At 37.0% G+C, this 72089-nt stretch overlaps 3 protein-coding genes and 1 pseudogene across 3 annotated transcripts; 1 reads left to right on the top strand and 3 right to left on the bottom strand.

Moving 5' to 3' along the window:
• Positions 1–15944: 15944 nt before the first annotated feature.
• LOC145770606 (receptor-type tyrosine-protein phosphatase alpha-like) lies at positions 15945–33468 on the bottom strand. Its single transcript, XM_082582294.1, has 9 exons — positions 33339–33468; positions 32378–32484; positions 31997–32109; positions 21412–21488; positions 20870–21004; positions 20255–20398; positions 19529–19668; positions 18817–18952; positions 15945–18357 (listed from the first exon to the last, which is right to left on the bottom strand). The coding sequence occupies exons 1-9, from the start codon at positions 33438–33440 to the stop codon at positions 18283–18285; spliced, it is 1029 nt and encodes a 342-aa protein (XP_082438420.1). The 5' UTR covers positions 33441–33468; the 3' UTR covers positions 15945–18282.
• Positions 33469–33720: 252 nt separating this feature from the next.
• Positions 33721–44236, bottom strand: LOC145770094 (tyrosine-protein phosphatase non-receptor type 22-like). Its single transcript, XM_082581684.1, has 10 exons — positions 44185–44236; positions 43164–43233; positions 42578–42633; positions 42278–42435; positions 41257–41353; positions 40769–40848; positions 37501–37635; positions 34515–34652; positions 33960–34084; positions 33721–33742 (listed from the first exon to the last, which is right to left on the bottom strand). The coding sequence occupies exons 1-10, from the start codon at positions 44234–44236 to the stop codon at positions 33721–33723; spliced, it is 933 nt and encodes a 310-aa protein (XP_082437810.1).
• Positions 34996–36282, top strand: LOC145770095 (uncharacterized; annotated as a pseudogene).
• A 10805-nt stretch (positions 44237–55041) lies between the features above and the next one.
• LOC145769976 (uncharacterized) lies at positions 55042–56925 on the bottom strand. The gene is made up of 3 exons (XM_082581545.1): positions 56752–56925; positions 55377–55473; positions 55042–55211 (listed from the first exon to the last, which is right to left on the bottom strand). The coding sequence occupies exons 1-3, from the start codon at positions 56885–56887 to the stop codon at positions 55058–55060; spliced, it is 387 nt and encodes a 128-aa protein (XP_082437671.1). The 5' UTR covers positions 56888–56925; the 3' UTR covers positions 55042–55057.
• Positions 56926–72089: the final 15164 nt, after the last annotated feature.

Here is a 72089-nt window from a genome sequence, read left to right as displayed (position 1 = left end):
AGAAAGGACATTGGGCAATAGTCTGTCGAAAGAACGGGAACAGCTCTGGCCATCAAGCAAATAACACGGCGGCAGCATCGATTGATATTCAATGTCCAGCGACCAGTACCGGTACGCCTTCTCAAGGTAATGTCTGTTCAGCAAAAACTGTGAACAATGACTTGAAACAGTCAACAATTTTTATAAACATTGCTGGTCATGAACTGTCCGCTCTAATTGACACCGGAAGTTCTAAGAGTTTTATCAACGAACGATCAGTTAAAGACTTAAACCTCAAAGTTTTTCCGGCAAGGCTCGAAGTGACGATGGCTCAAATGTCAGCCAAAAGTCGAGTTCTCGGTAAATGTGTAGTAAACCTAAACATTCTTGATCGCACGTATAACAACGTCGAACTTTATATTCTAAAGAACTTATGCTCTGATATAATTCTTGGTTTAGATTTTCAAAGCAAGCATAAGCGTTTAGTTTTCGAATTGGTTGGTCCTGAAAATGACCTCATCATTTCACATAATATGTCTGGGACATGTGCCGTAGCCGCCGCCCAAGTAGAGTGTCCATCATTATTTTCAAGTGTGAAAGATAATTGCAAACCCGTAGCGACTAAATCTCGGAGGTACAGTCACAATGACTTAAAATTTATCGATTCAGAAGTTAACAATTGGCTTGCTGAAGGAATCGTTCAGCCGAGTAATTCGCCATGGCGTGCTCAAGTAGTCGTAGTAACAAATCCTGAGTCTGGACGTAAAAGACTTTGCGTCGATTACTCGCAAACAATTAATCTATTTACTGAACTCGATGCTTACCCCATCCCCCGCATCGAGGACATCGTGAACAGTCTTGCACAGTACAATAGTTTTGCGACTTATGATCTTAAATCAGCCTACCACCAGATTCCTTTGCTTGACCAAGATAAACCTTATACTGCCTTTCAAGCTGGTGGAAGATTATTTGAATTTAATCGCATGCCATTTGGTGTTAAAAATGGTGGCCCAGTATTCCAACGCATAATGGACAACGTTGTTGCTTCGGACAAACTTGAAAACACGTACGTGTACTTTGACAACGTCATCATTGGCGGTCGTAATTCTGAAGAACTAGAGAAGACCGCTGCAAAATTTCTACAATCCATGAAACGACGTAATATGACGCTCAATAATAACAAAACCGTCTATGGTGTGGAGAACATTAACATCCTGGGTTACTGCGTAGGAAATAGACAAATTAAGCCCGATCCTGAGCGTTTAAAAGCTCTTTGGGATTTACCACCACCCACTTCTAAAAAATCGCTACAAAGAACAATTGGGTTGTTCGCCTATTACGCTAAGTGGGTTCCGGGCTTCTCTGACAAAATACAAAGGCTAAAGGGAGTTGATGCCTTTCCTTTAAGCAGGTTACAAATAAGCGACTTTCAATTCCTCAAAGAAGCTATTGCTAATGCATCCCTTCAAGCAATTGATGAGAACTCACCGTTTACCGTAGAATGTGACGCATCAGATGTAGCAATATCGGCTACTCTAAATCAAAGTGGGCGACCGGTAGCATTTATGTCTCGGTCATTACAAGGGAGCGAGCTACACTACCCTGCCATGGAAAAGGAGGCTACGAGTATTATTGAAGCCATAAGAAAATGGTCCCATTTTCTGATTCGAAGGCATTTTACATTAATTACAGACCAAAAATCAGTAGCTTTCATGTTTGACAGCAAGAAGCGGACCAAAGTCAAAAACAATAAAGTGCTATGTTGGCGCCTCGAACTGGCATCCTTTTCTTATACTATTCGTTACCGTCCCGGCAAAGACAATACAGCACCCGACGCTTTATCGAGAGCATTTTGCGCAACGGTACCTGCTCGAAACATTAAAAGTTTGATGGATATTCATAAAGAATTGTGTTGCCCGGGTTTAACTCGTTTGTTGCATTATGTGCGTTCGAAAAATTTGCCTTATTCGACAACTGATGTTAAAAGAATATGTGAATCATGCAATGTATGCGCTGAAGTTAAGCCACGTTTCTTTAAACCCGTCCAGAGTAATTTAATCAAAGCGACTCAGCCCATGGAGAGGCTAAACTTAGATTTTAAGGGCCCCTTACCATCATGTTCTCGTAATATATATATATTGTGTGTCATTGATGAGTATTCACGATTTCCGTTTTGTTTTCCCTGTGTTGATACGTCGTCTGGCACAGTAATCAAGTGCCTTTCTCAACTGTTTGCAATGTTCGGTACCTGTAGTTTTATTCATACTGATCGAGCCCAAAGTTTCATGTCTAGGGATGTTAAACAATTCTTGTTGGAAAGGGGTGTAGCTGTGAGCCACTCAACACCCTATCACCCGCAAGGCAATTCGCAAGTTGAACGTTACAACGGAGTAATATGGAAGGCGATACAATGTAACCTCAAGTCATTCGGCCTGCCTGTAAGCAAATGGGAAAATGTCCTTCCGAACGCCTTACACGCATTGAGATCGCTACTGTGTACATCAACAAACTCTACCCCGCATGAGCGATTCTTCAACTTCTCTAGACGGTCGTCACACGGGAAGTCCCTTCCTGATTGGTTAAGCACTCCTGGCCCAATCTTACTGAGAAAGTTTAACAGGTCTAGCAAACACGACGATCAAGTCACGAAAGTGTTCTTAACCGAAGCCAACCCATTATACGCTCGGATCAAATACAGCGACGGCCGAGAGTCTAACGTGTCTCTAAGAGACTTAGCCCCACATCCTGCTAATAATACCTCTTACGGGGATATTGTGGATTCTCCTCAATCATCGGAATATATTGTGGATTCTCCTCAATCATCGGACACAGAGGAAAAGTCATTCACACCGAGTGATAGGTTGCCTTGCAGTGGCGCTTCACCGGGAAATAATTTCGATCAAGTCGAAGAAGTTGTTCGCGACCAAGCGATTGACTGCGATCCAGCAATCAATCCGCAATCAACAACGACTGGTGACCTAACCCGATCAAGCCTTTCCAATGAAAATCCAAGAAGATCGTCTAGGTCCACCAAAGGGGTTCCTCCCGTTAGATATGGGGATCCCATTACCTTTTAGAGTGGGTAAATGTTATAATATATTGTTTTACGTTATTTCTACGTACTTTGTTTCTGTACTGGTCCTTGTTCTACTGATTACTTCGTTGGCGTGTTTTGTCCTTCTGGCTGTTCTCTATTTTGTGTTGCTTGTTGTTGTGAGCTACGTGCCTTCATTTTTAGTATGTTTTAAGTCGGGATGGCCGCATTTTAAGTTGGTTAAAACTTAATCAATAAAGTCATCTTTAGTTTCATGACACACGTGAAATTAAGTGTTTTGCATTGATTTGGCAATACAGTTTGGCTTCTTAAAACTTTCATTTCAAAGGGACATACTGCAAAACACATTTAACTTCGAGTTCAAAACTAAAATTACATGGACCTACAGACATGACATCATCATCATCATCGGCCATGCCTGAATAAGGCGTCGGCTACCGTGAGTCTCCACAACGATCGATTGTCCATACTTCTAATTATGTTTTCAAAATTTTGGTTTGTCCATGTTGAAAGATTTTTGAAGATTTCCAAACGTGGACGTCCCCTGGTGCCTCTGACCAGGAAATCGCCCCATCATTGCCGAGTGTTCAATTCCGCGTTTGCGGTAGACATGCCCGATAAATGTCATTTGCCTTGTTTTGATAGTTGTGATGAGGACGCCAGGGGTACACCCAGAGCGTCTCCACACTTCTTCGTTAGTGATTTTATCCATCCAGTTAATTCCCATCATTCTACGAATGAACCAAATTTCAGCACTGTTGATCTTCTTCTCTATCTTCGGGCATACAGTCCCGGATTCACAGCCATATAGCAGAACTGACCAAATGTAAACATGTAAAATTCTTATTCTAGTGTTTAGAAAGATTAAATTAGATTTCAGTATTTTGTCCATTTTGATGAAAGCTTGTTTGGATTGTGCAATTCTTGATTTTACGTCGCTCCAGCATCGACCATTCGAAGTGACCATAGAACCCAGATAGTTGAAACTATTTACTTGTGAGACTGTTGAAATTTGTATTTTGATAGTGCATACTGGAGTTATTTCTTTTGATGAGATAGTCATGCAGAAGGTTTTTGTTGCATTCAAATTAAGTCCAAGACATAAGGTTCAAATTATTGCTACATTTCAGTTCGTATAACATTGATCAGTTACTATTTGTTTGCTGAATACTTAAATTTGATATTAACTTGGTGTAAATGCTTGAACATTGATCAAGTAAAAGAAAAGAAATCACAGCAGTGTGTTTTTAAGAAGCAGGTTGACTTGACTATCTTATTGGTTGTGTTACACAAAACGTTGATGACTGTTCCTAATAAAAATATGATAGAGTAAAGAGAATAAAAATACGTTGATCAAAAAATTTATGTAAAAAATTGAATGTCGAAGGGTCTTCAAGCAGTCAATAAAGTTCTCTTTTTTGGTAAAACAATTTTTAAATTTCAAATTTTCAATCAGTTGAAGACCCTTTAAAAATTGAGATATTGAGCTCCAGCAGTTTTTTCACCAATAAGCATTAAGCACCACAAGAAATGTGGAAGCAAAAATTGAACATAGACCCAAAATGGGTCACTCTAATATACAGTGACATCCCTTTCTGCAGATATCACGATTAGGAATGCAATATTTCTCAAATGTAGGCCTATTCAAATTTCTTTTTTGAAGCGAGATTAATAAAATCTTTAAATTAAAACTCCAATCCCTGTCGAAATTGTTCTGTCATTTGAAGCATATACAGTATTATGCAATTTATTACACTGTAAAGGTAAAGGTGAGTTCCATACTTGAAGCATGCCCCATAGCATCTGGGGATGAGAAAATAAGGTTCTCATTATGCAAAGTCATCGGTACTAACGAGAGTAGGGTAGCTAGTTCTTTTCCCTTGGTCGCCTTTACTTTAGCAACTACGCCCACCCAATTTATTACATACTGGGTAGAGGTGAGCGGTGTTTTTCAACCAGCAGCATAACCTGGGAGTTGAACCAAGATTGCATGATTGGAAAGCGAGCGCGTTATCTGCTGCCTCATCCCACCGGCCTATTATATTGTACTTAACTATTTTGTTGCATAAGCCTTCACTAGTAAAAACGAAATCAGATTGTTTCATACTTTTCTACAGCAAGCAAGTAAGTAAAAAAGCAAGTTTTGTGTCTTGAAAACTCTACGACGAACTGACATAAATTCAAGTAATAATGTTACAATGTAACAATCTTTCTCTTCATCGATGAACTGAGGAATCGACAATTTAATTATTATTTTGTTATAGTGGATATTAGGATAAACGAAATAAAGAGTATTCTAAAAAGATCATTGATTCTTAGTTTTTTTGGTTAAGTTCAATCATGGATAGCCTACATAGTTATGATCTGATTTGTTACATTCTGCAATCTTTTCCAAATTTAGCCAACTTTTCGTAACTGTCTGAATATTTTTTTTTAATATTTCACCATATCCAGAATGAGAATTTTATGAACGTATCAGATCTGTGGAAAGATCTAGGCAACAATCAGGTATTAATTTTCATCTCTGTATTGAAAGACTTTTATCATGTAGCCTACTTTGATTTCGTGTCAGCAATATGGCGTTTACATGTTGTACGTCGCAGAGACATGCATTTTTTGGACGAAAATTGAAACACAAACATTCTGACTTCAGCTGTTAGTGTTGCCTACAGATTTAAATGAAGCTGTCATGGACTCTATACAATGGCAAGAGTATCAGATTAGTCAATGGAAATGTGTTTGATAAAGATCAATTCTCAATACTCTCATCATCATCAGAACATTTCATCATCAGAAATTTCAAAGTAATTGCACTAACATTTATATTGCACTAACATTAACATATATATAACTAACATTGTACTAAAATGTCTAGCCACCTGAGACGAAATGCTTAATGTGAAGGCAGGAAGGTAGAAAAATTACCAGTGTAGGTTTAGAAAATTCGCAAAACTAAAAGTCAAGAAATTTCACATTTCTAGCATATTTCCTTCTGTGAAGTATTTCACTCTTAGAGTGGGGCGTCCTCATTTGACCCCGTATCGCTACAGATAGGGTTAAGCCAGTTTTGGGTGCCCCTTCTTCTGAAATGCCGTACCTGTGGCATCCAAATTATCTTGTTCCAAAGTTTACAAGTGAAAGCATAAAATATGGCTAAGTTTTATTTTTTGGTTATAAAGATGCTTTTTGACTCCCAAAAATAAGTTTTTCACCGGGCCGTAGCCCCCAAACTCCCCACCAGTGAAACCTCGGGTGTATAGTTTGAAAATCTTACATTTGGGCAAGTGTGATAAAATACTGAAACATTTTCTACTTTAGGATATTACAAATACGTCACCGGCACCCAGTCTATTAAGAGACATCAACGTATTTTTCGTTACTTATGCTGGTGAGCGGTTTTAGGGTGGTTTGCTACCAGCTTTTTAAGCGAATGCGCTGGATATGTCGGCAAAACTGATTATTGAAGCAATAATTGATTTTAATAAGAGAAGCTAAATAACTGCGAATGATATAATAACCCAGTCGATGTGGGGATTAAAACCACTCAAAAGAAGAAAAAAAAAAGTTCATTGATAAATTAATTTGCAATAATTATATTTTTGTAGATTTGGATTTGCTTTTTCCATTTATTGACCCTTCTAGACCCATGTTTGGGTCGCGACCCATAATTTGAGAACCACTGCGCTAAAGGCTAAAGGCGTAATTTGAATCTATATTTTTCATGCAAAATAATAACATTTCCCACGCTCAAACATAAGCTCGCTTCTTGACTAAAAGAACAATGCTTCATCAATTACATGCAGTAATGAGATTTCTGAACGCGTGTCACACCAATTTGGATTATCATCTTGTGACCTCGGTTCCAAGAACAGCAACTCCTACGCTTTATTAACAAATGTAGACCAGCTGAAGAAACAGGGTGGCGTTTATCAAATACTATTATGTAATCCACGAAACGAATGGAAGATCAAGCAACAAAAAAAGCGGTTTAAATGTATTGTAGTTCCAACAGCATCTCTCAATGCAAGTTCAATGTGAACTCGGCTACATACAAGGCTAGTACTAGGAGTAAGATTACCGGATAAAGTCGATGATGCTCTACGACGTAGAGTCTACGTAAACAGAAGTCAGAATGAAATTCAAAATAAAACAGTTACGGTTCATTAATTAACAGAACGTCACAACGCTTTTCGTCAAAAGGAAAATCTGTAATGCCTCGGGTCATTTTCTTGTGGATTCAATAAGCTCTCCAAGATTCATACGTCACACACTAAAATCCAAACAATATTTAGATTTATTCAAAGTAGTATTTATTATGCGTCAAATCATTGTGAACCTGGAGAAATACTTTACAAAGAATTAGCTGCCTAATGGGCGTTTGTGCGATAAAAATTATCAGTTTGGTAGCAAAATATTGATAAGTATTTTGATTTGGTTACAGTAATACCGGACTGCAGCAATTGGCACAAGGCTCTTGCAGCAACGTGTTTCAACTTGATCCAATGATAAAACAACCTGTGTTCTGTCAGGTTATGTACACACAAATTCAGAAATATTTAGGGATATGCAATGAGGCACATTGAAATTACAAGTGGCTGCACAGTGCACATTTACAGTTCGATATTGCGAGGAATTGAATACAACGCTAATACAATCATTTCGACGTGGATTCAACATTGCAAGACGTTGTAAACATGCGCGGGTTTGCAATTAGATTACTTCTCTTCTGTCCTTGTTTGTATAAAAGTCATAAAATCAGTCGTTGTATCCGTGCTAAAATTCAGCTATGTTCAAACCGCCTTACATTGATATTTTCTAAATAGAAAATGGATTTATAAAATATGAATACAATACTGTTTCAGCATATAAAAATGCTGAATTTTACATCGAGTATTAAGATTAGTTTTATGACCCACTTTTTATACAAAAGAGGATAGATGATTTTGATAAGCAATCTAATTGCAAAACTGCGCATGTTTACAAGTATTCAACGTTTTGATATGTTGAATCAACGTAAAAATAGCTATCTGTCTAATGAAAGGAAAAAAGGAAAATCTTTCATTGAGCTCCGCATTTTATTTAGGCTGTGGATGAGGCCAATGTTTATAAAACCGCAATCATTCAAATAGTTTATTCTGCGCAAAAGCAAGCTTGACATACTCGTATGGAATGTGCAGGACATAAAGGCTTTTTACAGCACTGACATTGGCCACGGATTTTTGGTAGTTTATTTTTTCTGGCTTTGGCACCTTCTCCCATAATAGCGTGTTTGCATACGTCGCATCTATGTCGTGTTGACGATAGTTGGGGCAGAGTGGCCCTTCTGCCGCTTGGAGTTGTTGTTGAAGGTTGTTTCCCTATTACTGCTTCAATCTTATGTATGGTGTGATAGTTCAGGCCCTGAAGAGATCGCGACTTTATGAATGGCTTCACGAGTTCCATGGCAAGTTCCCAACCGAAGTCGTAGGTTTTCCGCTTACGTGGATCAGTCCCTTCATTTAGTGCTAAAACTGTAGATCCGTTGACGCGGCAAGTATCCAAAAAATAAGCAAACGCAGTAGTTGTCCACCGTGGGGACTTCACTTTGCACGTGAATGAACCCATCCTTTGGTCGATGATATCGGTGCCACCCTTTGTGAAGTCGTAAAGCTTATACAAGCCTGGCTTCTTTTTGCCGTCATCCTTGATAATCCCCAATAGAGGTTGCATGGTCGTCAAGATCAACATATTCCGCATGCCAGAACTCTTCGTTTTTACTATATAAGAATGTAGGCTGAGATCAGCCTCACTCGTCTGCCAATAAATTTCGTACGAAAATTCCTCCCTACCACTCACTTGCTTCACTTCCAGGGGTATTCCTCTACGTATAGCGTTGAGGGTTCCCACTGACGTTATACCCCTGTCAAGCAACCACTGCGCGAGTGGTATGGAGGTGTACAAGCGGTCATACGAAATATTCCGACCTTGAAGGTCACCGTGTTGTTCCAGGCTCATCACCATTCCTTTTACCACTTCTTCTGTTCCACGAACGTAAAAATTAAATGGCTCTTCCTTCGGTTTACCTGAATAGACCGATGCCGCAAATTTGTATGGGAATCTGCTGGCGTTTACCGATTTGAACAGAAGGCCATATTTCGCAGGCTTGTTTCGATTATATTGCTTGAAGGCAATTTGTGTTATCATGGCGTATAGCGTTTCGTCCAACGACAAGTAGTCACCTGGAATGACATGTTTGCCGGCCGCAGTTTTCGTTAAACATTTCGAAAACGATTCGAAATGCGGCAAACCGGTCATTCGTCCAACGTTGCGGCCTAGTATTTTGGTCGTCGAACGAAATGTTCGAAATTAAAATTTAAAGCGGTTCTTGCTCATTGTTGCTCTAAGCGCGGGATGCCCTTGCATTTGATTGAACAATACATCTGTGGAATGACCAGCCTGTCCTAAAAGCCCCCGAAAATACCCATATCCAACAAAGGCCAGCATCTCCTCGTTGTTGGTTTGGCCAAAATAGCAGTACCTGCTGTCATCTAAAATTTTCTCTAGCAATTGAGAAATGAGTGTGGCAGTTTTTCTATTTGTTTCTTGAACAATAATGTTCAAAATGTTTAAAGAAAAAAATAGTTCCCATGCTTGCCGAGGAGTCTTGGCTTCTTTAGCTTTTCCTCTAACACCTGTCGGGCCAGATATAATGTTAGCCGGCCCCTTCTCCCATTGTGCACCGGTCTCGCATTAGACCAAGTAATGCTGACGCCGCTCTCTTGTCTGTTCTTTGGCTTTTCCACAAAAGTTGTATACGACTTCAGTGTGTCGGGAAACTCAGCATCATCGTAGTTGTTCATGTCGAGAAAGGAATCTATGCTGTTCACCAGTCTTTTCGATGTTATAATCCGTCGTGGTGGCGCAAACTCCGGTTGAACATCGCCTATGGAATTGCTGTTGCGGAAGTTGACGGAGAAGAACCCGCTTCTTCACCTGAATCGGAGTGTCATAAATCCTCCAAATCATCCGCCTGGCTTTCGTCGTCAGAATCCAGTAAAACATGTTGCAGTATTTCTTCAGCACTGAATCCTTGCCTTGCCATGTTTTATTTAAAAGTGAAAAGGACGTAATTTTTTTAATAATGGCGTTGAAATACTAAAGAAAATGTAGGCTATAATGAAACAAATTGTGAGTCACATAGAAACTAGTTAGAAAAAAACTGTTATACAGAATTATAGAAGTCAAGAATAAACCAAAACTTTGCAATATAATAAATTGTGAGACCGTTGTCAAAAATTGTGAAGTGCACTTTACATATTTAGGCCTACTGATGATGAAACTATATGAATATTATAGTTATCTACGGAGATTCAGATTAGCATCTTGAGCAATGCTTTCACGTTTATGATAAACTACACGCAGAAGGGAAATCCAACAGGCGTTTGCACAATTCCGTCGTTTAGCGACGTAGATTCGACGAAAGCGGCATAATAATTAGTAGGCCTACCTGGTATCAATATTGGCTGTTTCTGCAATGTTGCGTTATGACCATGAACGCCACGTGGCTTGAAAAACAACATTGTAACGCTGAATGAAACCATGTGCATGAAACTGATAATCATCTAATAAAATTATCTCTGATGTACTGTAAATTCAACGATTGGGCAATGGTATGTCTCAACAAAATTACCAAATTTTCCATCATTTTGACGGCTAGAATGCATTGTTGAACCTAAACCGAAAAATATAGATGCGCTGTTCATCCATAATTTTTGATATTTGTTTGTATGTTTAGTCAAAAGAAGCTGTCATTCTTGTTATTATATTGAAAATCAAAAGAGCAGTTTGCAAAACGTCTTTATTACCAGGAATGCGGTTTCATCTATTTTGATTGTCCCTTGCTGTACCTGTGATGTTCTGGTTTATCCTACACAAATGAGAAGCGTATTGCATTTCAAATCTTTACATGTCGACTTGGAAATAAATGTTTCCAAGTATACTGTATATGAGAAGCTTTGGGAACATCGACGCCTTTTCTGCTTTTGACAGTGTGTCGGACAAAGCGAAAGATTTGAAACCAAAATCATAATATGTTACAGCACAGCTTCTACAGTAGGTAAATTTCTAATTATTCAAAAAAGCGTTGTGGCCCAAACAGAACAATCTAAAAACAGTCCACAACGTTGAATATGTCACGAGAAATGAGAGTGAAACAAAACAAGTCGATCACTTTCAATACTTGTCTCACATTTTACATCAAATCTACTCCAAATGACGCTGAGTCATTGCAATAACGTTGTACTCTTTGCTTTGCTTGATTGAAAGGACATCATTGTCTGCGAAAAACAATTCTCGCTCTAGATGCATTGGCACCAAGTCTTATGTTTAATTTTACGCAATTTCAACCGCAAGCGACGGTAACTCATCGTATCAAAGTTGAAGCTTTTCTTGTATCGACGTCGCTTATAAGCCGTGGTGAGAACAAAAGGTCCACGCATACTGCCAATTTCCTTCACGCTGTGAAGCAGTTAGGGTTAACGAGACATGGGCCAAATTAATTACTTTCATCCAGCTGGTGGCAAAATTTTGAACAATAGAATATGAAATATTTCAGAGGATGTGCTGAGAAATGCCTTATATCTCTCAATTTATAACCTTTATTCGCTCAAAATTTCAGCTCAATAGAGGTAAAGGAAAGTTAGGAAAAGTCAAGAAATCTGGTATTCGCAGCCTCAGTGGCTTTAGAGATACAACTGTTGATGCAAAAAAGTTGAATTGACAGCCCTCCCCCAACCTTCGAAGAGTTAAAGCAGAATTGGAGTCAACTATTTGCGTCACGTCGAACAGTATCGAGCCTTGGACAGGTAATAGCTTGGTAAATAGAATTGAAATTATTTTTAGAAATTGGCAAACTAAATAAAAAAATCAACATTGCTACCTTTTCAATACTCTATGTTAATTGTATCTCTCTTTAATAAAAATAAAAACCTTATTAGGCTGCTAGTGTTAAACATTGAGAAAAAAGACGAGCATTAGAACGAAGTGATCTTGGAAGCTGCAAATACATTGTCGGACTCAGCCAAGTATATCCTGATTCTTGACTGAAGGAAATCACTTAGACAAGCTGATCTGTCCACAGCTTGTAAAACATTACTAACAGTAGATATCCAAACTACAATTTAGATTTTTCAAATCATTCTCTTCGATTTTAAATTTTATTCAAATAAAATCCTCTTTACAAGGTCTTATCAACCACCCAGCAATCTACAGTAAATAATATTTTAAATCTTTTTCATCCACTTTAAAGTAAATTACATACCGTCGCCTTGAACAATTTGAAGGACATGCACAAGGAAAACCAGCAACTTAAATTCCAACCGACTCGATGCTTTCATCATTGTAGTATAATTTGTCTTTTCACTGACATAATATAAATCAATTCATAAGTTTTTCAAGCAAATGAATCACATTCGAAGCTGAAAACAAAAAGTACGTGTAAATCTAATTTGATTCTGATACCGTGTAGTGTGAATCATTGTCTGGTAACACATCTCCTTGAGTCAAATGATCGAATGTCCATTTGAGTGTCAGATCATGGCCTCTTCAAATTTTTCTCATTAGGCTACCGAGCAACGAATTGCTCACTGGTGCTAGTCGCTTTTGTGCTGACATGTTGCCTTGGAGTGTAGCAGAATGTACTCCAGCCAGTTTAGAGACGTGCAGACGAAAATTCATCATATCATTTCCTATACAAATCAGCAAATGTAATAAATGTTCATTATTCATTGATAAACACCAGGCAGTGGCTAACTAAAAGATGCCCTATAGTTTTAATGAAGCAATATGACGTCTGAAGATTATACACTACATTGGTTTTGTTTTGTGGTGCAATCGACTCCAATGCAAATATTACATATTATTTTTTATTTTTTATTATTATTTATAACATATATTATTAATATTATTTATACATTATTTTTTTATTGTTGTTTGCAATTATTTGTAAATATTTATTATTTCTATTGCCAGCTTGACAACAAAAATGACAAGAAAAGAACCAAACCATGTTAATAAAGAAGAATTATAAAAGCCAGTTACTGTGTGTGGTGAATAGGCATATGCGATGAGATAGGTTAGCCTACTCCAGACGAGAACAGCGCAGACAACTTTTTTGCATGTGTCTGCTGCACAGAAATTATTGCAGATATTACTCATGCTTCACGATCTACTTTGAGTTCACATAAATGTTTTTTTCGCAGTCTAATCTTCCTCCGACCTACTCGGAATGAAGCTAAAAGGAGGAAGATAAGTAATCCATGTGATTAATTCCTTTAATGCTTATCTATGCAGTTCTGCTAAATTTTTTGTTCAACTGACAGCAATTTGAAAAATGCAACTACAGTCAACCCCGCTTAATCGGCCCACGTTTAATAGGACCACCCGCTTATTCGGACCGTTTTGCACTGGTCCCGAATCCAAATCTATTTTTCTGTACAATTTTCCCCGCTTAAACGGACCACCACCCCGCTTAAACGGACCACCCTCCGCCCTAAAATAGGCTTTTATGGTTAACGTTTTTTACTTTTTGTACATTTTTCTGCGAGGTGACGCGTCAAGAGTTGTTGATGGGCAACGTGCTACGTTTTCGCTAAGCCATTTTAAAGTGAAGTAGGCTACAGATAAACAAACGCTTGTTGTCACGTCATAAGGTCAATTGTCATCTTGGCAAGAATATTGTGGCAAGGCATCGCGAAATTGATGATGAAGAAGAAGGCAACGACCAAGAAGACGAAGATGATGAGGCCGAACCTTTGCCTAAGGTTACCCATCGTGAAGCCAAGCATTGCGTTGCAATACTCCAAAAATATTTTGTTGAACAAGGAGCCGAGCAAGACCTCCACAAGCATTTGGATGTTTGTGTACAGACAGTCCGAAAAATTGCTGATAAAGCCAAAAGACAGACAACCCTTGATGCATTTTTTCAGTGACTACTGTACAGTACTGTATTTTGTTTTGATTGTTGATGGTGTTTAGGTTGTGTTTATAGCCGCAATTGTAAAATGCTTAAACTATTTTCAAAAACGATGAAAAAAATAACGAAATTCGTTCTCCCCGTTTAATGGGACCACCCGCTTAATCGGACCAATTTGGCTTGGTCCCGATGTGGTCCGATTAAGCGGGGTTGACTGTATTTTATTTTGAAACGGCAGTGCGCTTTTTCGCCTGACACTAATCTAAGCTAAATTCTGACCAGGGTTTCCATGGTTAGGTGAACTTATCCACATGAAATATCATAAATTGTCATTGTTACAATCAGTTTAGGGTAAGCTCTGATTCGATAAATACATTGCTGAACACTTTGGAACAATTGCATATATTTCATGACATAATATATGTCAGTTGATATATCTATGTAAGGTTTCGACTGTTTGGCATTCAAAACCAATTGTCCTAGTTTGCTATCATGCACGCTATAGCATCAGCGCTTTGTTCCTTCTACCTTTTTCTAGACCTCGGCTATGTTTGGCATAGATACAGTGTTGTTTTTCTTGTGATGGTCAGAAATAAAAACAAAATGAACTGAACTGATCAAGTCTAACAGGTCTTAAAACGTATGAATCATTATAATAATATAATAGGCTTACTTATCTTTTAGAAAGAATCACAATTATCCAAGATCGAACGCAAAGATAATATCCTAACCTTAGTTTTTAGGTTATTTAGGTTTTAAGGGATTAGACCAGGATTCACCAAACTACGTCCCGCGGCCGGAACCGGCCCGTGAACTGATTTCATCCGGCCCGCCACGTGCTGTGGAAATAACAGCTGCACTACAACTGTTAGGGAAAAAAGTTACTAAACTTTTTGTAAAGGACCGACGTTGCTGTTGAGCTACACGCAACCTGTTAATGATTTTAGGCATTAGCAACCGTTTTTGGCTTTGCCTTTTTGTGTAATAGAGACTTCTTTGTTAAAATTGTTCGTTCTTATAGTTCGTTGTTGCATGTTGAATTTGTACATTTTTCCACCAGGCAGCCTACATGTTGGTGTACTGTTTTTATCATTAGGCCACCACAAACGGGGACAGCCTAGGCCAAATTTGGAAAGATGTAATGTTTTTTCAAGAGCACGATGCCCTGTAGTGTATCACAGCAGGGGATAACTTTTCCAGCAACCTTTCGATTTTCATCACAACTTTGCTATTCCACAGCTGACTGTGTTATTTATTGTGCTCAATTCAAGTCCATAGAGATTCTAAATACAGTAGTTGTATATCTTTTCTCAATTTGCATCCGACCCGCAGCAATCAGGCCCTCAGAGAAAAACGTTTGGTGATTGCTGGGTTAGACTGAAAATTCGCTATACAATAGTTAAAAGAAAAATTTACAAAAGTTTAATTTAGTTTGTTCAATTTCTTTTAACAGATAAATTTTGAATTAGACAGTTGTCTCAGGTTGAAATAGGCTACTGTAGACTCTGGAATACATTGGACCCCAGTATGCGAGAAAGGGTTGAACGAAAATGCTAAACGAAAGTGTTATCTATAGGTTTGTTCTTATTGATATTTCGTCAGCACATTTATAATTCAATGTATTCTTTGTTGATTTGATTGTAGGAAACCATGCTGTATTTTTTTCGAAATGATCAATTGGAATTGACGTTATCAAATAATTCTCAAATGATCCTCGTAACCTACGTTCATTCTTGCAAGTTTAAATCACAAAAAAGCACAAAGCCTATCTGTAGATATCCAACTATCCATAGCCTACTGTACTCGGTGAGTTGATATACGAAAACTCTCTAAATTTGACATAAAGTTTTATTTACTGTTTACCAAAAGCATAAAATACTAAATCTTTTAAAATCTTGATATTCTTCAGTATAACATTTCTTCTTTATGTTCTGGTTTATACACTTTCCTTTCCTTATAACCAGGTGATTAAACCAAACAAATCTTCAGTGTACGATTAGAAACAGAAACTGAATATACTAAACGTTCTTCTGCAAAAGACTACTTCCTTGATAAGAACGCCAACTTTGAGTAAGTATTTCGTGACGTCCCTAACTTAGTTTCCTGATAAAATTTGTGTGGGCTGCTTCCTTGTACAAAGCCAAACAAACCTCACAGCAATTGCACAAAAGAAAAAATTAAAACAATAGCTTCGCATTGTTGAGCTCAAAATTGAGTAGGTTTATAATGCATGAGCTGTATCATCAACAGATTTTTTGAAATCGATTCTATACAGTACAATCGTTCAAAAAACAACTTTTCACCATAAAATGAAAAAATAAAGCAGAAAATGTAAGTGCTCTAGTCGATCAATAATATTTTTCACTTACTTATTGACTTCAATAGAAAATCTATTTTCAATCAAACTACACCAACAATATTGCATGAGCTAATTTCCAGGTAAAACTGTTATTGCACTTATATGTTTCATTTATTTATTTTTTTTTTTTTTTTAGATTAGGCTACACACAACATAATCCAGGTAGCCTACTCTCATTACTGATGTTAATTTATATGTTTGTTTTTTTTGTAAAAATGTACAATGTTTTTTCTGTATAATTACGTTTTCTATGTGACGATTGTCGTAAATTTTCTGACCGGTAAAATTTTTCTCTTTGCAATAACGTAAATGAAAAGCAAACATTTAATAGGCTACACCTGAAAACGCACTTGCGATAAAGTGTATACACCAAGGTTACTGAACTGGCCGACCGCGGTCCGAATCCGGATCTTCTGAGTGTTGATTTTGGACCTCGGGCTTTCGGAAGAATAAGCTCATTGCCACGTTTCTGGGCACAGATTTCTACTAGGAGAAAGCATTGTGTTCTGTGATTATCATAGTAGCTTGGGGCGGGGCCCTCCAACAGTGTGTCAAAAATCCTACTGTAGAAGAGTTACATTTTGCTTCGTTACTATCATTAACGTTAACATATCGTTAACACGCTACGAGCTGCATAGCCGAGTGGTGAGAACACTGGAACGGCAATCGAAAGGGCGCCGGTTCGACACCGCTCAAGAGCATGCGGCTGTGTCTGTGGCAGGACACTTAAAGGCATGCCTGAAGGTGAACATGAAGATTGGCTTCCTTGCCTTCCCGTCCACTTAATCTTAATCTTCAACCACCGGGTGTAAACCTGGATACGACAAACAAACAAACTATCATTGATACTTTACCTTTCGTGGTTGCGTATGAAATAATTTATTCACCGGACGGCTAAAAGCATTCAATTTGTCACACTGGACCTTTATCAACATTAGTTGAGTAACCCTGGTATACACTATACATATGCAATGGTGGATCAGTAAGTTTACCCAAATACTTTCTACTTGCAAATATCATTAATAATAAAATGTGTTGATTGTGTTAAATTAGTTTCCATGCCTATTTCACACAATGTATATTTCAAACTTCCTACAGATTATGCTGTAAAATCACAATTTCTGTCTTATGAGTGGAGCATTTATCTATAAGTATAAAACGATTACGTTTAAGTTATCAAGAATCGGGCTTTTAAACGTCACAGAGTAACAAATTAAACTCCAAACAGATAATAAAATGCAGTTCCAGTATCTTCTAGCTATTAGATTGTAAGCTCTTTGTTAAAACAAGATATGTAACAATTATATCTAGAACACACAACATTGCAATCTACATTTTAAGACGACTGCTTAAAGTTTTCACGTCTGCTCGTTTTGTTTTTTCTCTAAATGTTTTTGAAAAATTAAAATAATGTTTGTATTTATGCCGAGGCATTATTATCGTGCAATACTAAAAATGCATAAACGATGATAAGATACGACACAAACACAAAACAACACAATTTTAGGACACAAAAAACATAATTTTAAAATATTGCGTAATAATAAAAATTACATCTTATTCATAAGAAGATGGTAATAATACCGTGGACCTACAGGCGTGCGTCATAATAACAATTACATCTTATTTATAAGAAGATGGTAATAATACCGTAGGCCTACAGGGGTACAACTGTGAAAATTGTTTTAAGGTTTCTAAATTTATAATAAACAATATTTCAGACACGGTTCAATTTAACAGAATGTCCAGACGTTATCAACTACACTATACGTAAAATTTTAAGCAAAATAAAAAGTTTTCAGGAATAAACTCGCTGCATGAGGCTACGTATGGTTATAGCAGTTTGGCTTATTAGTTTGAATGTATGCTTCAATCATGAGCTTAAAAATCTTCTGCTGGGAGCTTTAATAAAATACGTTGAACACGAACTTGATTCTTTTAACGAAAGTTGTCATAGAGGTCAAATGCTGCAAGGTGAGCTTTCATTGTGGTGTAACAAAGCTTATACAGCTCCTGCAAAAAAGTTAACAATTAAACTATGCATTGACATAAAAAATCGCATTTCATTGTTTGTTAAACAAAAACCAATGTTTGCAGTTAACACTTTACAATTATGTAACTTAAGAAATATTTGAAATATAATTTTTTCGATAATATTTGATGTATATACACATTATACAGTATAGTATCAAACATAAACAGTAAATGCTATTAATACTACAAAAAGTGCTCAATGCCAAGCAAAAAGCCAAGCTCAGCGATTTACATCAAATATATCTAATATTCGATAATGTTTAATTATTTCTACAATTTAAATACAGCTTTTAAGCTGTGATATTTTTCGGTGCAAGAATTTTGCTTTACAACATCCCTTTACACTCAAAAAAACTCTTTTACACTCAAACTAGCAATGAATATATTGAATTATCGATCTTCAAAACATTCTTTGTACCATATGAAATCGTTACTTACCACAGAAGATACAAGTTCAGGTCTCATGTCTCTCAAGTCCTTGACTGCTCGAAAGACGTCGACTTTCTGTTCTACATTCCATCTCTCGATGAGGTTCAACAAAGCACAAAACACCCCAGTTTGCTTCAAGCCGTCACTGAAATTTGATGTGTGGTCAGAAAGGTTAATTGGCTCGTATTTGAGTGTTTAATTCATTATATTCAGCTTCTGCCTTCAAATTTAGAAAAACCGATACTGCAGGTTCCCAAAACAGTAACCAAAGCCACCACTGCCATGGTTAGGATGATTTAAAATGCAATTAGCCTTTAGAATACTCGATAAGGTTAAAACAAAAATTTGCATTCATTGATGCTGTGTCTGGTCAAAACGAGTAAATCAATACAATTAAAAGAATTATTGTTGATGTTGCTGGTCGATTTGCCAATCGTTTGACCTGGAAACAGTCCTTCCTTACATTTTGCTTACACATTGTACAACAACATTATTTGGAGTTTTTGCCTATGACTATAATATATATATTTAAATATGTATTGTAGCATATCTCAAGCAATAATTTGCTTATGAATATGAAGCTCATAAAACTGGACACGGGTTAGACTAATATGTTAAAATTTGTTTCGAAACGTTTGGTTTGCCTTATTCACCGCACAAGCACTAAAAAAATGCAATGTGTGATTTAATCAAAGCACACAATGGATGTCACGTGACTAACCTGCAGTGCACTAGCATGTTTCCTTCGGCCTGATCGTTGTTAAGCGTTTTTACATCATTGATGACGTGAAGAATATCTTTACCACTAGGTGGCTCCCCAAAGCTTGACCAGTCTTTGTAATGAATCTGTGTCACTCGAATCTAGATGGAAAACAAATAAATATGATGGTTTCAATTTATTTGAAAATGTGATGCAATAGCCCAATGAAAAAAAAAAACACACATTGTACATTCTATTTCCAACAATATTGAATTAAGTGAGTGAAACAATAAAAGATGGTTTATCAAAAAATATCTTCATTTCTATAACTGTTTATGTTGAATCTTGGGTGTCGAATTGTAGGAGCAACCAACATTAAATTCTATCTGATTGTCGTCATGAAATAATGTTTTTCTTCTTCATCCACGTCTTGCCAAAAATATGAAGGTATATCATTTTATTTAAAACCTGCCAAATTAATTTGTTGAAGAATTGGATGTTACCTCTTTGCATCGGTAACACATGAACCGCTGTGCAAATAATTAGCGTTACCTTGTTGCACAATTTATGTTACTTTTCGTTTTGTCTGCCGATTCGCTAAATGTCTCGCCAAAAGAACGTTCCGCTAGACCGCGTCGAATTCAATTAATCTTTAATTTTCTTTTTGTTGATAAATAGAGACGACAGCAATCAACTACATGTGTTTAGTTTATATGAAAGTTTTCTCAAATCACACAACGAACGTACTGTGACATTCTTCCTTAAAACATCAAATCGCCGCAGAATGCAATGATTCCAAACCTCAACTTCGTTTACGAGTTTGATATTCAGTGTTTTGAGAGACAGTTCAGAGCCTACATTTCCAGTCGGCCAATAACAATAACACATTTCCTGAAAAAAAAAATACTGTATATTAAAGACAATATGTTAATAACTTACATATTAATTAATGTTAGGAAGAAATGTAAGAATAGTTGCATTTTGGATAGAATGATATAGACTTGTTCAACAGAGACTGATGAATATATTCGAACGTTGCAAAAGTAGCCTATTATTTTGTGTAAGTTGCAAAAAATAGTGCATTGCTAGCATTGTTAGCTAGCATAGTTAGTAGGTCTACGAGAATGTTTACTGAGGTAAATTCCGAATAAATCTCTGTGTTTTTAAAACTTTGCACGATTGCAAAGTAGAACATTGTATTTGGAGTAAGAAAAGAAAGGGTTGAAGTGAACAAGCAGTCATTTTTAATTTTCATAACTTGCTATATTTTCAATGATGAGATTGTTCTTGTAATACATTATTAAGAAACTGTTGGCATTGTTTCCTCAGAGTTTATTTAATATCCTGTTATTATTCGAATACCTGGCCACATTCCTCCAGTGGAGTAAGCATAACAATCATCTTCACATCACATTCCACGACGGCTCTCCAGAAGTTGAAAACTGTATTCGACATTGGTCCTTGAGATGCAATCATTTTCTCAAAGCAGAGATATTTCTGTTGAGGATTTGAGATAAGACAACAAATAGTTTTGTTGCGAAAGTCTTTAAAAAGTAAAATGATCACCTAACTCTTGGAAACTAAATCAACCAAACCCATTTTTAATTACAAATGTTGCCTGCAATCTGAGACAGTGCTTTACGCTTTAAATTAACCTATAAAGTTCAAAGAATTTTAGTATATAATATTTCAATTTAATGTATTCTAATTTAGTTTTCCAGATGCATTACAAGAACAAGAATAGAAATACCCACTCAACAGCTTTCGCATAGTTTTTATCAAGATGTAAGTAACTCTTGTTTTTTTTAGGTTATGATGCGATCAACCAATCTCTGTCAAAGCTTCGAACACTTTCCTGGTTGATAATTTTTACTGTTGTTGTAAAACTAACTGACAAAGCCCACCTCAACATAGGAAGCGTTGGCATACGGAATGTCTTCATCATGTGCTTCTTTGCTGAGAACAACTCGCGAATGATCATCTGTAAAGTTAATATTAGTTAAAACCAGAGAGGTACGTATACGCCGCAAATTCTACGCCGCATACATGCGGCGTAGACTTTTTGTTTACGCTAACGCTTGCGGCCACATTTTTTGGATAGTTTGCGCTAGAGGCTATGCCGTAAATTTTTCGCGGTTTTTTAGCGCATAGTGTCAACGCATACTTTTTAATGTATTTTTTTCGCTACAACACGCCAATATATACCTTCCAGCGCTGCAGTTGAAAGGATGTTTTCAATGGGCAAAGACAGATTGGAACCAAAACACAGAAAAATGTCAGATGAACACTTTCAGATGTTTGTGTTTCTACTAGGAAATTCAAAATAAAACTTGTTTGTTTTGAGTGGTTTATACCGTGTGAATGATTGGCACCTAACAAACAAAATGAGTATACGCTAGTGTATGCGCTGACGCCGCCAAATTTTTTTACAAGTTGCATTGTCGCATACGGCGTATGGTTTTTCGAACGTTTGCGTTAACGCTGACGGCGTCAATATTTTTTGTATGCGTGTACATCACTGGTTAAAACAAAAAGGTAAAGGCTCTCATGGTTGAATCTAAGCATCGTGGGTTGAGAAGATAGGTTTCTCATTATAGTAAGCCTTCAGCAGTAATGAAAGTAAGGTGGCCAGTTGTTTTCCTTCAGCAACTACGCTCACCCTGGGTAGAGATGAGCGGTGTTTTTTGAACAACTACCCTAATACATAACGTAGCGTGTAGGCTACTTTCTTCGTAGGTTTTAGCACATACCTACTAGGGTATTTTTAGCGTAATACGCAAAATTCTAACCATTGTTAATATTAATGTACAGGGTGGTGGTCATTTCCTTTCAATAAAAAAATCCTTTTGGCAAATTTTTGTTGAAATCCGTCGACATTTACTACTTGCGCAAGGAAGTCAAAGTTTAGGTTGTTAACCTATAATCTAGCAGCGGAATATAAGCAATTACCGATACTTGTAGGCTACGTCACTTCACAGAACAAATAAAGCATTGTTACGTCACAATTACAACACTTCGTAAAACTACAAAAATTACACTGTCAAGTTTGTTGTGCTGTTGCATTTATTTCGGTTTACTAACAGTTTGCGGTTGTATAATACAATAGGGAGGGCAGTCAATGCACTTTTTTTGTCAAATCACTTAGCAACTCAGCTCAGATAGGAGGCTTAGGTCACAAACAAATAATCTGAAAACCTTTTTTTAGATCGGGCTGCAGGAAGACGCCGCACAAAAAGAATCAATATCACCCAAATAAAATAAAATAAATTGTTTTTCCAAAAAAAAAGTAAATAAAAAAATAAAAAATACACAAAACGACGTAAACAGTCAAAAACAGTCACAGAACGTAATCTTTCTTTGACTCAAAACGTGGACGCTGTGAACGAGCAGCAGTTCGCGTCAGAATAAGTTCATGTCTACTAACATGGCCGATGAATTCATTGCTCACTTCTGTGGCGAGTTTGACTGCGCGCTCAACTGCTAGTGTGCAGCATGGAAAACTGTCAATCGATGTAGGAACATCGGTCTCGACGAAAAGCTCTGTGAGCTGTTGGATGCTGAAATCGCGTGGAATTGATGGCTTAGTGAGTTTCAGCTCGCTCCACCGGAGCAACTAGTATGTTGTCATTATTTGCATTCAATCAATCAACGTAAAATACGACTGGTAGGCTACCACTAGCACTATTACGAATTACTGTCCTGAATACCTGTAATGAATTGCGAATTGTGTTTTAAACATCCCTTCACTTCACTATTATGATTATATGTTTCACTGAAACAGAACCCAATTATGGTACTTGCTTCAGTCAGTAGGGTAACACCCTACCTGTTCTGCCTTCACTGAGCACTGATACTTATCTGATACGGTACCTGTGTCGTCCATATACCCTCACTTCACTTTTTATAGGCCCTATAGGCTACCAAGTAGCTTACTTACTTACATGCCTTGGCTTCACCTTTTATATAGGCTACCAAGAAACCGACACGTGCATATCATGCCTTTACCTTTTATATAGGCTACCAAGTAGCCTACTTACTTGCATACCCTGCCATCACCTTTTATATAGCCTACCAAGTACTTATAGGCTACTTGCATACCATGTCTTAACTATTTATATAGGCTACCAAATAGCCTACTTACTAACATACCATGCCTTCACCATTTATATAGGGTATCAAGAAGCCAACTTACTTGCATAATATGCCTTCACCTTTTACGTAGGCTACCAAGCAGCCTACTTACTTGCATACCCTGCCACCACCTTTTATGTAGGCTACCAAGTACTTAGGCTACCGTAGGCCTACTTGTATACCCTGCTTTCATCGTTTATATAGGCTACCAAGTAGCCTACGGTACTTACTTACATACCATGCCTTCACCTTTTTTATAGGCTACCAAGAACCTGGTTACTTGCATACCAATACTTCACCTTTTATATAGGTTACCAAGAAGTCTACTTACTTGTATACCCTACCATCACCTTTTAGGCTACCAAGTACTTAGGCTACTTGTATACCCTGCCTTCACCATTTATATAGGCTACCAAGTAGCCTACTTGCATGTTTAACTGTGATGATTGATAAATCAACCATGTTTGATGGGTGTGCGGCGCACACACTCTGAATACACCGCACTGCAGTGCTTCCACTTCTGACAATTGATAAATCCTCTTCAGTTTCCTTTTTTGTCCTGAAAAATCCCTTTTTTCTCAGTCGGAAATCCTTCAAAATTTCCTTCATAGGCAAGGTTGTTTTTGACGTTGTTTAAGTTAAAAAAGGTGCGAATACAGCTTTAAGTTATTATAATCTCAGTTAAAGCTATTTTAATCTGGATTTTTTTCTGTAGCACCGGTATGTCGAAGCAACGTTATTTTATTAGAACAGTAGGCTGCACATATTTTACAATGACATGGTTTACTTCCTTTGTTCACTGTCCAGCCAAAAAACTGCTTGGCAGTTTGTCGGTTTTGGGACATTTACCACCTGGAGTCCTGTCCTGGACATCATTTACCAATTACCACTCTCATCTTTTCTACCCGGACTCCTAACCTATCCCTAATGTTTCGCTCGAGAGATCTGACTTTAATTTCTCTGACGTAACGCGCGTCATTCTATGACGTAAAGTCGAATTCTAGAATCTTCCTTTCCATTTAACAAATACCGTGTGCTCTCGGAATGCAGTCTTGTAATCAATTTTTGCATTGTGCCTGAATCGCAGTCCCACTGTATTTCATCGACACGTAAATCCACCGTTATATTACGTTAGATGGTCGCATGTAGAATTGGCAATGCCTGTGGATGCGCCTCTCCAATTAAAGCTAGAGTTCTTTTTAAAAAACTGCAACTATGATCTCTGACTCAGGCTCAGATTCTCAGACTGCTACTGTTCTTTTTGTAATCAAGCTGGTTGGTTGATTTCTGCGGCTTCTAGAATGTAAGTTGTAAAAGGTAATACCGTATGTAGAATTCTATTCTCTGGAAGATGCAGTTGTAAACGAAGTTTCTTTTACCCCGAAGTTGAAGTTCTTTTTGTTGTGATGGAGTTCATGATGCAATAGTAGCTAGTGTTTTGGTAGTGCATGCTAGTGTTTTGGTAGTGGGATTGTTAGTAGTTCGGTGTTCTCATTTTGATGTGTTCGGATTCTGTTCTTTTGAAGCTAGAAGTCAAACTAATAAATAACGCAGCCTTAAAGAATTCTGTCTTGTGGTCAAGTATTATTCTGTCAAACCAGTTGATAAATAAGGCAGTAACCTATCGTGTCCTGGTCATTCCTCGCCAGTTCTGACCCCGGTTCTGCCCAGGAATGTCGCCGTCAGCATGGACGGCTGCATATGAGCGCGCGTGTTAACTGCCGCGTCCGCTACACCTAACACCGAGAATGTACAAGTGGTAAATGTCCAGTAATGAATTATCCATCCATTAACAAATTTATTTTTATTTTTAGTTCAGTTTTCCTTAATGCGCTAACTTAACACTATAGGCTAGGATCTATCTCTTTTTTCTCCTTGATCAGTATCTCTTTTTTCTCCTTGTCAGTAACGTCTTCACAATCATCTGAGACTGATGAAAAAGTTCAGGATACTAGGCCTATTCATGATACTGACTCAGTCTGACTGTGTAGCCTACACTATGTTGTATACACATACACAGCATAGCTAACTCTATTATTATGACACCATAATAAGTTAGCATAGGCTATAACTAACTTTTCTAAACCGGAAGGATACCACTAGCCTAAGCTTATCATACCTTACTGAACGTGGAAGCTCAGTGAACTTTGTCATTGCTACTCAAAAGTTCAACTATCAAGCAACGGAATAGCTCACCTAATTTTAACTAAGTTAAATCAATTGAGAACTAACTCACTCACTGCACTCACGTCCAATTCCCAAAGTGGTGACAGAAATCAAGCGACAGAAAGGCGAGAATGGGAAAGAGAGTGAGAGGGGCTGAGGGGGTTCCGGATAGCGAGTGACGACGGAAACCAGCTAATCATCGTGATTCCAGTCGTTTTTAGAACTATTGAAAGGGAATATTAATAAAATTTTCTTTCAAATTGCTAAAAACAACAATTCCCCTTTTAAGACAAAATTTCCTTGTAAAATTGTTAAAAATCCTGAAAAAATCCTTCATATCTTCATTTCCTTTTTTTCTCCTTCGAAGCGTTGAAAAATCCCGATTTCGGGATAAAATCCTTCAAAGTGGAAGCACTGCCGCACTGCAATATCCAGGGTTGCCATCGACATGGACCCCAAAATAAGGACAACAGAAAAATTAAATTTTCATACAAAATAAAACAAACGTTTTTGAACAAATCTCAGCATTTATACGAGCCATTATATATCACATGCCATATTGTTTGCCAGAAACAATGTGTTCCAGCAACTCATTGGTCGTAAAAAAATACTTTGTGCATCTCACGACAACTCAGGTCTAGGTTTACTTTTACTGTAGTAACTTAGGGATTTGGCTGTCATTCCACTAAGTTTATTCACTAATTGTTGAAAATAAGACAAAATAAGGACTCAAATCAAAAAGAAGGACATTTCCTAGCAATAAGGACAGTAATAGTTTCTAAGATAGAGTTCTTCAAAATAAGGGCAAATCTTAGAAATAAAGACGGTATGACAACCCTGGCAATATCCCTGGAATGGGTGATTTACCGATTAGTCCGTGTTGTGCACCGTCTTCCTGGCGTTCAATGAAAAAATGGTTTTCAATTTCGCCATTTATTTGACAAACCTCATAAGAAACTCGAGTTGCTAAGCGATCTGTTTCCAACGGCCCTACCTATTGTACAATGGCTCTGACAAGGTCTAAACATAAAATTTGGCTGGTAGGTAGCAGTTCAGGTCATTTCAGTGCTGTAAAATCGACAACTGGACCCAACTACCGTATCATGGCTGCACGATGAGGCATCGCCAATCTAAGCTACTACAAGTCAAACGAAAGAGAGAGAGTGCTGTAAAATTACCATCGAGGGGAGAAGTGCTTCAAGTTTTGTTTGATTTTGATTGTAAAAAAGTTTTGATTTGAAAAGTAGTGTCAAGAACACAGTATCTTTGCTTTTGCCTGTTTGGAGTCGAGCACGAATTCCAACACGCCATCAAAACCATGTGATTAATTAGGTGAAAAATTACACCAGGAATGGCAAAACTTGAAAAAATCTATCAATCGTAAAAGTGGGCTTGAGTTAGTCAAAGAAATCATTGGATCACCTTAGTTTGGTTTGGTTTTGAATCTTTATCCTCGGACTGACAAAGCCTTGATAGGTTATTCCTGGTACTTGTTCGCATAGTTGTAGAGGCACTTGACGCAGGGCCGGTTACCGAGATTGGCAGAGTGAAGTTTTCCGATTGTTGAAGTCTTGTTGCCGAGAAATTATTCCATTCACTAGGTGCCGCTGAATGGAGAGCAGTCCTGAAATGCGTTGCTCAAACGCACACCCCGAGAGTCGAACCAGCGCCGTGTGATCTTGAGCCCGGCGCGTAACCACTGAGCTATCGGGGCGGACGGGCGGACGGACGGCGGCGGCGGACCTATTCGATATAGCACACAGTAATGCTTTGGAAATGATCAACATAGAAGAAGATCGCCAGTTCCTTCTTGCCCAGAGAGAAGAGGGGCGCCTAGGTTCCATGGTTGGCGTTGATATGGTTCTATGCAGGAGAGACGAGCGAGTGAGGAATAAAGCATTAAAGGAGAGAGAGCGAGTTGAGGCGGAAGCAGTTCGTGTTGCCGAATCCACTAATTTAACCATACTGGAATCCAGTGATTCAGAAATGGATACTCAGCAAGAAGATAATCTCGACAAGTCTGGATATGGGCGTCATCCATCAGCTGGTGGATCGCCGTGCTCCGAACAGCCTGGGTCCAGTGCTGCAAGCTGTCTGCCAAAATTCCGACAAGGTAAAGTTGCTGTAGTAACCCCCGAAATAGCAGCAGCATTGGACAGGACCAATACTACCTCGAGGAAGGCCGTTCATATTTTAAATGCACTGGCGGTGTCCAAGCAATTGCTCCATCCAACCGGTGATCTGATGATTAGCCCAAGTTCAATTCACAAAGCTCGCCAGATCTATCGCCAAGAGCTGTTGGACGAAATTAGGGAGGCTTTTGACCCTTGCACCCCACTGACCATAGGCTACTTTGGGATCGGAAGATCATGGGTAATTATGAGCAATACAATCACATCAACGTAGACCGTTTGCCAATTTTAGTGTCTGGCAAAGACGTTACCAAACTTCTGGCTGTACCAAACTAGAATCGGGAAAATCAATCGTCGAAGCTGAAGTAGTGGTCTCCGAAATATATAGTTGGGGCCATGGCGCCCTCTAGTAGTGGCCACGCCATCGCGCGTACTTCAAACGTGACTGACGGCCTATTCTACACTTAATCGGTTGGGAGGAAGATGTTTCATCTATAGTCTATTCTTTGTGCTAAGGTCTAGTTTTACTGAACTTATTTTTTATATTTTCCTTGACTTGTTCACTAACTATGCATCTTTGCCAGAAAGTAGAAGTTTAGTTACAACTTACAAACTTTATGAAAAGCTGAAGCAGTTACAGTTATGCAGCTTATTTCAACAAAATTAGGTATTATATAAGCTACAATGTTTTCGTTTCAAGGAGCTTTTATCTGTTCATGAAGTCATTGGTTACACAGAAAATTCACAACAAACTGCCATTACCAATCTATGTTTCCTTCAAGTTTCTGCCCAATTTCCTTGAAGCATGTTGTAGGTAAAGTAGGCAGAAAATTGTTTTTCTTCCAGGTTTATTAAAGTTAGCAAATAGAGTAGGCCATGGCCACCTAAAGATAAGGCCTGATTTGTCACATTTTGCTGAAATTTTCAGATTTTGCTAACTTTGGCGAATGTTTGAATAAATTTTTCTGAAAATTATATTTTTACGCTTTCTTTACTGTTTTCCCCAGATGATACAATAGGTTTTAACATCCTCACATGTTGAAAAACAAAGAAAATTTGAGTTTGAAGATTTTAGTCAGACTGTTAATTTTTCAATAACAGTCTGATTCAGTGTTTTTCAACTTACTTTTTCTCATTTGCTATTGCTTCCCCAAGGCCACAAAAAACTTTTATATCATTAGGAGACAGCAAAAAGTAAAAAAATCTCAGAAAATGTCAGTCAAATACTCGCAGTAGCTGTAATCAAAATCTGCAAAGTGTGACAAATCAGGCCGCATCTTCAGGTGGCCATGAGTAGGCCTATTTAATCAATCTCCATTTATATGTTCAGTTGTATGCAATGTTACTTCCTACTGGTAAGTTAGTTTAACAGCTTCAGTCAATTTTGAATGTTGATACTAAATGTTTACCTGTACTTTATATTACGAATCTTCATGTATTTTTTTGCTTGCCAGCAACATGTCTTCTGTCCACTCACCATTTTCTTATAGATAACATAAGATATCAATATTCACAAAAAATTGCTTCACGGATATTACATTTATTTTCTTAAATACCAGTACCAAAGCTAATCTTTGTAGAATGTAATGTTATTAATTTGTGTGGATTACTTACTGTATAGATAACTAACAAATCTTAACTAACTTAAATAGTAGCTTTCAATAGGCTATACTGGACTACTGGTAGTACAACAATTTTTAATAGATTGACTGCCCAGTTTTAACAACTGTTTAGTTTTGTAGCATCTTTATTTAATATATGCATGATGGGGGATCTTTATTTGTTATGCTTTGATTTATTTCTCGAGATATTTTGATTTTTGCAATGCATACATCTTGAGAATTCATGATCTGCATGTCAGTAGAAAGTAGTTAACATGCATGGTTTGATATTATTTAGATTTACTAATCTGATTAATTTGCATGAAAGATAATTCCTCTGTTTTAAAAAATGCCTTTAAAGTGTTGCGTACCAAACTGCAATTCAAATTATAAGTCTACTGGGATTGTTGTGTCCATATATAAGTTACCGCAGGATCAGGAAGACAGAAAGAAATGGATAGCCATGATACCGCGTTCAAATTTAGTAGTAACGAAACACACATCGATTTGTCGCAAACATTGGCTTGATGATTGCAAGATGGCTGCTTGTCCTGGAAAACTGCGCCCCAGTGAACCCCCAAGTGTCTTTCCCAATATTCCAAGAAGCTGTTTGTCCTCACTTCCTCCCAAATGCAAAGAAAAAACAAGACAATCTTATGTCAGTGTTGGAAGTGTTTTGCCATATGAGGTCGCAGAGGTTGAAAAGGCTGATATGCTTACACTACGGCGCGAAAAACCACCTCTGCGTCTACAGTAGCATCAATCCAGCACTGCACAGCATTTTGCAGAAACTTCAAAGGCTGAAAGGAAGAAAAAATAACACAAAATCACATTTTTCCACGTAGGGGGGCCCTTCAAAAGTTTGGGGGCCCGGGGCACCTGCCCCTTCTGCCCCCACCTTAAATCCGGGCCTGGATTCAACCATACATGCACCTCTCAACGACCTGAATTTTATGAAGAACTTAACAACGTATGCTGATGGAGAAGTATCTCAATTAGCCTTCAAGGCTTACTCCAGAAACCTGTGGTAGCCTACTTGTCGGAAGGTCTCATTGCCTTTGCACTGTTTGACAGCAGAGTCACTGACATTGATAAGAGGCATATGGTTCGCAGTATGGCAAACAGTCATGGATCCGAAGATCCGCCAAACCAGGCCGTGGTGATGATGATGATGATTATGTGCCTGATCTGATACAGACGTTGGCGATCATGGTCTTCCAAACTTCTCTGTCATTTGCCATTCGTATAAAATCGTTCGTTTTGACTGTTGTGTTTGTGGCCCATTGATTCAAGCTGTTTAAATAAGTTAATCTTTGTCGACCTCTGCTTCTTTTTCCCTGTATCATCCCCAATAGAGCTAATTTTTCCAAATCTCCAAAATTGCTGAGAGAAAACTGTCTGATTTTTGCACTACTGCAACTGAACGATTATTCACAATACTTGGTCTAGACAAAAGCTTCTTAACCCTTGATCCTAAATACTGGGCTGAAAATGAGGCGTACCAAAGTGCCAAGGAAACAGTTTCTGCCCTGAGGGTGACATGCGATTTGGCAGAACGAGGAGTGGCGCTTATGACAGAGTTCAATTCGACATTGACTAGAGATGAGGAGCATAAACAGTGCGTTCTGCAGGTAGTGGAGCACCATCAAAGAAAATTTCCCGTAGCCAAAAAAAATTAAAAGCCATGTTTGGATGATCTAGCTCAGATGTATTTAAACAAGGATATTGTACTTGAGTATGATGCAGTCATTGACAAATTTGCCAAGCGCAAACTCTAAGTTTAATGCGATGGCTGTCATTGCGAATCGTCGAGAATATTCAAAAGTATTTGAGGTCGGATGGACTAACTTATTGTTTATGTTCCATTATTGTTTATGTTCTGAAGTGTTTGATATCTTTTGTTGGTTCATTGATTGGAGCAGTAACTTACTTCTGCGGAATCGCTCTTGATTTAAAGTATGGGGCCGTTCAAATATCATATGACTGTATTTTTGGCGATTCTGGACCGCTACACGGCTGACTGACACAATGTATTGCCCCCCCTAATAAGCTTTCTAAATACCCCACTGCTTCTGATCATCTCGGTTATGGGTGAAACACGGTGTAAAGGTTGTTAGAGGAATAGTTGCTTTATTGCTATATTTGCTTTATTATCCTATAAACGTGCCTGAAATGCGTGCATATTAAAAGTACTGAATAATGCTGGTTATTTGGTTGCGTGTTGTAAAGTTGCTTGTTTTATTGATTTAGCGAATTTTTCAACTTCCTTGCGCAAGTTGTAAATGTTGAAATAATTTCTTGAAATTTGAAAGACATTGTTTTCTTACAAATTGTAACAACCTGGTGCCCTGTACAAATCAAACTTACGATATGAGAAAATTAAAAACACCCTAATACCTACTTTACGTACCTACTATGACAGTGATAATTGCAATCTAGTGATAATGTTCCAAGCTTACATGGCATATTGGAGGTCGTCCTATTCTGATCTTTGTAGCTATCTTGAGCCCCAAAGTTCTGTGATTTCTTTAGTGGTGGAATGCAATCCAACATGGCAAATTGTTCAGCACTCCTTAACAATTATTGTATTTTAGCAATATTTATAGGCTAAGTGATTTACTCTACTAGATAGCATTTATTTAACGTACGCATCACTAATGTAGCCTACAGATAACAAATCAATGAAATAACGAAGTTATAACAAAGAAATAGCAAATAGAAGAAGACAGTAGTTTCATATTGATTTTGCTTTGCAGCATTTTGAAAACAATGCATACAGCTTAATTAAGTTATAGCACTAATATCCAAATACTCAATGTAATCTTTTCAGCAACACTCACTTTGCTTCAATGTTGCTCAAGACAACGTTGAACTCATTGGTATTGTAATCTGTTTCTCCGAACAAATGCACCTCTGCCATGACCTTGTGAAGAAACACGTACTGAATCTGAAGAAGACAAAACAATCATCGTAAAAACTTAACATTTATAAAAAAAAAAGCGCTGCGAAGAGATTGCCATGGAATCATCAGCAATTATATCGTAGTTAGCTATATATAAAAATATCTAGAAATATACATCAATAGGCTATATCTACTTTAATGTGCTTTATAGTTCTTTTGACGAATTTTTGGGATTTTATCTCTTGGCTTATTGGAAGTAGCCTACAGTAAGTTTTTTTGTAAAGTTAAGCCCCAACCTGGGTGGTACTCAAAAATACCAACTCGACTTATTACGTTTCATCAGGAAACAAAAAAATAACGTCACTGCTTCTACTCTGCGTGTTATGCCTTACATACGTTGCATTTCAATATTCAAATGCGCAAAGAAAACTATCGAGTTTAAAATTCTCTAACTTGACAAAGAAAAAATTACTTTTGTCTTCAGAAATTCAATTTTAAAATTGTAATCAAAAGTGCTGTAAATTTATTGCGTACAAATCTGAATTTCAATACTTTTTCAGATTTTTGATCAGTTATTGCTCGAAGTTTAGAAAGATTGAAAATGTTTGAATCAGTTTGTTATTGTTATTTGTTTGGCTATAAAATTATACACAGTCTGTTAAACCATTGTATAAAATAGACAAGTCGTCGTAATGAATTACAGCTGTCCATGCAATTACTGGTTTTCTGCTTCTGAGTAAGTGGAGCTGAAAAATTGTAAAGGCAATAGAAAAGCTATTAAAAAAATGTTGTAACTTTTTTTTTCTTTTACAACGAGGTTGCAAAACCCATGACAAATAGTATAATATGTTTTTTTCAAGTTGCCTAAATTGCACAATACCACTTTTGAAAGTACTCACATTTGTCTGCACCATGTCACAACGGTTTCGTCTCATGCTTTTTACAGTTTCATAAATATTTATAGAGTAGCCAGACTTCATTTCTCGAATGAGATAATCCATTCCGATGAACGTGCCAGTCCGTCCTACCCCAGCGCTGAAAACGATAAGAAATTGACAACTCCCCAGCTTTATTACTTTTGCAAAATACTGCGCTTGGTTTAGTTAAAATTTCACGGTAGTTTGAATAGTGCAGGTGTTCGCAAAGTGACAGCACTCTTTTTACTAAAACGATAATAGGAAAAACTAAATACCCAATTTTAAGAACTAGCCTATTCGGGTTGTATTTTTGAAACTTATAGTTCACACAAATTTTACACAATTGAATTGTTAAAGCCAGCATTCATTTTGAGTATTGGCAATAGCTGACAATAACAATAATCATTTTATTTTTGTCCATTATAACAACATACACCACATTTCACAATGGCATATGCACTGCAATAGCGTGCAGACATCCGATATGCAATATAACAAACAAAAAAAGCAGTAAAAATCTATGAAATCATCTTGGTAACTGCTCAAGCTTTGGAACTTAGATGCAATGCTGAAAAGTAGCAACAAGACAAAAAAGTAACTCACCTGCAATGAACAACGATTGCATCATTATTGACTTCTTCATGTTTTCGCAAGATGTCGCTGTGAAGTCTAATAATTCCGGTTGTCGTGATGGGAACACCGTGATCAGGCCATTCCATGTAATGGAACTGTGTGACAATCAGTCGTTCGCCCTTTTATGAAATTATATTTGTATTACCCTTTTGTGTTTGTTATTATCAAAATGAAATCTCGTGAAAAAGCAAGTTTTCAACAAGCAACTCGAAGCTTTATCATTATAGTCTAATTTTAATAAATGTTCAAGTTCGGATTCGTAATTCATAGTAGGTTTGGTTTTGATAACACCATATCAAACAAATCTTTTAATTCACCCTCCAGGATGTCATTAAAAAATATTTTTGCTCATTGTAGTAGAAGTAGCGTCGACAGGTTTTGATAGGTTCTAAAGTGATTTCTTGATGCAATAACATTAGATGGGCCTACTCCTCTACTTGTCGTTAAAATGCTAAATTAATAATAAAGTAATCTAATTGAATAGTTTACCAGGCAAAATATTTAAAATATAAAAACTTTTAAAACCTTTGTTCTATTGTTCAAGGTCATTTTAAAGGTTCTGATCACGTAACAACCCTTTTCAATTTCTTCCACAGACGTTATTGTGAAGTCATCAGTCTTCAGCGAAGAATTTTTGTCCGGCCAATACATTTCGCATTTATGCTGAAAAAAAGCGCAATTTGTAAAACATTGTTGTTGTTGAAGTACTTTGAGTCATTGTCATAGATCAGCAGTGCAAAACCTGCGCCGTACGGTTGCATGCGGGAGTAATTTAAAAATATACCGCCGTCCACAATCATTTAAAGTATAAGATGTAGGCTAGTGGCCGTGCTAGCCTATAATGAAACAAAACCGGATGAACGCAAAATACAAGAATCACAATGCTTAACTATTTGATTGGTTATGTCACATAAAGACAATTGTTACTCAGTAAACTAGAATGATTTTTAGCCCATGTTAACAATCTGAATAAAAGTCTGCAAGGAAAAACTCAGAAATTTGTCTCATGTACAAAAAAGTACTGTACTTTCTTGACAAATGTTGTCTCCTCAATAATCATCTCCAGAAGCGTAATTTTTTCCATAATGAACAAATGACGGCTCTAATTGATAGCAATGAAATTCAAGCTGATGGAGTTGTACCCTATACTATTCTCGCAACAGACAAAATAAAAGGTTTCTTTCTCTTTCTCTACTGAAGTTATTGATGCTGTGTTGCAAGATTTCTCAATCGCTTTCAAGATTTGGAAAAGATTTCAAAAACATTAAAAGACGTTGCTTTTCCACATTTGGTGGAAATCGTGGGTTGTCCATTTAATTAGGCTCTCAAACGGAGCTGATGGAGTTAAAAACTAATGAGCAGTTAGTGAAGCGGTTCAAATACAAAGAAAATCTGCATGAAAGAAAATCGACACATGAAAACGTGCAATGAAGTATCCCGTGCTAAGATTAAGAGAACTGACAAGAAAAGTTCTTGTTTGTTTTGGAAGCACTTACGTGTGCGAAGCAGCGTTTTCAAAAGTCAAGTACCTTAACCCTTTGAAGGTTAGAGGGGCGGGCTGTCAATTCAACTTTTTTTTTATCAACTGTTGTATCTCTAAAACCACTGAGGCTGCGACTACGAGATTTCTTGACTTTTCCTACCTTTTATTCATCTCTATTGAGCTGAAATTTTGAGCGAATGAAGGTTAAAAATTGAGAGATATAAGGCATTTTTCAGCACATCCTTAGAAATATTTCATATTCTATTTATATGTTATTTTGCATTATTGTATGTTACTTTGCTTTATTATGTTATTTTGCATGAAAAATATAGATTCAAAATGAGATTATGTAAAAAAAAATTAATCACAACTTTGCAATGCAAGTTCTTCATTACTCTACCAAGAAATAATGTGTAAACTCACGCTAAAATTACAGTCATAAGTCACCTCAACATATCAACGTATATGACCAGTTCTAAAACTCACATAGTTTTAATTTTCGGATATGCTTGGTGTGAATAATTTTACAAAGTAAATCCCAAATTTTGAAACCGTGCCTTAAAAAAATAACAGAGATATCACTCCAAAAGCATAAGAAAAATCGACAGCCCCCCCCCAAACTGAGCAAGACTCCAAGAGCCCAACCTTCTAAAGGTTAAGAATCAGCGCCGAACCAGATTGTTATACCGCATTCTGTAATCTCAACTAAGACTGATGGTATCTAGCAAGATTCCTGCCTTTGCAAGTTTATCTGCCAACATGCAAGACCAAGAGAGTCATGAGTTGAACAAATCCTTCTCCTTATACTAACCTAAACTTATAAAAACAAGTTGGACTCACTGGAGGCCGTACTTAAAAGAAATAAATACACTACGGCCGACAATAACTAAAATAATACTGAAAAGTTTGGGTGTTCATCAGGACAATTATCGTTTCTAGCACTAGTTGCAACGCGAAACGTCAGTGCAGCATAAACCATCTTGTTTGTTGTTAATTTTACTTTCAATTTCATCAGATGAACGTTGCAACTAGTGCTAAAAACAATAACTTAAAGGTTGTTCAATGTACAGCCTGTACAGATTAAAACAATTTTCTTTCGAGGTTTGTGTTAAGGAACAGACAACAAATCACCGTCTTTCGGTCGTAGTTGAGTACACAGTTTTGATAATGAAGCAATACAAAGATTGTTTTATGCTTTTTTTAGTGTATGAACGTAAGCGTCGACACTCAGGGTTCTATAATGATTGATACACCCTAAGCGCTAAATACGATGATACTGGAGATATAGTGCAATGTTGTTTGGAATAAGACTATCTAGAAAAAGTGTGCTTTGTTTAGACTTAAATATTGTGTTGCTTTACTTCCGATATTAAACAATTTTGCATTGCTTTGAGCACAGCACAGCAATAAAGCACATCAAAACCTAAGAACGCATAAAAGCTTCAACTGGAAGTGTATGGTATAGGTCAATGAAATTTAATCAGTACAGGTCAGTAATTGAGGTTTATCTGTGGGCTTAGCGTCAACACTTCGACATTCTTCACAAAGCATCATTCCTTTTTCATTTTGATGAAAAAATCATTTTTCTGATTTTGATTTATCAGTTAGTAAAACCATGTTTCGACTTTGTTTTGCATGAATGCAATAAAAATTTTGTTAAAACAATCTTACATTAAAAAAAGAATGCCGATTAAACCTAACTTCTAATGCATGTCTATATAAAGCCACACATTGATTTATAAGTAGCATGTACAATTGTACATTGTACATTTGCGTAATGTACAATCGTTTTCTCATCATAGCAACCTAAAAGGACCACGCAGCCTATTCCCTAATACAATATTCTCATTTTTATTGTTGCAGTCAAAACTGGTGTCATCATAACAAAGTTTTGTAGTTGGTTCAGTTATATAAAGCAAGCTGTACAGTAAACAAAATACCGTTGGATAAATCACCATGACCTGTAGGTGAAGCAAAAATTTCTTTAGCAAACAAGCAGTTTAAAAAAGTGCTTTTGTTCTTTCTTACCTTTTCCTTTTCTACAAGTTTAGCCAACATCACGATGACTTGGCATTTTTTCTGCCATATCATGACCCAGAATGCTTCCACAGTGCTCTTGAGTGGTCCTTGTGTTGCAATGAAAACGTCAGGACAGTGCTTGCTCTGCAATCACAGTGAGAATTACTTCGTAAAACCTGTCACGGACCTTTACACGGCCAAAAAACTCAAAAAACTTTGACCAAATAACTATTGATTTTTCTGCAAAGAAAGCATGTTTTTAAACCTAAGATACAAGTTGTTTAATGTAACATCACTTTTGTGGATATAAAAGTTTTGTAAGCGAAATCAAAACTTTCCTATCTGGAATCAAGTTGTCTGTTGTATTGCAGAAAAAAATTTACATTCTCCCTTTGTCTGTAGCGTCCGGAAAAAACAAGTCTATTAACTATCTTAGATTCTGACAGTTTTCAGACTCAAAAGTAGTCTATGCCTGTTTTTGTCATACAGTGACGCCCATATTTCTGAAATTGTGTTATTTTTAACTTTCAACGCATCGAAAATAGCCTGTGTTGTTGGATTCTTTCCAGTTGATTAATTATTGTGAGATTACATTTGTGTATACATTGGCATAGCACAGTTTGATGTTGATTCTATGCTAAATGGGCGCGCTTGTTTGTAAATGCATTTCTTTGTGTTAATGTCTTTGTGTTATTGTATTGTGAAATACTCAGCATTAACGTTAACGAACGGCCTTTTTATGCAACTGTAGCGTTTTTACATTCGGCATCAGGAATAGCCTTATCGCTTCTAATAGAAGAACTTCGCATTATTTCTCAAATTCAGCAATAATAGCTCAGCTACGCGAACATTCCTTTGTGTCAGTTTCACACGTATTAATGGATAGAATTGTTTAGCAGTTTAGAAATAGATTACTGCATTTGTTAACTGAGCTTTTGAAATGAACTCTTGATCGTAATTTACGAAAGGTTATGTTAGATTTTCTGGAGTATTTGTTAATTATAATTCTATTATATTTAGTCGTGATATCATGCTTAGGCGTATCACCTTGTAAATGCATTCTGAAAAAAGAGTTGTCAAAAACCGGTAAATATGATTTTCATTTTATTCATAGTTAGTCTGATTTGTTAACCAGCTATACATCTCATATGAGATTTAACATACCAAACGTATGATGTCTATATTTGTTGTAACTGTTCATTATTATTGTAGGTTTGTGTATTTGTAAAGTAACGGTTATTTTCCACAGAGAAAAACCGCGACCTGACGAGGACAAATTGTGTACTTCGAAGACAGTTGCGAGTTTTTCCAAGATAGATCAATAATCCCAGCTTGTTGGTGGTATGCGAGCAGACAAATTCGAGTGGAATCACCTCAGTGTAGATCAGGTGTTTTAACATCAGTCAACCCGGACCGCTATATGATCTTACATTCAATACAACTTGGGATTAAATTGAAAAACTTGCTACTCACTTTCACTGATTGAAATGACTGTAATTAATTTCAGTCATTTATTATAAATATTTTACGAATATCTGTTGTTTTTTTAATTGAATTACGTTATTTTCCTGACGAGGGCAGACAGTTTTGCCGAAAACGTTTGAATTTATGTAGTTATCTTTTTATTTTATGTATTGTTTTTGAATTATGCATTTCAATCTTATTAAGTTGCTACCAATTACACAGGCCAACAAAAAAGATAAAAAATTTTGTGTCTGCAATGTAAAATGTGATTTGGGGTATATTGAGGCTGCTGATTTCAAAAATCCCATCAGATCTTACCCATTACATCAGGTTTTTGAGATTTTTGCATGATATTTTTTCTTATAATATTGGCTTTTTGGCCGAATTTTCTCTTACTGTTACCATTTTATAAAAACCTTATGAGCCAATAGTGTTTGAAAATTTGTCATATTAATGGAAATGATTTTATTTTGTAACATTTGGAGATGCATGATGACACCATGACCATTGGAGTGACCGACCTACCTTCAGAAGGTACACTAGTCAGAAGCCCCCTAGCTAGATGGTCCACTGGTTAAAAGAGTTACCTAGACTATCTGGCTAGTGGACCATCTGTCTATGGTAGACCATCCAACTTATGTAACTTCTGAGAGCTGTCCATAAACCACCCCTTACAGGCAGGGTTACATTCACTTTCGATTTAAGCTTATGTGAAACTTGTCTATGACTCATCCTTATTTGAATTTTCATGAATTCAGATTTTTTCATATTAGCAAGGTGTTAATTCTGTTTGTGGTGTAAATAAGTAGCAGAATGACATCTTCAAAAAGTGTGAAAATTACCCTGATGTTCTTTGTTACATATGTGGCAGTTATAGGCTACTGTTCCTAACCAAAGGGAAACCATCACAAGTTTTGTAAAACAAGCATATCTTACATGCTTTAAAATTCGCCTGGGTGATCAGGGCAAATCATGGGCTCCACACATGCTGCATGTAAAGATTGTGTGGAAAAACTAAGACGATAGATCAATGGAAATCCTAAATCCACTCACAACATTCACAAAAATCATGCAAGCGAAAGTTTGTCCAGAGTAACGTTTCCCAAATGTGCATGTGAATTTCCTTTTTTCTGTAGAATTGAACCTATTTTTAAATGTCTATTCTATTCAATTTCTTCAATTTTATTTTTCTTTGTTGGGGCAAACATAATAGCGAATGACATTACAAACACACAACTGTAGCACCAACAAAAGGAAAAGATGGCAAAACCAAAAGGTTTAAAATATGTATTGGGGATTTGCAAAGCCACCAAAACTACTTCTTACCACGAAAAAAATAACAATGTAACCTACTCTTGTAAAAAAAATGACGTTGAACATTTAGTGTTAGCAGATAAACTTTGAAGAATTGGGTTCAAGTTACCACAATTCAATAAAATAAAAAATAAAACAGGTCTTGAAATACCTCAATGTTTTCATTAATATTATGTTTGTATCTCTTGTGTAGACTTTGGACTTTATCGTGATGAATTTAGACATTATCACAGACCTTGTAGACAATAAAGAGTTCAAATTCCATGAAACGCCATAGTCTACCAATATAGATCAGCAGTCGATTTTACCCATTTTTACCTAAACAGCATTCAGATATCATAAAATCCTGATGTGATACAAAAAATCTGATGTGATTTTTGAATTCTGCATCCAAAACATACCCTAGAATGACATTTACTATGCTGACACAAAAAGTGTGTTGGCTTGTGTTATCAGTCTATGGTATTCAAAATTTATCTCTCTACCAAAGCTATTTTACTTGAATATGTGATGCGTTGATGTATGAGAGTCCTTTAGAATTCCCTTTTCCACTTTCCAGATTAACTCTAGAATGATCGACTGGAATAAAACGATACAGTAAAATTTTACATGTTTATTTTAAAATATTTAACAAATGGTGAGTTTATTATTAGAAATCTGAAGGAAATGTCTTACCATTAAAATATTATTGTAAAATCATATAAATATAAATCTCATGAAAATGAAAATTTAATTTTCGTTAAAGTTAACAGCTATGAAAGTGACTGGACATTGAATCGTTATAGTAATGAAACAGCGTGAGAAGCTATGACTTGTTGACTGGAACTGTAACCCACATTCTGTATGGTAGGCGATTATTAGGTTTCATTATCTCGATGAAGACTTAAAAAAATGGCTTTGTGATTTAAAAGTAGCGTCAACAAGAAAACAGGTTATAAACCACTGCATTATACATTATAGGAATAATTTAAATTTTCAAGTACATACATGGCAATTTGTTCTTGTATCTGTTTAACTTCTTGTGCTGTTCTAAAACAGCATACTCTGTTGGCAGTTTCTGTTCTGCTGAAAAAGCCTTCAATGCCTTGAAAGTAAAAGTTTGTTAATATGACAACATAAAAGTTTTGTTAATATGACATATTTGTTAATATGACAACATATGTGAATTATAGAATAAATTTTTTTAAATTATTCTTTGGATTTCTACAGCTGGTTTTGTGTAGACACAAAACATAAAGATTCAAAGAAAATGAAAGGGTGTACCAGCAAACATCTATAAGCTTGGCCCATGATACAAATGAAAGATCCACAGAGGATACAAACTGATATGAATAAATCAACAAGTGTATAAAGAATAACAGTAACTTCTCAAGTACATGTAGCTCCACACAAAGTGAAATTTACATGACTTTGGCTCTTTTTTATTTCCTTAAAAGTAATGTCTAAAAAGACATTATTGAAAGTTACTTTGAAAAACATGATGAATAAATAATAAAGTAAAAAGTCTAAAAGATGTAGTGGCTGCAGATGCAAGAAAAATAAGATCTAAGCAAAGGTTAGATGAAACAAAAAGGGAGATATTAGATGAACCAAAAAGAAGGACACAAAAGCGTGTAAACCCAGGTTTATTGTATCAAATCAAAGACGCATTAAGTAGAATGTACTACATAGCCTAGTATATTCAATTCATATGTTGTAAACATATTGATAATACGAAGGAGCATTTCGGCCGTTAGGTTGAAAATGTTTTATAAATTTTAATGAGAATGTCAATACATATGTTTAATTTTGTTTTGGATGAAATCCACTGAAACGTACCATATCGAGGCATGAATTAACAATAATCCACGACTGATTCGTAAGCAATTGATTTCATTCAAGCAAAGGTAAAAAAATACGCAAAAAACGGATTTGGCATAAGAACAAACTGCAGTTTAACTACGCAAACTTAGAGCCTGATTGAAACTGACCAGTTGAGATGGTTGATTGTTTAAAAGTAACAACTCACTGAAAATTGATTAGTTAGCACTCTGCTATCCGCGTCAACTAAACGAAGATATGTCGTATGTAAACTTTCCAGCAAAATTTCCGCATTACTTCCTGGGTCAGAAGTTGTGTTTTGTACGTTTTCGTAAATTCCATCCACTACAATGTCTTCTGTGGAGTCTTAAACAAGTTTAAACATTTTATTATTGTAGTTCATGTAGGAAGCTAAACTATACGTTGCTTCTCACAAGTTGTGTAAAAAGCATTTAAACCGATATCACTTTTTTTTTAAACAAAAATAATAAATGTGTACAATCATTACTTCGATTCGCATACACAGTAGCAGCATCTTCCTCAAGGACCAAAATCTTTCTGTTTCTGTAATAAAATTAAATTAGACAACTTGCGCAAAGAATAAGCTTCGCAAGATTAAAAACGTTTAATAGCTTATCAGGCCTTCGAACTAGCTCAGTGGCCGAGTGGTCATCACCTTCGAGTCTAGTGGTGTTAGGTCTGGGATCAATTCCAAGATCTGAAATCGATTTCAAGTCAGGTCATACTTGAAGACTTTAAAAATGCAATCGATTGTGCTCTATCTTACATAAAGCAGCGAATATGTTGGGTTATAATGTGATAATATCCTAAACACAATATAAAAAAGGGTCCTCTCGCTAAGAGACAGAACGACAATAAATGAACTATAACATTATTATAATTGTTAGACATTCATTGTTAGGTACACTGTGTTGTTAATTTGAGGATAACCTCCATTTGAAATGTAATTAGCTTACATACCTGTCAGTGCAAAGAGCAAACTATTAAAGTATTTGAGACCTAATCAGTAACAAAATATAAAATATCAGCTAAACACAACGCGCGATTCTCAGACCAAGTGTATCATTACTCACCGACGACGAAACACCAACACAAGGATCACGACTATCAGTAACAGTAGAACAGCCGGAGCTGTTACCCAACCTGTAAACGGTAACATACATTTAGTGTTTTTAATAATGTATTTTGCCCTCAATGAACTTTTCACATGGATAAAGTGACAATCTTGGGATTACATCTTCAAAATTTTCTAATCTTTTAAAACCTGCAATTAATTCCAGGCGGAGCCGCGTATTTGCTAACAGTTTTTAAATACACTTTTAGGCATTGTGTTGCTCTTTTGCAATTATGATATGTTTTGCTTTTATCCCACTTAATCAATCAATCAATCAATCATTTTATTTTTCGTCATTAACGCGTCCGGGACGAAAAAGATACTAACTACAAAAATCGGTATAAACCTACCAGCACGTTAACGAACGGGAAAAGGTGGCAAAACCTTGAAAGGTTTAAAACGTGCCTGAATGAAAATTTATGTAATAGGCTATATATCAGTAGTTAGCACGGCCACAAAACCCAAAAAACAAATAGCAAAAAATAAAACAAAAACAGAGAGAAGCACACATGTAGTAATGAATGACAGCCTAATGAAAATTGCTTGATTTTCTCGGGTATTTCTTCTGTGGGCAATTCAAATTATTTTTTGTACTTATTAAATGCTTGATCTATTTTGCTGTGTGGCTTTTTTTCTTTGACCGTTTGTTTTGTGTGTAATACTATGCGTGTTCTCAAGCACTTCGTATTTAGGCTAATGCAGAATTAGTATGTTTTAAAAGTTTCACAAGGGCTAGACGCATAGTCGAAAGCGATTGCTACTTTTGTGTCCTTTGACATGTTAAATACCGTATTGTTGCTGAGTTTCGCCTGTTCACAGTTGAACAAAGAAATCTCTCTACTAATTTGTACAGCAGTACTTCACAATGGTGTCGCTTTCTATTAAATAAATCATATTATTTAATTATTACATGCTTCGAATTAAATTATACAATAATAATCTACTAATGATTGAAATGTAATATTTGTATCCTGTTTTACTGATGCTTTGGGAAGGAGGTTGCTCTTCCTGTATAGGTTTGGTAGCAACCATAACCACACCACTAGACACCAATGATACTCTTCCATCTAATAAAGGTGTTGTAGAAATGAGATAAATCCTGGAAAAAATTACAAATCACACATTGTTTTGCCTTAGAATTAAGAACCTTCGGAAACAATACTATGGTTGTGAAATGCAGTGGGCTTGGACTGGAAACTTATAGCCTACCAAACCACATATACCATACCAAAAGACAAACCACAAATATACAAAACTACGGCGTTATAAGATATCGCATTAGCGGTTTTATGAAAAATTGTTTCTAAAATCCTAAAAATAAAGTGATCTCAATTTGATGTTTTAATGTAATTTCTTGACTTATTTAGAATTGAGCAAACATCTATAAATGAAGTATCAAGTTGACACTAAAAAGTTCAAAAAAATTCAATAGAAATTATTTGTAAGCTTTGAAGGTCTGCAGTTTATGAAGTGATTTGCCGACACAGTTGAATGTCTCATAGTTTACTTGTAAGTTTGATTTTCGATAAGAGGAAAGTTTCTTGCTTTGTACACTTCAACGCGTGTCGTGTTGTGACGTTGACGTATCGATGACGTAGCTGTTGACGTGTCCGTGACATCACAACTCGTAGTTTGGTTGTCACCCAGAGAAATGACAATGTGGTTTTTCTGCACACTGATTCAAGGCAAAAGCGTTTTAAAATTTGGACAGTTTTGTTTTATTATCAAAATCATTAAAAAAACAATGCCAGCAGATTTTTGGGAATATTCGATGAAGTCAATTACTGACCAATAATGATATTTCATATTCATAAATTAACAAACAATGATATGTGTTCATTTCTCATGATGTATTGAAGAGTTAAATGATGACACAATATTTGAAAATAACAGCAATAATAATACAGGCTAGCAGTAATATAGCGCCACACCAGCAATGCAAACTAATCTCCTGTGTACTTCAGGCTACATGGCGATGATGATACAAACTCATTTAGTTACAATATTTAATAAAACGGATTGCTTTCAAGTTTATTTTGATTTCAGTTCAAAGTTCCAGCCTTTTATGATATACAAATAAATAAACATTTTTAGCAGTGTGGTAACATCGGGAAAGCTGCTGTTACCGTATTGTCAGTTACATAGAATTTACATGGATCTATTCCTTTTGAGACCATGAAGTTATACAGTGATTACAGGCTAACACAGTGGTGTGCAAGTAGTGCATCGGAATACCTATAAAAATAGTAGATGGTGGATTAAAATGTTATTTTACCTCTTTTACTTCGAAAGTGAAACAGAAAAATACTTCTACCTTCAATAATGTCCTAACTTTACATCTTAAAAATTAACTAATCTTCTGATTTAAAGTAAAATACAAATGTACTGACAACACTTGGAGTAGGTAATACAAACGAATTTATTTTCACACGAGTCAGGTCAATCATAAACATTTAAAAATCGATTTCAATCAGCAGGCAGCTAGATCATCTTGATGTCAGCTTAAATCATATTCACATAGAATATTTTGAAACATTTTATTTGAATAAGCTTAACTGAAGATGATTTAGCTGCTAACTGATTGAAATCGATTTTTACATGTTTATGATTGACCTGACTCTTGTGAAAATAAATTCGTTTGTATTACAAGACATGTAACCGAGTCGCTCATACCAAGCATTGTAGTGGATTTGACGCCTATCAGAAAATATTTGACTTTGGAGAAAATCAACAATCAAGAAGTTTAAATGAGACAGCACGTCTCACTATAATCATGTCAACTTTTTTTCAGCAATTGACCTTGAAGACAGCCACAAAACAATCTTTAGTGATTGTCAAACATGTGACATAACTCAAAGTTTTACAACGTCAGACTAATAAAATAAGAGCGTAACTCACTTTTTGACGAAATTGAAATATTAATGTTTTGTAGGTCCCTAAAATATAGCGCATCTGCCACATAATTTTCTAAGACCTACGTTAACGAAAAAGTGGTATTTTCGTAAAAATGTCAAATGGCCTAACTCAAACGCATGACTTAGGCCATTTTACAAATCTTTTTCATTATTTGCGGGAAGTAAAGCTTTCCTCCAACAGAGCAGATGGTCAGAAGACGACGATCTAAATTGTACAGAGCTTCCACTTCATCACAAGTCTAGACGATTAATTTAGCACAAAATAATTATGTTTTTTTTATTCTACGTATCGTAATGTTGGCCATTTTCAAGTAACTACCCTACTTAAATCAATCTGTTTTCTCTCTGTTCCTTTGAGAAGCTTCATTTTCCTAGCACTCTGGTAATGCGACTTATCACCACACACTGTGATACAGGTCAGATCTTCTCAATGCACTGTTTCTCGGAGTCTTCTTGCACCCATGACAGGTTTTTGTAGAAAGCCATTGTTGGATACAATTAATTCTCAGCTTAATATCACACTTTGCAACTTTATAAGCTCATTGCTGGTTCATCGCCATCATTCTTGAGTTTCACTGATGGGAGGAGAACATATGAAAATATAGATTTCAAAACGTTTGAATTGACTTTTATGTGTAGGTAAATGTGCTAAAATGGAAAAAGAGGAAAATAACTTTTTGGCGAAATTTCTCAGTGACTTGCCTATTGTAGTGTCCATTACTGTACATGCCCATTACTGTAGAAAGATCATTACAGAAAGAATAAATTCTTGTACCCTGAAACTGCCATAATCCAACTTCATCGGCAATGCAAAAACCTTGCTGAATCATTAGAAACATGATCATTGAGCACAGCCTATTTTAGTAAAGTATTTCATAATGAGAACTTCTCCGTCTTCATCGTCGGCTCCAGCTCGTGTCCGAGCATTGGTTTGTCTTAAAACTGAGTTTGGCTTTGGATGGTTATGTCGTATGTGACTTTGGAGGTCCAGTCTCTGATGGAAAAAGACGTGTGCAAAAGGCACTGAGAGACGATCATCATAAACAACCATTCGCTTGTATGGTTGTTTAAGGTGGTCGTAACTACGCGAAAACTACGCACACACTCTTGGCCAGCTCCATGTCCACTGCGGTCCAATAAGATTGAAACGTGCAGCTTGGCGGAAACTGGTTGCAACGGGCTGCCGGGTGCTCTGTTCATACCACATAAGGATCAGTGCGACGTGTGTATTTCATTCAAATACAGTAATATTGCCAAGGAACAATACGATGACCATATCAAGTTAAAGAATAAAGCTTGAGATGAGAAGACGAAAGACAAATAGTCCGCTAGCACAGTACATTCCGTATGGACAATGGATTTACAGGCTGTACTTCTGTATCCCAAAACTAAGGCAAAAAGTTGTTACAGACAATTGTTCACCTAATCAAACGTCATATTAAAACCGTTCAGGTCTACTGAATCTTACGTCATGGAAATTCCTAAAACATGATCCGAAATTGCACCATCGTTCGTAAGACTTGTGTCAAACCTGTTTAAACCTGTTTGGGCCTGTTTCAGTTTGAAACCTGTTTAAATATGAAATATTGCGTCACACGAACTGCTGACGTGCCTTTGAGTTATCACAAATTTTTCTGATTCATTCGTAAAATTGTTTGTTGGAAGTCAGTCGCAAGTTTAACTGTTTGCTTGGTGCTTGCTAGCTGGACAAATTCTCCGTCTTTTATCCAAGTAATCTGTTCTGTAGTGACAAGTTTTAGTGGTGTACGGCGTTGCATCCGATTTCGACAGCCAAGTGGCTAATTTTACAGGAATACACTTTTGAATAGACGTTTCAAAAGAGTGTTTATTTTTCGGTCATACATGCAGACGAACGGATTTGGGAATCTTATGTTACAATTTTCCCACGAAGAGATTATGGTTTACCGCTGTGACCATAAAAAATAAAAGACGAGTTCTTGTTAGCTGGTAGGCCAAGAAGCACTAGAAGCACTTGAAGGCATAAAAAATAAACGACGTGTTTGTTGTCAGCTAGTGCAGAAGAACTACTTAGAAGTACAAGAATTAAAAAAGAAGATTTGTTGGTTGGTAGTCTACACTCTTACAGAAGCAAAGAAAAGTAAAGACATTTCTTCACAGTTTGGTACTGAAGAAAAATAACTTTGACATTCATTGGCAAGAAAGAAGATTAAAGACAATCCATCTGTGCTTGTAGATTCAAGTGGAAGAATCCAAGCAAGTTTTGTGGACTTTAGGACTTCATACCCGTACAGCTACGGTATCGTGCATTTAAATTCTTTTTTTGTATTTTTACGGTCTTTGCAGTTAAGTTTTTTATAACTACTGTAGCCTAATAATTTTGTGTGTTTGTGTAACTTAAATTTTTTTTTTTAATTGTTAAATTTAGCCCCAACATTTAATATGTCTACACTCGGTGGCGACAGGCACTCGACCGCCGTCGACTCGACTGAGTTTAAGCCTGATGATGTTCTTTGCGGTCGGGCAGGCCATTCTGGGGAGGGACCCAGTAACGATGAGGCTAAGTCAGTTCGAGAGGCCCGGCATCTTAGACGGGATATTTTGACTTAAATTGGGAAACTTTCTGTAGCCCTAGGTTCTTTGAGTGATAAGCAGGAACTGTTAATTTTTAGATCTAAGTTATCTACTTTAGAAGAGGAATTACGGCATTTCCATGCTCTTTTGACTAAAATCTTTAACTCTGCAATCTTGGCAGAACTTCATGATAGGGTAGATCCCGAATTTAACTCGTTAAAAAATAACTTTGAACAAAAAGAAAGTGAGTTCTCAGATATGTTGGATGCTGACATACATCCTGAGGATAGCGCCTCAAATGTAAGCACTAGGATGTCTAGGACTTCGTCTCGGATAGTGGCACAAATTAACCTACAGCTAAGACGAGAGGAGCTCCAGATACAAGCTGAGGCCGAAGCGAGAGCTGCTGAGGCTGCCGCGAGAGCTGAGGCCATTCGAGCTGAGGCTGCAGCGAGAGCTGAGGCCGAAGCGAGAGCAGCTGAGGCCGCCGCGAGAGCCGAAGCGAGAGCTGCTGAGTTCGCACTCAAAGACGCTCAGTTGAGGGCTGAACAACGTAAAGAGGTAGTTTTAGCTGAATATCGATCAGAGGTGGGCTCTCGGCGTAGCTCTAAGAAGGGCTCTTCTAGGCATTCCAGAAATGAACATCAATCGCAGTTTAATTTACATAACCTTTTCCAAACGCCCGTTCAACCTGTGAGTGGACCAGGGCAATCCACACGTTTTCCAGCTGTTTCAGGAGGTCTCGGGGCCGCGGCTAAGGGTCTTCCGAAGGCTGTAGAGCCAAGGTCTGCGAATTACAACCGAACTCATCCCCCAGAGCGTACAGGTCACGGGGCCGCCATTAGTAGTAATGCTTTGCCCCCTTCACAGTTTTCTGCGCCGCGAGGTTTTGATCGCCCAGCTACACGTAATTTGGGTGGTTGTGAGAGGCGTATCGCGTCTCCTGATTTTAACGTGTGTGAGGATCGTGATCGGGCTGTGCATGTGACTGAGCCTACTCAGCCCCTTAAGGGATATAACTTGTCTTCTCCCGCTAAATCGAGTTCTCAACAGCAGGATTGCTTTTTTGAATACCAAAATAGTAGGACGTTTTTCGATAAGGCGGCCTTGATTGGTTACGATGGTAATAATATGCCATTTATCTTCTTTAAAAATCGTGTTACGGCCTTAATGGCAGCTTCGCCCTTTAAGGGGACTCGTTTAACTTTGTTACAAGCAGCTTGTGTTAGGACAGCTGCGCAAACGATTGCTAATTTGGTTTCCGACACTCCTGGCTTGTCAGAGGAAGACAGGATAGAAATGTCGTTAGCTCGCTTGTCCCAGCGTTTTGGAGTTCGTAGAGGTCTTTTCGCCGAACCGGAAATTAGAAAGTATCGCTATAGTAGCAAATTGACTTCGACCTCTTCCAGTGATTTAAAAGAATTTAAAGATGAATTATCGCAGTGTTTGCTTTACGCGCAAGCTTATGGTCAGCGTGATAAATTAGAAGGACGTTTTGTTTTGGATTTGGCTAAGCGACTCCCGTTTGACGCTAAGCAGCGTTATCTTGACTTTTTAGGTGATCAGTATGGTGGCACTGATGAGCCTACTTTTCAAAGTTTGTTTGAATTTGTAGTACGGGAGGAAACGCGTAAGTCGACTGATTTTAGCATTATGCTAATGGGCGATTCTGGTGAGTCGCAGCATTTTAAAAAGTTTGGCAAAAGAAAATTGCCTTCATGTCAGGTTAGGCAGACGTCCGTAAAACCCCATGATGATGTGATGTCAGTGAGTTCGCAGTACTCGACTGTTGTTGGCGCACCGCGCGGTGGTGAGGCTAGACGTAAAGACCTGCCGACATGCATTTGTTGTTCGTCACGTGGTCAAGTTGAATATCATTTTTTGTATAATTGTAAAGAATTTTTGCGCTTGACACCTAAAGATCGGAGAGATGTCATTGTGAAAGCTGGCAAATGCTTGAATTGTTTGCGCCAGCATATGGTTAGGGATTGCGTTCATGCAAATAACTGTCGTAAGTGTGGGCCTAACAACGATAGGAAACACTATTTTCTTCTGCATGATTTTTATGTGACGTCACGTGATTCTCTGGATTCGGTTGGGAAAGATGATGCTCGTGCCAGAGTTCCTGTGCGTAATGTTAAGATTGGAAATGTTAAAGCAGCTTTTAACCGCGTTACTGCTGCTCGTGTTTTGAATCCAATGACTGGCAAATCGAGATTGATGTATTGTCAGCATGATTCTGGTTCGCAGTTGACGTTTGTTTCGAGTGATTTGTGTGTGAACTTGATCTTAAACCGTACGATAAAGCGTCGTTTAAAATGGATACTCTGGCTGGTCAGAAAGCTACTTGTGCTGACCTTGTTAAACTCAACATCCAGTCGTTAGAGACAGATGAACTGTTTTGTGATATAACTTCGGTGGTTAACCCAGCTTGGGCTGACGATGTTAAAACTTTACCGCATAAACAAGATTTAAATGGTTTCCGTCATTTTCATGACGTGAATATGTTTCATTTGAATGATTGTAGTACTGTAGATGTACTGATTGGCAACGACAACGCTTATTTGATGTGTGCAAAAGAAGAGCGTGTTGGTGAAAATCGTAGTGAACGGCATGCTTTACACACTCCTCTCGGCTGGTTGGCTTGTGGTGGTAAGTCACCCTTAGATGAAAGCGTTGCTAACGTGTGCAGAGTGCAGACGTCTTCAGAGTCGGATGTCATCTCTGGCTTTCAGCGTAAAATTGAGTCTCGCGATATGGAAATAGCAGACCTGAATAAAGTCATTCAGAATTTGACCTTGCAAAATGAAACCTGTGAATTGTCTCGCAATGACATTTTGGCTAGAGAACTTGTTGAACCGAATATTGAGTTGAAAGATGGTCGATTTGAGATACCTGTTCCGTTGAAGGAAGATATTGATTTACCTAACAATTTTGTGTTGGCGTCAGATAGAGTTGCTGCTTTAAGGAAGAAGGCTTTAAAACAACCTGAACTTCGTGATTTCCTTACTGACACCATGAAAGATCTTAAATCAAATGGCTATATTGAGCGTACTGGTGAAGCAGGAAAGGTCAAGGGATTTGAATGGTATTTACCATACTTTGTTACGTCACAATTAAAAAAGCGTATTGTTTACGATGGCAAGTCTGAATTTCGAGGAACTTGTGTTAATGATGTAATGTTTTCGGGTCTTGACTTGTTAAACCCTCTGGCAGATCTCTTGGCTGGATTTCGGCTTGGTAGATTTGGTTTCGTGGCCGATATTACCAAGTACTTTTTTCACATTTTAGACTCTTCAATACGTAAGCCCAATTTTATTGAACTGCTTACGTACACAGGCAGTGCCGTTCTTATCGTGAACGAACGCCCTTTGGTACCTTTGAGTGACGATCCTAGGGATTTTACTGTCATTACCCCTGCCTCACTTTTGACCCCATACTTAGACCCATACTGTGCTGTCGGGAAACCACATGATCGTGACCAACTAAGAAGGGATTATCGGTTCAATTTGTCACTTTCTCAGCAGTTTTGGAGTAAATGGATCGATTTTTACTTGCTAGGTCTTCAGGGCCGGAAAAAATGGCTAAAAATGGCCGAGAATTTGGAGCCTGGTCAACTTGTAGTGGTAGGTTCTCTCCAGGACATTGGTAAACGTGGGAAGTATCAACTTGGGAGGGTGCATGAGGTAGTTCCACAAATTAGGAAAAGGGAAGCCTGTGGTTCGTAGAGCTAAAGTTGCCGTCTGCAACTATGATGAGAGTACGGGGAAAGTGAAAGTAGACTATGTGTTGAGGGATATTTCGTGCCTCGCCCCCGTAAAGAACACCTAAGTGTTAGGGTTTGAGCCTGGTTTTGTCTGCGGTGGCCGACACTTGTCTGAGCCCAGAACAGTCGGTTATTATCGCAACCATTGTATATAGCGTCATTTTTTGCGTGTACCTACTACCTATGGTACCAATTTCATGTATCGTCGTGTTTATTCTTATTGCTGTTCATTCTTTGCATGCCCTTTGTATTTGCGTATTAACTTAACCCTTAGGCGGTTGGGCTCCTTGGAGTCTTGCTCAGTTTGGGGGGGGGGGGCTGTCGATTCTTCTTATGCTTTAGGAGTGATATCTCTGTTATTTTTTAAGGCACGGTTTCAAAATTTGGGATTCACTTTGTAAAACTATTCACACAGAGCATATCCGAAAATTAAAACTATGTAAATTTTAGAACTGCTTATATACGTTGAAATGTTGATGTGACTTATGACGTTTGAATTATTTGGTATTTTTTGATAGAGTAATGAAAAACATGCATTGCAATGTTGTGATTAATTTTTTTTTTATATAATCTCAATTTAAATCATTTGATTAACGAGACATGGGCCAAATTAATTGCTTTCATCCAGCTGGTGGGAAAATTTTGAACAATAGAATATGAAATATTTCAGAGGATGTGCTGAGAAATGCCTTATATCTCTCAATTTATAACCTTTATTCGCTCAAAATTTCATCTCAATAAAGGTGAATAAAAGTTAGGAAAAGTCAAGAAATCTCGTAGTCGCAGCCTCAGTGGTTTTAGAGATACAACTGTTGATACAAAAAAGTTGAATTGACAGCCCCCCCCCCCAACCTTCAAAGGGTTAAACGTGAGTGATTCAAACAATTTGTGTATCATGTTTTTTTATTCATTGGCTCACAATTGTCGTCAATTCTTTTTTAGTTATGCCATGTCAGACTGTCATAACTAGGGGCCGCAATGTTACAGACAATTGTTCACCTAATCAAACGTCATATAAAAACCGTTCAGGTCTACTGAATCTTACGTCATGGAAATTCCTAAAACATGAGCCGAAATTGCACCATCGTTCGTAAGACTTGTGTCAAACCTGTTTAAACCTGTTTGGGCCTGTTTCAGTTTGAAACCTGTTTAAACATGAAATATTGCGTCACACGAACTGCTGACGTGCCTTTGAGTTATCACAAATTTTTCTGATTCATTCTTAAAATTGTTTGTTGGAAGTCAGTCGCAAGTTTAACTGTTTGCTTGGTGCTTGCTAGCTGGACAAATTCTCCGTCTTTTATCCAAGTAATCTGTTCTGTAGTGACAAGTTTTAGTGGTGTACGGTGTTGCATCCGATTTCGATAGCCGCGGGCTAATTTTACAGGAATACACTTTTGAATAGACGTTTCGAAAGAGTGTTTATTTTTCGGTCATTACATGCAGACGAACGGATTTGGGAATCTTATGTTACAATTTTCCCACGAAGAGATTATGGTTTACCGCTGTGACCAGCAGTATGTAGTATAAAACCAAGCTGAAAGTGCACAATTTTACACTATACAATCTTGAATCAAAAGATGCTTATTGCTCTATTTGGAATGAAACAGAAGGTGATTTACGCAGTGAAATAGGCTATTTGCTTTTTTGCAGTTTAGTCATTTCGAACGGGTAATTTCTGGAAGCCCCGGTCTGGAGGAGATAGTTATTTGGAGTGATGGGTGTGGATATCAAAATATAAACTCTAATGTCTCTGGTGTCTACTGTACCCTTGAATAGAAGCATGGCATCACTATTACTCAGAAGTACCTCGTGGCTGGTCACACTCAAATGGAGTGCGATAGCATGCAGAGTACTATCGAGCGAAAATTGGTGAACCACATTTTTAGGACGAGAGATTACGAAATTATCATCCAGAATGCCAGGATCAGACCACATCCCAACAATGTACAGTCAATGCAACACTGGCCTGAGTCATGAAAGCAGTGGAAAGGTATTGTACAAGGTCCCATTATGTGAGGCTGCACAGTGGGTGGATCTGCCACAGCGGTCACAAATAAACTTAGGCGACACTAAATGGATTTCTATTTTTTCAAGCCATCTTCCAATCAAATTGAGGAAATACAATGATCTCCAATCTATGAAACATGTTATGCCAACAGGGTGTCACTCCTTTTTTGATAATTTGCCTTATCACTGATAATTTATTCAGCTTGTCTTGCCAACTCTGTTTTTAGGCGAAATACGAGTCTAGCATGAAATATAACTCCTATCGTTAGATTGGAATTGTTATTAGGGATTTTCCTCTTAATTTTAGTCGTATTATTACTGTTATTACGTCACCGTTAAAAAACTCATATTGATAAACTCAAAATATCAAATGGCCTAAGTCATGTCTGTGCATTCAGAAAATGGCCTAAGTCATCCTAGCACATTATGGGATGAAAAATGAAGCAAATCAAAGTATACATGCTCATTGTACTTGTGTCGACATGCTATTTTCGTTTAACTGTACAATAAATATTATAAAAACAACCGTGTAGACAGTTTTTTCGATTATCTCAAAACAAGAAAAAATGAGTTACGCCATTATTTTATTAGTCTGACGACAACATATACTCACTGTTTAACTGCAAAAGCCAGATAAGGAAGTCCGATTTTTGCTCCTGATGAATTGGTTTCCTTCAAGTCATCGAGAAAAGATCGCGAAAGAGATGTTGGCTGGTTATTTGAAGAGGAAGAATGAGCAAGCTCCGCCACCAGAAAATAACAGCTTTGATAACAAAGATATATGTGAAAGATAAAAAGGACTGTATTGGGAATCCAAATAAACTCTAATAATATCTTGAAAATTGTTATTCTATAGCAGAATTACATCAAACCTCAGATGATATGAAAAAACTGTTAGTCACATATATGCAGATAATAGTTCATATACCTGATTGGACCATTGATTTCGTCTGCAAGGTACAATGTCACAGTGACGTTATTCGCTGATGACTCATTTTGCGAAGGAGTTTTCAAAGAAGAAGGTCCTTTTAGACAAAACAAGTAGCCTATGTTATTAGGCAGAATTCAACCGTATTCTTGGTCAGTTGTTAACACTATCTGTAGCGACACGGGGCTTTATGAGGACGCCCCACTCCAGTAGTGAAATATTTCACAGAAGGAAATATGCTAGAAATGTGAAATTTCTTGACTTTTTGTTTTTATTCTTTGAAAATTTTCTAAACTTAAACTGGTCATTTTTTTACATTCCTGCCCTTCACAATAAGCATTTCGTCTAAGGTGGATAGATATTTTTGTGCAATGCTAGTTATATATAATTTAATGTTAGTGCAAAATAAATGTTAGTGCAATTACTTTGAAACGGAAAATCACCCAAAAATGTCTTATATTTACGAGAAAATTTAATTTTTTGTTTAGTTTAGCATTACTTTATGTTATCATTCAAAAATTGTAATTTTGAATATATTTTCTGGAAATTTGAATAAACGTTTTTCATCTGACGTTTTTTCATCTCAAACACTTTATTTATTTCAATAAATTTGTTGGGTAAAAATTTAATTTCTATACGCACAATACACATGGCTATTATCTTGTAAAATATTTTGGTTCTGTGATTTTCATAGCTCCCGTTATTAGCGATTAATTAGCACTGGCCAAGATAGCCCGTGACGTGAATTCTGCGTACAAAAACAGCTCGTATTATGATAGGGTTAAATGAAGGTGATGTCGAGTTTGCGAGTGCTGTACTAATACAAGTCAATAAACTTACAATCGAAAGCAAAATAATCTTGTCATTTAAAGCTTAAAAATGAACTGAAACTAGTGCTGGGTTGTGAAAAATGTCCTATTTGCTGCAGCCGGTGCGTCCTTTGATGGGTTAGATGCTGAGCTCGAGCTGCATTTGTTTTTGCAAAGTTTCCGAGTGCTTGTAGTTGCTAATTCTATGCATTTTGAAAACCTGATGAAATTGGTGTTCGCTGTCTTCTACTGTACAAGTAAAAAGGTAAAGGTGAGTCCCATACTTGAATCCAAGCATAGGGAGATGAGAAGATAAGTTGTCATTATACTAAGCCTTCGGCACTAACGATAGTAGGGTTGCCAGTTCCTTTCTCTCGGCCGCCTTTACTTCAGCAACTACGCCCACCCAATTTATTACACCCTGGGTAGAGGTGTCTCCCAAAAGAGCGTACAAGTACGTCTCCCAAAAGAGTGTCCACCTGAGTAGAGGCTTTCACTTTTTTTATTTTTTTTTATTGTGCTTAATAAATTTAAATATTACTCAAAGATATTCATATAAAAAATACCTGTAATTGGTGCAATACATTCTCCAATCGCTTTGGCTGCTATTCCATTTCCTGCACATGATTGGCCAAATACTTCAATCACGTGACGACGATTTGGCATGGCAGCAAAGGAAACGGATCGATTGTGCGACGTCATATTTAGCTGAATGTTTTCTTTTGTGAGCGATCTGGCAATTGATTCGTAACTACCATTCCTTGTAATGTTGGGGAACTTCATGATTTTTACCTGTCGGTAAACAGAGATGGTGGAAAAACGTTTATGCCATAAAAGTAAAAAAATCAGTTGCAGTAACATATCCTTGAGTAGTTGTGAACATGAGCAATCGATATTCTGACATTTTATTTTGTTGTTTGATTGAGACATGTAATGCACTTGCATTGTAAACTTTCAATGCTTTATGAGATCATCACTCAAAGCTGCAATAGACTCAACGTAGAATGTTGTGAATACTTACAAGCAGACTACATTTTACGTAAATTTATCTTCGGTTTTATTTTTATTGATGGTTCTTTTGTTTATCAGTAATTTCTTATCTAATAGGAAGTTGAAAAAAAATTAACTCGATTGATGCTTATACCATTGATAATAATAGTTTACCGCCTGCTGCAAATACAACTGGAAATAAATTCCATGTGCATACATGATATTGTTCTTTAAACAAAATTGTAAGATTTTTGAGATATTATGAGAGTGATTGAAAACTTTTCTAACAAAAAAACAATGCTATTGAAATGAATTCAGAGATAAATTCACTATAGCGTAATACTGCATGCCTATTGAGACAGTACAGAAAAGCATATAATAGCAAAGCCATTTTTAACCAAAGTAAGAATTGTTGAAAGCAGAATTTCTTGTTTCCACTGAGAACAATTAAAAAATCTGTTAAATTGAGATAAGCAGTAACCACAACGTTCATTATACTACAAATAACGTCAGCAAATAATATTACCTGTTTTACAGGCAAATGTTATCACAAAAATATAGCGCCATTATTGCCTTTCCAAGCTTCATTATTACTAATGAGGGTTGAAGGTTAGACAGAATTATCTGTTAAGTCATCGGTGTTTCTTACAGCAAAATGTTCAATTGTATGTTCCCTGTCTTGTGACCACGCCCACGTCACTATGCAGGTATTGTTGCTGGTTTGTTGCAACGTCGCATTGCTCAATGGTTCAGGTGTGACGTAGCCTGAAACTTGGGTGGAACTTGAGATTATAGGTTTCGAGCAATACGTGGGAGCAACCGACATCTGAAAAGCAAGCGATACGTTTAGAAAATCATAACAAAAGTTTATAACAAAAATCACTGATAACGACAATTTACAACTGATGTTTAAAAAAATAGAAAGTCAACACACAATATTTTGAGGAACTCAAGTGTAGTATCATTTGTTAGTCGCAAACAAGTTACAGAAAGCAAAGGAAAGCAAATCTGTCGAAAATACAGCATTGGAAGTTTATGGAAACACATGTAGTGATGAATGATGACTTTGTACTGTCAACAAATTTTTGCACAAGAATACATCACGCACATAAATTTAGAATGATCACTTAAGTTTTTACTTCATTCAAATCTAACTAGTTAATATTACAAAATTATTTCGATTTTTTGCATAATTTTTCAGAGAAATTGGTCTTATTCACATTGATTCAACATTTGTAGAATGTAAACAAGACTAATTTCGGTAGCTAGGTATGCTGTATGTATTATTAATTACTGTAATGATAAAGTACCTTTAGCTGGAATTTTTCCCGAGGTTTTAATCCACAAAATGAATATGAATATCTTTCCATTCTATTTTGCTTTTCATTCAGATCGTAATGGATCACTTCAATTGTGTCTTTCCCAGTGAGAGTGAGAGTGTGGTTTATTCGTGTCATGTAGGAAGAAGGACGCCAGGTAACGTGTAATGCACTTTTGTTATCACTACCACAAAGGGGCGATGTGATATCTACAAAAGTAGGAATTTCTCTTCCTGGTAATAAAAACATCATTTAAAAAGTAACAAAACTGTAAAACTTCTAACATTCAAACTGGATCGATCTATTGTTCAGTCTGGTCACCCAATCGGTAGCATTATTTTTTTGACATTCACATGCAGGCCTATTGAAATAATTTTTTATGTTTGTACCTGGTTTTTGACAAATATAATGAGCATTAAAATTGCCGCTTCCTTCTGAACAAGTTTGTGTTTTCCACTTGTTACTTTCAGACATGTAAGTGCAAGAGAAGTTTGTGTTTGGTTCTCCTTCATCCCAATTAGAGTAAGTTATATTTTGTTGGTCAGGCCAAAGTCTAACGCCGTCTTCGTTCAGTCGTAATCCAATCCATGTATCTAAACAACCACGTTAGATAAATATACATGCAATAAACTATTAATTATCTTTATTAAAAAATGTAAAGTGCAGACTGCAGAATAACTTAATAAATGATTGAAAAAATATGACTTTTTGTATGCAACGGAACAAAAGCACTGTCTTGTATGTTAGACTTACAAAAATGAGTTTGTCAAATCTTGGTTTTGATGGCTTCAGCTATTGTGGTAGGCTACATTTATTAACTCGGATCTACTTCTGGGGGTGATTTGCAGTAAAATCAACACACTATTATTTTGTACAGTACAATACCAAGATAAAATTTGCATTATAGGCTAAATTTCAAAGATTTTATTGAAAAGTCCACTCTACAGGTTGGTCAGATTGATCACATTGCAGATAAAGCATTTAGAAATCACTATTCATAACAACATTGATAGGTTAAAAGTTGCGAATATTTAAATGCAGAAAAAATACACCTCACTCCACAAATGTATCATTAGGAATAAGATATAACGAACTAATACATTTTAAACAACATAAGCATTTACGAGCTGATTTCCATGTTGATTGATTTGCACGTTTGTTGACATTTTGTTCCAAAAATCTTTGTGTTGCTTCATCGTGAATATGAACAAGACTTGAACTTAAGTTCGCACAGGCTTCATTTGCTCCATCAGCGGAAAGTGTCTCAGTAGATGAAAACACAAAATAGTTTTCTTCGAATGTTTCGTATGAAGCTGAATGAAACGTGTAGTATTTTACAGATTTGTATAAAGTAACAATGTAGTCTGTGGTATGATCTACTTTTGTGACCTTCAGTTTGTATTCATATTTAACTTATTTTGCAGACATAAACAACAAATCTACAGCATATTACAGATTTAAAATATTTTTCAATAAAATAATGCCTTTAGGTTTATAATAAGCTTCAACAATTTAATTTACATTTAAAACTTTCAAATTTTGGAAGAAAGTTCACCGAAATGTTTTACAATCAATGTGATTATTTTCTACTCAGGTTGTACATTGCATGTAATTGATTGATAATTGTCAATAGAATTACGTACAGTCTTCATCATTATTTTGAACTTTTTTATGTAAGTTTCCTGTCACATAATGACTTTAATTAAGTTGACAATATTTCAGAAATAGTAATGAAATATCTCATACAAATCAATTAGATTAACATGAATAATTTTGTCAGATAGGCCTACCAGATAACTTACTCAAATTGCTCCATAAAAACTAAAATAAAGTTCTTTAAATAAATTTTATAAAAACAAATTCACTCAAAATATCACAAGTGTCCAGGGCCGAATAAGATCTGCCCTGAGCTTGTAACTCTATGCTGGCCTTGCCCTAAAGTCCTGGTTGCGTAGATTCCTCTCTTCCTGCCTGCACCACCTCACAATCCCAAAAATCTGGAGAAGAGCTTTAGTAGTTGCGATCCCTAAGCCTCAAAAGCCACCAGAGGACCCAAGGAATTATCGTCTGATATCCCTCTTCTATGTTCCTTTCAAAACCCTAGAATAACTGATCTATGCCCGCTGGGGTGGCTCGTTTTTGAACTTTTTTTTTAATTCTATCGGGGTAGTGGGGAAATGGTGCCAATGAGTGAGAAAAAACTCATGACAAAATTTGAGATTCGTAACAAATTGTCTTCAGCCTCCTCATGGGGCTCAAAAATCGAAAAATGGGGTCAAAAACGCAATTTTTTCATAAGTATTTTTAGTTTGGGTAGATACAATATTGTTTAGATATATCTAATTAACCTAAGAAAAAAAATTGGAGTTATTTAAACTATTCCTTCAGCTTCCTCACAGCTTCTGAGAATTTCCATTTTGCTGAAAATTTTGCATTTTTGTGTGTGGTTACGTAATACACAATTGCGTTAGACATTTTGCCAACTATAAAACCGTTAAAACGTTATTGCATTTCTCTTTATAGACCTGCCCTGAGCTGTTGCGTCATTTTTTAATGAAATTGGGTTAATTTGGTAGGAAAAAGTGACGTCTTTTATTTGAATTTACGTCACTGACGAAGTTTGTAGTTATGTAACCACAAACAAAAATGCAAAATTTTCAGCAAAATGGAAATTTTCAGCAGCTGTGAGGAAGCTGAAAAAATAGTTCAAATGACTTCAATTTTTTTTTAGGTTAATTAGATATATCTAAACAATATTGTATCTACCCAAACTAAATATATTTTTGGAAAAAATTGCGTTTTTGACCCCATTTTTCGATTTTTGAGCCCCATGAGGAGGCTGAAGACAATTTGTTACGAATCTCAAATTTTGTCATGAGTTTTTTTCACTCATTGGCACCATTTCCCCACTACCTCGAGAGAATTTTAAATAAAAGTTCAAAAACAAGTCACCCTAAATTGCTCGCGTCAATTCAATCATCGACCGGTTCCTTCCAAAAGATCAAGCTGGGTTTCGGCGCAAAAAATTCACCATAGTCAGGTCACACTCTTGATCCAAGACATCGAGGACTGCTTTGAGGAAAAAAAGAAGGCCAGTGTTGTCTTTCTAGATCTCACAGCTGCCAATAGCATCGCGACCTTACTTGCAATCAGATTCGCCTGCTTCTTGACCTTCCAAACTGGAAATTCTCTACTCCAAAAAGTCGTTGGAAATCTAGAAGACACCTTGGGCCAAGACAAGAAAACACTCTCAGCTTATCTCCAGAACTGGCGAGTGAAACTCAACGAAACCAAAACTGTGGCAGCAGCTTTCAACCTACGCAATCGCGAAGCTGATCGTGAGCTACATGTCCAGAACGACGGAAAATTTCTGTTCTTTTGCCCCAAACCAAGGTATCTTATGGAGACATTAGACAGATCGCTCACGTACCGCCACCATTTGGTGTCACTGCGCAAGAAACTCACATCTCGCGCTGCGCTGCTCAAGCGCCTGGTAGGCTCCAGCTGGGGGCTAGGGCTGACACTTTGCGTATAACGGCCTCAGCCGTGGCCTACTCTTCAACAGAGTAGGCTACTGTGCACCGGTTTGGTGCCGTATTGCTCACTTTCATAACATCCACACTGCCATAAACAGCGCCCTGCGCACAGTGACCGGATGCCTGCGTTCCACACCATTGGACAATCTCCCCATTCTCGCTGGCATCCAACCTGCTGAGCTTCGTCGTGAAGAGGCCACCCTGTCTCTTGGTCGACAGGATCTGGAGCCTAACCATCTTCTCCATCACAAGATCTTTGCTCTTCCAAACGAGCACCTTCGCAGACTGAAATCAAGACACCCATTCGTGCCAGCCGCTCAAATTCTGATCAACGAGAAGCTGATGAACAAGACATCTCTGCGGCTACTTGGGCGGACCATAAATGGAATTCGGAATGGAAGTCAAATACCACCAGGCTCCAAACGTTCATTTCCGACGCCAACACACGCCCCATCGGCCTGACACTACCAAGACAGGCATGGGAGCGTCTCAACCATTTTCGTACCGGCGTGGAGCTTTTCCGCTCAACCATGCAGCAATGGGGAATGGCCTTTTCCCTCTCTTGTGAATGTGGTGCCGAGGAACATATCGCAAACCACATCATCAATGACTGTACCATCTTTAAGCCACCTAACGAAATGGAAGATCTGCGCGTCATGGAAGATGAAACCAAAGACTGGCTGCTCTCTTGTAGCCTTCCAGTGTAGTCCGGGAACATCGTAAATCTGGGGTGGTATAAAGATTGACCTTCAATCCCAGAAGGTCACACGAAAAAAAAGACTCAAAACATTTAAGAATACATTATTTATAAGTTTATATACCATTATTAAATTTAGAAAAAACAGTTAAGTTTTTAGGACGTACTGTAAGTGAATAAATGATTATAGGAAAAAATGCTCCAGCATCAAAGTTAAGCTTTTCAAAATAATTTTGCATTCATTGTAATTTCTAGCAATTTAGCATTCTGCAAGATCGCATGCTTGATATTTCTTCATGGCTTTAGGAATAAAAAATAAATGATAATAATGATCGGTTTAAGTTATTAAGCAAAACTCACGGTTATTTAATTTGAAAGAATGCATCGTCGTTCCTATTGACTCGTTATTGATTGCCAAGCATGACATTTCACTCCTTCCCAAGCACAATCCACCAGCAGACATTGTCAGTTTCGATACAACTTTAAATCCAGTTACTGAAGTTTTAATGTTGAATAATGATCCATTAGAAATCAATCCATTCTCAAAAGAATCCTTGGGAGTTTCATTATACTTGATTTTCCAATTCACTGTTGGAATTGGATTCCCTTCTATCACACATTTCAATGTAAAGTTGTTGCTGAAGATGTTGGTTGATGGTGAAGATGTAATGAGGCGAGGAGGGACTGAAATCATACAACGATAATGGTTTACGACAATAAACAGTTTTAGCAGGTAAAAAATAAATTTATAGAAAAGATTAGTTAAAATTTATATATACAATATGCTGTAAAGCTCTTGATTCTCTCTTCTGATTTGTTATGTTTAATTGATCTTGCGTGAACTGTGCACAGTCGACGTGTTGGCTTCTGGTGTAATTCGCGAAGCTCTTGTTCACATTTCTCTTTGTCCACTTTTCAATTGTGTTGTTAGGGTTGTAAAGAGTTTAGATGCTTACTTTATGTTTATGTTTAGCTATGTTTTGTGAAGCCTTTGTTATGAAATAAAATACGTCAATTTATAAAACGTAGCTTTTGAAAAGATAAATAGAAGAAATGGATAAAGTGTTGAGACCAAACAAATTGGTTATTGATCCAAGCAAGAAAGAAACAGAATGGGCATGACAGCATTGGATAAGGACTTCGGAGACTTTTCTAGCGGTTTTACTCCAAGAAAATTTAACTTTATTAAGACTGGGGCTGGCATAATGTGCCCGCGCCAATTTTAAATGATGGTATTTTAATGGGCATTGGTGCTAATATGCTGCAATTTCATGATTTTTCCTAAATATTACTTGGCTAAACATATTTTAAGTTTCGTGGCTATACCTGATTCGGTTTGGGAGATATTCTACTGATTTTTAGCATGTACTTTAACCCTATTTCCTGTGGGGGGGAGGGGTCGGTGGGGACTTGGTACTTTTCAAAGCAATATCATTAAAGAACTACGCGATCCACCGCTTTAAAATTTCTTGACTTTTCCTAAAAATTATTCAAGTATTTATTCCGCTTTAAATGACGTTGCTATTGTTTATAGTTTTACAGATATGGCATGATTTTCATAACATATATTTTAGCTAGCTACTAGCTAGACCTTTTGTTTTCAAATTATACGGATTAATAGGATTACTGAGCGCCGCCGTGCGTGGAACTGCGACGCAGATATCTCATGAGTTGGTTTTGTTGCAAAGCTTTCAACCGTAATGATTCCACCTTTTATTTGCAAACTCGAGTTTTGAGTTGCTTTGATTAATCTTTTAATTACATCTGAGTTGCTTTGAAATTATCAGAGAGTATCCGATAAGCTATGCTGAAAAAAATGTAATTTTACATTGTTTTCTATGGCGAATACATTTTGTTTCTAACTTATAACAAGAAGTAGTAGAAAAATTCTTGCCAAAACTCTGTTTATCTCATAAAACAAACATACTGATGTGGTAATTTTCTTGATTTCTTGTCGGAAAGCAAGGAGTGCGTTCTTGACCCGCCAATAAACTTCTGCATGTACCTGTACACTTATATTCACATGAATATTTATGGATGTTGTGAAAATGTTTTACGAAAACGAGAGATTGATGGATACTGAAAATAACTTGACACAGACTATCTAAACTGCTTGGCTTTTGTGGAAAAACACACGCAGCTAAATTACTGTGCTTTGACAAGCATTGTGCATATTGTATCATCACTGAATCTTTACCTAAATGGTAATTTTGCAGTTGCTTGAGAGATTACAAAATTGTTTTTTTATACGAGGATTGAAAAGTTTTGATATATCTCAGAAGAAACACTATTAGGACCAACTCAATAATTTCAAACTTTTCATTCAAATGTTGGTCTTCAAAAGCTTATTTTCACAAAACGGTGTAGGCCTATATATTTTTCTCCATAAATTTGGACGTTTGTGTCATTTTGAGCAAGTTTGTTTGTTGGGTTGAAAGAATCTGAAATCAATGCCTCGATTTTGTAACGTTTCGTAACGTAATCTATCAGTCAGCGCTTTTGTGCCTTTTTGTTTTCGAATACATTTCCGTGACAAAAGATTGGCTTTTGTAATAACGCCATCAACCATAGAGTTGTATTCTCTGACTCCATCTCAAACGCTATATCATACTCAGCAATTTTTCTAAAGCATTGTTACACAAAATGCATATCTGACAAAAGAAGGGAAATATGTTGAATTGAATTAAATCAAATATAGTTATTACTATCTGAAGCCAATTATATTTTATACGGATCGTTTTCCTTGTCCTTGAAAAAAAGAAAGAACGATTTTTATCGTTTGGCATAAAAATATGTATATTGAGGTTCACCTTGGTTTGCATAATGAAAATCACCCCAAAGAATTGCTTGAAGTGATTTTCGCAGCTATTTGATCCTTCGCGATGATATCATATATAGTTTCTATCAGATGAAACCTGTTCAAACTATTTTTTTTAAAACTATGGTTCATTCAAGAATATAATACTTTTTAAATATAGCTTACTTCATTTTTGTGTTTTTACTTCGATTTTTTCACAAGCAAGTCTTTACACAAAACAAGTTATTTGCAACGTGAGTTGATTGACCATAGTAGCCTAAATAGACCAGAAAGCTGTGGCCTAAACTTGATTACTTTTTATCAAAATGTTAGCACATTGGAAACAGCAATCATTTTGTTTCAAATCAGCAAATCACTTTTTGTCATTGGTTCAACGTCTGCAGACGTCTAAACCAGTAGTTCTTAACCTATGGGTAATTACCCACATGTGGGTAATTTGAAGATAGCAGGTGGGTAATCAGCTGAACCAGAATATACTGTATAGAATTATAGATGTAACAAACAATGTCACAGCTGTAAGTGGTAAAGTTGCTTTATTACTTATATACAATTTTTTGATGTTTTGAGTCCCTTCAAAACAACCAAACAAGCATAGTGATATTTTATCATTTTTAAAATTGTTTCGTCATAGTAATGTATTTTTTCATCATTTTTGTCGTCAGTTTTATGTATTTTATTTTTGTGACATAATAATAAGATTTTTCTTGTATAATCAGTTCAGTTACAGTTGTTTTATGAGCAAGCTTGATGGCTGCGTTGCTGTTTGAAGTAGTATAGCTAAGTGTACATTTAGAGTTAGTGTTGAGACAAGCGAGCTATATTCTTTTGAAGATGAAAGCTTGGGAAAATTCTGGGGAAAGCATATCCAAAAGTTGCGCAAAAATCACTAACATTGTTGACTAAAACAATAAAAACTATTAATACTACAAAAAGTGCTCAATGCCAAGCAAAAAGGCAAAGCAGAGCAAATTAAATCAAATGTAGTTATTACTATCTGAAGCCTTTACAAATTGTTTCACCTAACGGATCATCAGAAGGTCTGCAAAAAACATGTAAACTGTAAAGAATCGATAATTCTGAAAAGATATTAAATATTACAACTGTAAATTAATCTGCCAAAAAAAAAATCTCTAAACCTGTACTTCCTGAGAAGATATATGAGAAGACAAATCCCGACTATGATTTCAAAGCGATTGTCCGCCACATCATTTGGCCAAAATGAATTTGATAAGACCGCATCTGTTTATAACGATGCCCTTTTGAAAAGTGGTTTTGCGGAGAGAGTTTGCTACAACCCTGCTAACAACTTACGAACATCTAGGAAAAGGAGCCGGAAAATGTTATGGTTTAACCCTCCTTTCAGCTTGCAGGTTGATAGCAATATTGGTAAGGAATTTTTCAAACTTGTTTCCACACACTTTCCACCCCATCATAGATTGCACAAAATATTCAACCGTAATACTATTAAGCTGAGCTACAGTTGTACTCCGAATGTCGCAAGCGTCATATCCTCCCACAATAAAGCAATATTGCAGGCTGATAATATACCATCGCAACCTGGTTGCAATTGTAGGGTGAGGCCAGATTGTCCTTTGAATGGGCAATGCTTGCAGAAGGCCATTGTTTACAAAGCTACCATTGATAACAGCCCGAAGGTTCTTAATTACATTGGTTGTTGCGAAAATACTTTTAAAAAACGTTTTTCCAACCATAAATGTACTTTCATGGATAGGTCTAAACGAAACAGCACCGAGCTATCTAAGGCAGTTTGGGACCTTAAGGACAAGGGTGTTGACCCTAAAATAACTTGGTCCATCCACAGCTGTGCTCGGCCTTATAGTGGTGGTGGTCGTAACAATTGTGACCTATGTTTGGCTGAAAAGCTGGCCATTCTGAAGGCTGATAGTGGCCACCTTTTGAACAAGCGTTCGGAACTGGTCGGCAAATGTCGTCATAGAAACAAATTTAAACTCAAGTACTTCAAAATAAAATAAATTCCTTTTGATTTTCACAGGTTTTTAAAATTTCATTTGATTTTTGCAGGCTATAAATCTCATTTAATTTTTACAGATTTATAAACGGATTTTATTTCATTTGTTCAGGACACTACAGGTTACATCATCACAATTCCTTGGGATTTTTACAGGTTATAATTTTGAAAAAATTTCATTTGATTTTTACAGGTTATAAATCTCATTTAATTTTTACAGGTTTAAAAACAATTTTTATTCATTCTGTGCAGATTACTACAGGTTGAGCCGATCATAACAAGCATTTTGCTTCTTTGTGATGTCATAGATGTTGCCATCATTGTTGCTTGGTTTCTATTGGGACAAATTGATTGATACTTTATCGTGGCGGATGGAGGCTGTCCTTAGTAATTCTGGAGTTTTTTTCTGCAGATTGGATTACGGTTATAATATTTAATATCTTTTCAGGAATGCAGGTTTAGAGGTTTTTTTTTTTTGCAGATTAAATTACAGCTGTAATATTTAATATCTTCTCAGGAAGTACAGGTTTAGAGATTTTTTTTTGGCAGATTAATTTACAGTTGTAATATTTAATATCTTTTCAGAATTATCGATTCTTTACAGTTTACATGTTTTTTGCAGACCTTCTGATGATCCGTTAGGTGAAACAATTTGTAAAGGCTTCAGATAGTAATAACTACATTTGATTTAACATTGTTGACTATGTAGCCTATATATATTCTACTTATCTCTGTGAATCAGCAATTTCAAGTGTTGTTGCTTTGAAATCAAAATCCCGAAACAAGCTGTTAGATCTGGAGTCAGATTTGAGTTGTGCAGTATCCAAAATCGCACCCAATATTGCATCGATTGTACACAAAAAACAAGAACAAATTTATCATTGACACTATTGATGTCGTTCTTTGCATTAAATGTTATTTTGTTGAATAACGCTGTTCTATATTTTTAATACGGCAAAATAGATAAAATGAGATATTGGGTAATGGGACTTTTATCTGGACAGAAATGGGTAATAAGGGAAAAAAGGTTAAGAACCCCTGGTCTAAACTAATATACGACAAAATTGGTTTTCTGGGTCTTCGGTTCGGAAAAACATCATTATGATGTATTGTGACGTGGTCTATCAGCCAGTAGTAGTTTATGCGTCTTTTGTTTTTGGATGTGTGTCAATTACAAAAGATGGCTTTTGCAGTAACGCCATCAACCGCAAACTGCATCTAAAATGCTATTTCAAAATTTGAACAGAAAGAAATCTTCTAATGCGTAATAAATAACTTGACACAAAATGCATGTCCAACAAATTAGAAAAAAATGTAGAAAACGTTATTTTGCAAATCTAGTTAACAACATGAAAAAAAAATTCAATCATTTTAGGTAAAGTCACTACCTTTGGATAGGTTGTTGTTCAAATACCACGTGACACCATTAGGCTACTTTACTTTTCTGTATTCAACCGCTACCCAGACAGCAAATCAGACACTTTTTACATCGATTCAACGTCTTTAGACGTTGGAATAATGTTAAAAACGAATAAATAGCTTCCTGAGATGTGCTGTGAAATACAAAGTGTTTTTTGATCATGCATAACCAAATTCGACAGTGTGAATGTGAAAAAAAATTTGCTTCATTTAGTTCCAATATGAAGTAATGCCAGTACGTTGGAAAAAGTGTAGACTATAAACATGTGGCTCAAAAAGAACTTGAAATAGTTTTTTTGTGGTGATTTTGTCTCATTCTCTGCAAATGTTGAAACAAAGCAAATTTTTTTTACAATGCCTCCGGCTTTACAACAAGCAAACGCGAGTCGGACGCCAATTACAATTTCACTGAAGCATGGACGACGTCTACGCGTAAGAGATTAAAATCTACACAATGGAATTAACCCGTCACACTCAATTATAAGTTAATTACGAAGCAATTTCTCAAGTCAAATAAAAAAATATGACCAACCATCAAATTATTTAATTTTTCAAGTTGCGCTGTTGAACAAATTGCAAAAGAGTTTCGATGTTATGTTGTCAGATAAATTATCTACACCATGTGAAAAATTGATTGATCTATCTTGCGTAATTTTTGAGTTACACGAGCTCAAAGTCATAGTGTCAAACCGAACCCCCCGTCCGCAAGTCAACTGGCCAAAATACGTCACAGGAAAAAGGGTTAAAATATTTCATTGATTTGTTTCTGGACTGAGAACAGATTGCGCTTGGTTGGTTTGGTTGCACCAAGCCGAGTCGCCTAATGAACTTTACCGTTAAGGTTGTTAGTGCGAAAGAGTATAGTGCGAAAGAGAAAATCTAATATTACTATAGATATACACATGATTCGAAGACACGTTTGGATTTTTTGGAAAGTCAGACAAATTGTGTTTCACTTGGTAAAATATCTAAGTGGCAGCATGCATATTAAAGACGTAATAGACGTTCAAAAACCGCAGCGCTTTACGCTTCCCCCCTCCTAACTCAAAGAATCCCTTGAGAACCCAGTCTGAATACGGTTAAACAAGTTGATTGTTCTATTCAATTATGTGTCTCCACTTATGTATCGCTTTATTAGCAATACCACTACACCTTCGTAGCCTTCACCTGGACGGCACAGCTGCAAGGGGCAATGGACAAGTTCAGACGCCCCAACATGCTGCAGCTCAACATAGAACACTACACAACAAGCAAGATTAAAGTTGTGGAGCAGCTGGCCCATACCAACCGGGCACTCGACTCGTCATCCTCCTCCATGAGACCCACTGCACTTCTGCAGATAAGCTAGATAATCCTAACTCTACCTAAAGCAGGAAGCACGGCATTGCCACGTTTGTGCATGAGAGCCTGAAGTCGACCTTTCTCGACCAATCTCCAACTGATGCCGAGATTGATTGGGTGTGCGTTTGTATCTCAGACTGCAACATCGTCATCATCTACAAGCCCTCACCCTCGAGAATGTTGCAACCATCTTTCCAACGTTTCCCCCTCTCAGTCTCTACGCTGGCGATTTCAACTGCCAGCACATCGACTGGGGCTACAACAACACAAGCAGCGACGGAAAATTGCTGGCTGACTGGGCCTCTACAAACCATCTTGCCCTCCTATTTAATCCAAAGGAACCAGCCAGTTTCCATTCTGGCCGCTGGGGAACAAAGACAAACCCTGACTTGGCCTTAGCGAGTGTCAACAGCTCTCTTCCAGACAGACGTGTGCTTGAAACTTTCCCGCGGTCTCAAAATCGGCCATCCCTCATCATTGCCCCAAAACTTGTGGCTCCTGCCCCGAGTTCACCGGTGAAGCGAGGGAACTTCAAAAAAGCCGATTGAAATCATTACAGCCTCCTGACTAATGAGTCTGCTGCAAAGTTACCATCGACTGAAACATGCAACGCAGACGAGGCACACCAGGACTTCTGCAATGCCATAGTACCTGCGGCAACGGCCACAATACCACATGGCCATCGAACCAGCTGAACACCATGCTGGGACTCTGAATGTGAGGCTCTTTATCACTCCTACCTAGGCGCCACAAGTGGTGCTGCTTCTAACACCGCCGCCACCAGACTACTTGAGCGGCTGGTCACAAAGAAGCTTGAGCGATGGAACGAAGATGTTCAAACCATCGACTTCTCACACTCAAGCCGCAAAGCATGGAGCATCATCAACAACTTCACTAGGCGCTCAGCAAACTCCCCTCGCCAGTGTCCCATTTCTGCTAATGTCATCGCTTCCCAGTTAGAGCAGAACGGAGTCTACAAGAAACAAGGCGGAGAGCAATACCCGCAAGAAGTCACAAGAAGAAAATAATTTCTGGAGATTTCACTCCAGAAGAATTCGCCTCCACCTAGTGAAACCACACAAGTCTCCAGGGCCGGATACAATCTGCGCTGAGCTTGTGCTTCATACTGGCCATGCCTTAAAGTCCTGGTTACATAGATTCCTCACTTCCTGCCTGCACCACCTCACAATCCCAAAAATCTGGGGAAGAGATTAGTAGTTGCGGTCCCTAAGCCTCACAAGCTACCAGAGGACCCAAAGAGTTATCGTCCGATATCCTTCCTTTGTGTTCCTTTGAAGATCTTCGAAAGACTGATCTATGCCGCGTCAACCCAATCATCGATCCGCTCCTTCCAAAAGATCAAGCTGAGTTTCGACGCAAAAAGTCCAACCTAGATCAGGTCACACTCTTAACCTAAGACATCGAGGATTGCTTTGAGGCAAAAATAAGGCCGGTGTTGTCTTTCTTGATCTCACAGCTCCCTATGACACCGTATGACATCGCTGCCTTACTTGCAAGCATCTTCGCCTGTTTCTGACCGACATATAGTTCATATGATTATGGAACTTGTCAAGAATCGAAGCTTTACCCTCACCACCGGCAACACACGCCAAAGCAGGGTGAGACGTCTGAAAAACGGCGTCCCACAGAGATCGGTTCTGGCTCCACTTCTTTTCAACATCTACACCCACAACTTGTCAACTACGGTCTCCGAAAAACACGCTGATGCAGACGACTTGGCAATTCTCCACTCCACAAAGTCGTGGGAACATCTAGAAGACAACTTGAGCCAGG

The sequence above is a fragment of the Aplidium turbinatum genome, chromosome 5 (genome assembly GCF_918807975.1).
Source record: "Aplidium turbinatum chromosome 5, kaAplTurb1.1, whole genome shotgun sequence".
In the NCBI taxonomy this organism is placed as follows: domain Eukaryota; kingdom Metazoa; phylum Chordata; class Ascidiacea; order Aplousobranchia; family Polyclinidae; genus Aplidium; species Aplidium turbinatum.
This window is presented reverse-complemented; position numbering and strand designations above follow the sequence as displayed.

What these genes read in the sequence shown, in the direction of transcription:
- LOC145769976 (XM_082581545.1), bottom strand. Translation starts at nt 56,887, where the DNA reads ATGACGTCGCACAATCGATCCGTTTCCTTTGCTGCCATGCCAAATCGT. An exon ending in ATGTATTGCACCAATTACAG is followed by an intron (nt 55,474 to 56,751) that starts GTATTTTTTATA and finishes TTTGTCTAAAAG; the next exon opens with GACCTTCTTCTTTGAAAACT. An exon ending in GAAATCAATGGTCCAATCAG is followed by an intron (nt 55,212 to 55,376) that starts GTATATGAACTA and finishes TTGTTATCAAAG; the next exon opens with CTGTTATTTTCTGGTGGCGG.
- LOC145770094 (XM_082581684.1), bottom strand. Translation starts at nt 44,236, where the DNA reads ATGGTTGCTACCAAACCTATACAGGAAGAGCAACCTCCTTCCCAAAGC. An exon ending in AACTTGTAGAAAAGGAAAAG is followed by an intron (nt 34,653 to 37,500) that starts GTAAGAAAGAAC and finishes GCTTTTTTTCAG; the next exon opens with CATAAATGCGAAATGTATTG. An exon ending in CCTTGAACAATAGAACAAAG is followed by an intron (nt 34,085 to 34,514) that starts GTTTTAAAAGTT and finishes ATTGTCACACAG; the next exon opens with TTCCATTACATGGAATGGCC.
- LOC145770606 (XM_082582294.1), bottom strand. Translation starts at nt 33,440, where the DNA reads ATGGATTATCTCATTCGAGAAATGAAGTCTGGCTACTCTATAAATATT. An exon ending in CACTGGAGGAATGTGGCCAG is followed by an intron (nt 20,399 to 20,869) that starts GTATTCGAATAA and finishes TTTTTTTTTCAG; the next exon opens with GAAATGTGTTATTGTTATTG. An exon ending in TTTTAAGGAAGAATGTCACA is followed by an intron (nt 19,669 to 20,254) that starts GTACGTTCGTTG and finishes TTTTCCATCTAG; the next exon opens with ATTCGAGTGACACAGATTCA.